The following is a 70,781-nucleotide window of genomic DNA, read 5'->3' as shown; positions in this document are numbered from 1 at the left end:
AACAAATGTAGTGTATCTAGCTTACATTTTTTTAATGGGCTCATGATGTTTAATATCTATATCATCTCCATTTTTTTAAATGATTATTGGCACATGTGACTTAAATGTAAGTTATTCAAAGGGGATGTTCCCAATTTTGCAAGATTCACTCAAACATTATGGGGTTTCGCTTTTATTAGTGGTCAAGTTGCAATCACTCAAGTTTGTGTTTTTTTAAAGCTGAATCATCAAATGCTAGTGTAAAATGGTTCAAATAGTCAGACACCACAAATATAGAATATATGCACACGAGCAATATATTTTATCCATCATAACTATTCTCAAATGGTGGAATCTTGGAACCCTTACCTCCCTCATGTGCTTCCTAATAATGCGATTCATATCATAACATCCTACAGTCCTTTGATTGCAATTTGAGAAGCTAAAAATGTTAATTTTTTGAAATTGGCATTTGGATTTTTATGATTGGGCTAAGTTTGCAATTGCTATTTGTATACCTCTCTCTCTCTCTCTCTCTCTCTCTCTCTCTCTCTCTTACTCTCTCTCTCTCTCTCTCCCTCTCTCTCTCTTTTCAATTTGCCCCTTTTTCGCACACCATCTTGGGCAAGCCACGTGAATGAAATCTCTCTTTTCAATTTGCTCCTTTTTCACACACCATCTCGGGCAAGCCACGTGAATGAATTTAATTCTATGTGTGAGAAGAAGAAACAACAAGGGGGGAATGTGCATCTTCATTGGCTTCACTCAACACGCCAACCCAGCATGCCCCACATCTCCAAATCCCTCTTTTAAGTACAGAGTCGCTTTTGGAGCCCATTAATGCTTCGAGTTCATTGACTAGTCCATTTTCTACTTACGGCTTGTTTCCATGATCCGGAAGTGTGATGCTCCTTTGGACACCAATGGTAGGACGTTTAATTGACGCTGACATTGAGAAGGAGGGATGGACACAAAACTTGGTGGAAGCTGGTTCACAGGATCACCCATAGTGCGAGCTTGGATTGATGGATAACTTATCGATTAAAATGGCCACCCGGGTGGGTTAAATCGCATTCGCATTGCCATTTCTTTGCACATATAAACCCGCAAGGGGGCAAAATGGGCACTTGGGTGGATGTATTTCACCAAAAACGGGCCCTTAATAGTCCAATTTTCACCATTGTTAGGCCGGTCAAAAATCAACTAGCCAATTAGTTCCAAGCAATAACTATTTGCGGGGACTCTCCAGTATGCTGTAGGTGGTAGCAGTTCATGCGGTTTGAGCACTCGCCCATTTGAGAGGGCCTCCCCCCCTCGATCGACCAGTGACATGGAGAATTTGTAGCCCTCCGCCTCCTAAATGATACCACCACCATTTTCGCTCGTGTTGGACTATTAGCCTAGCTTTGTGGATTTACCCAAACTTGTTGAGCTGGCACAAAGGTGCCTTCAATACTGAAACTCCCGCCGCTCCACCCTCTCCGATGCGACTGCCTCAACCTGTTCCGTTTGGTGTGATCGTGACTAGCATATTTCTAGATCTGACGCACGGGACACGATTTGCCCTACCATGTCAACTGCCCAGTGGGCTACCTCTCCTATGCCAATCGCAATGCAAGGAGGACCTCTGAACGCCTGCCTACCTCATTGAGGAAGAAAACATGCTTAGGAGGCCTGGGCAACATGTGCCGCGTATTGGCCATGTGTGGGGGGGGTAGGGGGCGGGATCAAAGGCTTCGGCCTAGAGAATATGGATCTGAGCTGTTAGATTGAGCACCTTTCATAATCGTAATTCCAAGTCCATCGTAAATGCCGCACATCCATTGCCTCCTCGTGAGTCTCCATTAGACCTGTAATCTCATGTGGCATGTGGTTATGATAGCCTCCCTATGCGTGGAAAACTGTTAAAGTCCACCTTTCACCTTAAGTCAATATGGCTTATGGCATGTGTCACGTGCCCTTTATACCTCAGTGGAAGGGGTCCTCCACTCATTTTCCTACACCTCTTCAAAGTCATGGGACCATGGATTAATGCTCATAGAAACAATTTTATTTTCCACAGTTGGAATTTCGAAATCGATGTTGGGATTCTAGGTTGCCTATAATTTTGATGGATAGAGCATATGTGTCTTAGTTGGTATTTATGAGATTTTTGGAAAATTACAAGGTGGAATCCTAGTCATGCTCTTAATATTAAAAGGACTCAAAAAAATGTGTTTTCGACCAGTGCCATGGATCATGGAGCCGTCCAATCACACTACCTTCTTTTTGCAGAAGTCAAAACTACAGAGTTTGCTATCCCTGTCAATCTCGTTTGCTTCAAACGACGCTGAAAGCTGAGCATGGGTTTCAAAGGTCACTCTCAGGTTGAGAAAACCAAGGTGACAACTCTTCAAGTCCCCCTCCCCATAGCTTTATCCTCAAGTCCCCCTCCCCATAACTTTTATGGGAGGGAAGGGACCGAAGGAGGCCATCCTACAAGCCCGCTCGCCATTTTCTGATGCAAGGTGACCCTTCACCCTATCTGAGAATGTTGGGTTGATCACTCTAAGTGAAGGTCTTTTATTGAGCTTAGCCAACACTAAGTTCTCTTAAAAGGACCTTGCCAAGAACCTATTAGTGTTCGCATACCCACCAAAAGAGGATATGGGTGCATGCATGAGTTTCTCCTCAATGTGATAAAAAATGTATAAGTGGTTCATTGTCATCATTTAAGGCCACTCAGAATCTCCCCTTTAGGTTGTCCCAGCAATGCTTAGGTGGCTTGGCACACATCAATAAACTGGAGGATGTGTAGCAAAATTCCAATGGTTTACCAACCTTGGACCCTTGGCTACCACGTCAATGTGGTGAGTAGTGTTAATGTAGCAAATTGAGGCATCATGTATAACCATGGCACAATTTGAACTTTGGGTAGACTAATAAGCCAATGTGCTTCGGCGGAAGTGAGGTAATGTGGACTTGTTTTCTAAGCTTTAACACATTGAAAGTGCCTTGGCAAAGGCAATAGGGTTCAAGGTGGTTTAAGCATCCCAATAAAACTCTCACAAAACTAGTGTAGTTAAGAAAGTCAAGATGGTGTGGCAAAATGGCTTGGCCCCTTGCATATTGTGGGTGCATTAAGTCATGCGGATGAGTGGAATCTTTTTACTCCTCTTCAAATCAAGAGTTGTCACAAATTCATTGTTGTGCCAGAGGTCCCCACATACATGTACCACTAGCCCACTTCCATTTGTACAAAAGGCATCCATTGGTTAGCACTTTATGCCTTGTAGACATCAAGGCACATGGGGTTTTGAAAAAGTGGTGGGGAGGGATATACCTCCTCATGCTTTTAATAAAGGTTGGGTACCCTTTCATGTGGCCTATGCTCATGTAGTGTGGGTGCTGAAGCCATAGAAAAGCAAATAACATTCAACTCCTTTGTTCTTAATACCCATAATTAAATCATGTAACTCAATATCAAGCTAAGTAAAAAACAAATAAATCAAACTCCTTTGTTCGCAATACCAAAACATTGAGATTGTTAGTCTATACATTTCTGCATATTGAAAAGCTTCTTTGCCATTTTAATATAGAAAGAAATATACTCCTTTGCTTCAATAAAAAGCACCCTTGATTCTTTATATTGAGTTTTCATATCTTTGTAATAATAATGTTACCACAGATGTAAAGTCTACAACATGGGATGTGAACATATCGTAAGTTGAAATGTATAACAACTCTCAATCTTTATAGTTGTGAGCCATTTTAGATGGGGATTGCCATTTCTTGGCTTCATTTTTTGCCCATCCCATTTTTTTGTAATAATAATGTATATGGATGTAAACTCTACAACGTGGAAATCAAGGATGTGAGCATCTTGTAAGTTGAAATATATAACAACTATAAATCTTTATAGTTATGAGTGAGTCACTTTGCTTTCAACGCATTCACTTTGTAGGCAAAATTTTTATTGTGCAATTGTTGAAGAAATTGACGTGGAATTTAAAATAATGCAATTCCATTATCATGTGAAACATGTTTAACGCATTATGTGAAATTATTATTGTGCAATTGTTGAAGTAATTGATGTGGATCTGTTGAAATAATGCACAAACATCGAATTCCATATTATCAAGTAAAATCATAAATAATGCACTGCTATTATCACACAAATCACGAAAGATGTTTAGTAGCACTATGAACTAGGGAGTAAAAATTAGTTTTACCATATTAAAATAAGACTAGCAACATAAACTTCAAAGACTATCCTCAATCAAAAAGGAGATTTACAATGCCATGAAACACTACTTTCGGTCAACAGACCCCAAAATGGAAGCAACAATGGTTTCAGCTCCTAGTCCCTTGCATTTTGCAATGGCTCTATGCACATTACCCAAGAAATGCAACCTCATTCTTGAGCGGGAACCATTGTATTTTTGATGGTAGACTTCACATCTCCACCATTTGCCACCTAGAATCATAACAGTATTCTCCACATTTGCAACTTCAACTAGCTCCGTAGGCTGTGCTTTTGCTTCAACATGACTATTAGCCGGTGCCCACAATATGGCGGCCACTCTCTCCACACCATTGCATCTATACCAAGGCATTGTTCTATTGGATCTCCCATGAAGTGCCATAACATTCTCGCCACACTGAGCCTTGAAATTCTTGTAGGCAGATGCCACATCTCCAACGATTTCCAACTAACATCTTAACATAATTGCATGCCGTTGTTGCAAATCTGATCCTCTCTGGAGCCATTGGGTGCTATCAAATTAGGGATTATAGTTAATTCAATAGCCTTCATAATCATAAAAAGACTTTTGAACTCGTAGCATTGTAGGTCTAACTTGCAACATGTAAGTAGCACTTGCAATTTTGCTAGACCTCAAGAGAGAGAAGTCATCCAACTGTCTTGCCCCAACCTGACATAATTGGATGATCGTAAATGTGCTAGTCTACTTATTAAAATAGATGTGGGATGGCATATTGCCTTTTCCCATGTCCCTCTCTCTCTCAAGTAAGCATCTATCTGCACCATGATCATCTGCAACATTATGCTCTATTGAGACGAATGCCGGTATTTCACACAAGCATTACAGGTTACAAGCCACTTTCATGCTTTCCAAGTTCCAACATGGAAATGATACATTTGTAGTGCCATCTAATCTCTAAATCTTTAAAATACCTTCCAAGTGGCATGACGTCAATCAAAAAAATCTCTGAATTCTTTAAAATACCTTCCAAGTGGCATGCCAAAATTTTAATGGTACAATTTTTAATGAGTCATAATACAACCATGGACATCAATGTCAATAGTTTAATAAGAACATCTAGAGGCTACTAAGTTGCATTAGAAAATATGGATGAGATATGGGCATAGCACTCAATAAATGTGAAGTTGTTGGATATGCTTCATATATCAAGTAGACTTTATGATCCTTGTCTATGTACAAAGCGTCACAACAGCCACACTGGACTCCCTTGTGAATCTTTAGTAGCCAAAATTTGGGTTGTGAAATGAACCAAGACCAAACTTGCTAGCTCTTTTATAGGAAGCACTATCTTGATTACAAAATGGTGCAAAAAAGATAAGGGGAAAAAGGCGAGGCAAAAAAAGGTTAAAAATAAGAAACAAGATTAGTTTGCACTAGGAGCCCACTAAGACTCTTTGTGGAGGTCATGGGACTATCATAGCTTCTTCTAACGCTTTGTGAATGTTGTAGGCATGCTCAAAGTTCCTATTATAAGGTTGATAAAGATCCTTTTTGGCTAGCATTGTCCTCTCAATCTCATCTTTGCTAGTGCAGGTCATCAACTAGTAAATTTATCCACTTTTGCTCGAGGAAACATCTTTCTTACCGTATTCCCCTTTTGCTTTTACCTTTCTATTATGTATCACCTAAATTGGGCAACTCTTTACATTATTGAGGAAACATAGCTTGCCTGATAGCCACTAGTGGAAAGCTCGTGGTGCCAAGCCATGGTGCCAAGCCACCAAGTAAGCGATCCCTTTGCAATGGATTGGCATGTCAAATAACAAGAACTTCTGCATGAAAGCTTTACCTTTAAAAGATCATAGCAGGAATTTTTCCATGAAAGTTATACCTTTAAAAGCTGCTCAACCTGCTCAATTAGCCATTCATACCAACTATGTCAGCCACCTCTTCATGAAAAATTGAGATGTAAACTTGAATCATAGGATCTTGTCCCCTTGACGAGCAATCCATGAGAAGTAGTTGTAGGACTCAAACCACATGAAGCCAGCATTGATGTAGAGTGGGAATCCATTTGCCAACACAGTGTGCCTATGCTTTGAGAGAAACATAATAGAGGAGGAAGTAGGGCACATCAAGCTTTATTCTGCACCATTCCATTTGGTCAACGATCTAATTTTGCCCCATGTTTTGTCTCCTTTAGCTTTCTCATTGCTCGTATTGTTAGAATTATCTCTTCCACACGGTATGACGCCAACTTAAACATCCTCTACATGAGGCTCCATCCTTTTTTACTATATTCTATATCAAAAGCATTTTCTTTTATCACAAGACACAAAGGTCTTCCATATATCATGCATCAATTATTGGAAGAGTTCCTAGCATTACTATTCATCCGTGTCCTATTCTTTTAGTACATGTATGTAAGAACGAGAGATTTGCATGCTTGGTTGAAGTAGTTATTTTTTCATTCTAGGATAATCAGGTAAAAGACCATGCCCATGTAGTGGAAGAGATTTTGATTTATCTCATCTCTAGCTTTGTCCCCAAACTATATGGACAACACTCTCGTCTGATATTGCTTCAGCAATCCCTCCATTGTTTTTGCCTCTCTTTGTCAAATGATTGCAACCCTCTTTGTTGCCCCTCTCCTTTTGCCGATTGAGACAAAAAAACCCGCACATAATTTCTCAATATACAATCGATCTTCACATCAACTCTCTAGAATCTCAATCCATGCAATAAAACAAAGAAGGTCAAAGAAAGCGTGACACAAGCATACCCATCAAGAGCTCATTGAAACCACCCAATGAACAGTTGAACATTGCAGTGCTATTGTAGTAGCCTATGACGAGAGGAAAGTATGTAAGCATTGGAAGATTGCATTGCATCATTTCGTTGCCAATTCTTGTGGTGCTTGCACCTCTCCTTATGGCTTACACCCCCGCTAATTGTTTCCATCCTCATCACCTCCCATGCTTTTGCTTGCAAGATCACCCCTACATCTCAACCCACTCATCTCTAAGGCTTGCTTTTCTTGCATTTTGCTTTCTAGTCTGTAGCTCATTACATTCATTTGCTTGTGTTTGTGTGTTGCTTACATCAATGTTTAGATCTCACTCTTTTAGGTTTGTAGCAGATGAGTCTCTCATTGGTAGTACTTTCTAACTTCATTGCCATCTCAGCACTGCCTACTCCAGTACCATGCCTTGTGACCACTTTTATGATGCTTCATTGATGATGCCCATGATTAAAATTAAAATCATAGATCCGATCAGCAGTAAAGTGCCCTTGGAACAATGTTATCATTGTTGCAACCGGATCAACTTCTGTAGAATGAAAATTTCATGCCTGTGTAAGGTAGGAATGGCAGCACGAAATGATCAACCAAAAAGCTCATTCCTCTGACGATAGGCTCCCTTCATGCTTTCCTTAGTGTTTCAACTGTACAAACTCGATTTGAAAATACTGCACTGATGAAATTTCAATTGAACATGCCGTACGCAAGGTCTTTTTCATCAAGGAATGTAAAAAAATAAGGTAGTTGCACTCGGCACGTCTAGATTTGACTATAGGTGTATTTATGACATCATCCATATGGGTCACTACATGTTGCTCTGCATTAATTACCATAGCATCAATGCTAGCAAATGACATTCGATTACAAATCTGGAGCCGATAGACTAAATGGAAAGAGCACACCTCCACTTAGAGTACAAATCCAACCTTATGATGTAAGTTACCCCGCTAGTTTCCGACAACATATTGTGAAATTGCTATTACTTATCTGTTGTGTACCATGTGTAGACACAGTTTCTAGTTAAGTTTTCAGAGCGTTACATGCCTTGCCAAACCCTTGAATGGATACGATGGGGTAGCCATTTTCTCACAAACAAAAGAGGGTGCTTGGCTAGAAATTGCCATGAATATAGGAAACTGCTCACTCAAACAATGAAAGAATCAAATACATGGTTCCGCATTTAATCATTCATCAGGTGTTTCCCTTATTTCAGGTTCTATTAATTCTATAACCACTACCTCCAACACTCAGACCCTGAATGGAGATTGCAATTCTTGAGTAGATATTGTGGCCTCAATCCTCTTCAACGATCAATCCATGTCACCAATTCGATCACTGTAGTTATAATGTGCACCTCCATAATCAAAGTAATCAATCATTCACTACCTCTCTCCTTGCAGGAGCCGGTCAGGTTTACCTGGCAAACCCATGCAAGCTTCGATAGCTCTTGCTTGAAGATTTGGTGAGTGCCATCCCTTGTCTTTTCCATCTTCATGGCTTCTAGCGTGTCGTGTGCAAATTCAGCACGATATACCATGTTGAAGCCACCCCGCCCAGTGGCCTTCTCGATTTGTCGGTGCGTCATCTCCCTGATGCTTGATTCAAACTCCTTGATGCTTAGTTCCAGCTTCCAATCGATACAACGTCAATGAATCACAAAACTTGCTGCCCAAGAAATTGTTCTTCATCCCCAGGACCACACATTCACCCTTAATTGAGTTGTGAGTACTTTGCTGAGTACACACTCTGAACTTTACTGCCTGGTTGACATGAGACTCAGGTCGTGGCCCTTGCACCTCTGCGATTAAATCCTTCCCATACTTCGTTGCCAGAATTTCGTGGAGCTCTTGCAATTCTGGCAGATCTGAGGAATTTGAGGCAGCGAAGGCCAAGGTTGCCAGAGGTTCATTCAAGTCGGCGGGACATTCTCTGCAAGTCATTGTGCCAACGAGTTAATGAGACCCCTCATTTGATGAGAAAATGCATGTGGTGGGCTGCAGATTCTCACCGTTCAGTGCCAATATTGGAGAGATTATCTCGAGCACCAGCTTACAGTATAACCGAAGTAGAGAACTGGTTTTGCTTCTTCTAAACGAGTCCTAGCTAAAACCAAATTGGGCAAGGAGATATTGAAGTGAACGAGAGGAACAAAGTTACTAAATAAATCAAAGGAAAAGAAGAAGCAATCGAAAGTAGCAGCTCGTTGAGAAAGAACTGCATAACTGGTTTTGCTTCTTCTAAACGAGTCCTAGCTAAAACCAAATTGGGCAAGGAGATATTGAAGTGAACGAGAGAAACAAAGTTACTAAATAAATCAAAGGAAAAGAGGAAGCAATCGAAAGTAGCAGCTCGTTGAGAAAGAACTGCATAGGTTGACTCATCTTTGTGATCTCTTCAAAGTCAATTATAGTACAGCTAATCGACTTATCGATTGTCCAAAGGTACAGATCAGAGCGTCTATGATAAGCTAGTATCTGGTTCGCCCATGGATACTACGAGCTGCAAAGTAGCCAGAAATTGAAAGACAAATCTGCGCTGGGATTAGGCGCATACGAGCGCTATGCTCGTGGCCGAGCTAGAGGAGCTGAGCAACATCCCGATGTAGAAGTTTCACTTGACCTTCTTGGCGGTTCCTCAGCAATTGGATTTGGCAAACACATCTCCAACAGCTTCTTGCTGGATAAAGTAGAAGACACATTAATCGTGCTCATAAATGAGAAGGAAAACCCAAAGATACAAGATCTTGAGGGCAATCCAACCTCAAGAATTAAGCTAAAGTGGTATTGCTCGCAAACTAGCCAAGACAAGCCACCAAACAAGCAAACAAGCAAAAGGCATGTATTCACACAAAAGATTTAAGCTCAAGCGATGTTCCTCACAAACTAGTGAGAATGAGCTATCAAACTAGGGAGGATGAGCCACCTCCATGAGCCTTCCCGATTCATAAAAGAGAAATCAACTTTGTAAACTAGGAAAAAAATCATGTCTTATTCATAACAAATAATAATTATATACTTAGGTTTTAAGGTTTCACCCCCATTCTACACCCCTCCACTACTAAATGGGCTTGGCTCATAACTAGTGTGCTAATGATGATGATGATGGGGTGTGTGTGCACGCGCGCGCGTGTGTGTGTATAGATTTAATAATCCCATCATACATGAACCATACAATTAATACACTCACATTTGGATAATTATAAAAAGCAATGGATTAAACTTTTTTAAGAAAACTAAATTGAAGTAACCTTTGACTATGTTGCAATCCAACGCATCAACCAACAGCTTTTCAGAACAAGAAGTTAGACTGTGCTCAATGGAACTACTCAACATATGAGAAGAAGTACATGCTATGGTTTATGCATTAAATAAATATTGGCACATGTGTCTCAAATGTATCTATTCATAAGAATCTTAAGCTGCTCAAAGGAGACATTCCCGATTTTGCAAAATTCACTTAAACATTATGGGGTTCTGCTTTTATTTTTAAAGATGAATCATCAAATGCTGGTGTAAAATGGTTGAATTAGGCAAAAAACACAAATATAAAATATATCCACACAAGCAATATATTTTATCCATCATAACAATTCTCAAATGGTGGAATCTTACCTCCCTCATGTGCATACTAATTATGTGATTCATATCACAACATCCTCCCGTCCTTTCAAGAAAGTTATTGCAGAAGCAAGACCCTTTCTACCATTATATGACTTGAGATGACACAAGAGTGTATAACCTCCACTAGGGTGATAAATAACGAATGCATCTAGACTATGTCATAGCAAACTATGAGCAAGAAACAATGGTGCAAATCCTTTTATTATTTTTCATCCGTTACCTTTTCTTAGCTTCTTTCACTTCCTTTCAACATGGTCAACCATAGGTCAAGACTCCATTTTAGGAAGGCTCACATTGACTCCCCGTTTCCATCCTAGCTCATGTGCCTCTATTGATTTAATCTAGTTTAGATTAGGCAGTGGTGGCTTGGAGGTATGGCTATTGTAGAAGTACTTCCCCAATAACAAAATCAGTAGCATCTATTTCAACCACAAATGGTTCATTGGATCCACTACCTTTAGGACAAGGGCTACAGCATAGATCTACTTTTGGTTTTTCAAAACTTTACCTTTGAGGTTTATTGCAAATGAAGGTTTCTCTGTTGCTTAAGATGATTTGTCATTGGAACAGCTATTTTAGCATACTATTGGATGAATCCTCTATAAAACCTAGACAAACTAAGGATACCTATAAGTCCTCTAGGTTTGTCAGATGTGGTCATTCTAATATGGCCCTTACATTTTCAAGATCCATATGCATCTCTCCTCGAGATATGATATGTCCCAAGTTGTGTACTTCTTTTTTTTTCTTCCAAAAATGAAACTTCTATTAAGGCTTGAAAAAGACAGTACAACTTAGCTTCCAAAAGAGCTAAGGATGGTAACTACAAAGAGAGACAACTGGTTGTTAGAAAAGAACCTACTTATTTCCTAAAGAACCCAGTTCACTACCTAGGGAATCTCCAGAATAGGGGTTAACAACTACGGTGGTGGTCTATACATGTAGTGCATATCTCCCACAGAATGGGTGTAAAAGACTCATGCAAAACAAGCCTTACAGAAATGCCCTCATCATTTGACAATTGCTCTTGATGTTGGAGTACCGTGCTCCCCAATGGTGAGCAAGCTAAAGATGACCAAATGGCAACAAGGGTGGCTATTAGAGTGATCTGCTGTCCTCCCATCACCTGACTGCACCACTCAACAACACTATCCTCTGGTGAGGGTGTTGGACAAAAAAGGGAAAGGGAATGCAGCGACCGTCATATATCTCTATCCATAAGACCTATTGGCCATGGAACCTGTAGGCTGGTGAGATTGGATCAATTGAGAAGGCATGTCCTCCCTCCGTGAGCCATGCAACCATCCCCGAGTGAACTCCCATTGCATCCATCGTGTGTGAGCCACTATTATGAAAGCCACTAGCCAACAAATCCTCAGAGCTGTAAGACATCCCCATAGGTGGTGAGGGATATTCTCCAAAACTCCCTCTATGTAGCAAAAGCATCTGCCATCTACCCACATGTGCTCTAACTAGGGATTGATGGGCAATCCTCCATGAACAAATAGCCAGAAGAAGTAGGAGTTCTTATGTGGTCTCAAGCTAGTCCAAAGATGAGGCCAAAAATGGGAGATAACCTCTCGAGGAACCTCTTGCTCAACCCATTAGCACTCCCTCAAGAGTGTCCAAGCTGCAACCTCTAGCTAAAGGCACTGCCTGATGGGAGTACGAGAAAAAAAGGGGCCTCCTCTATCCTATACGAGTGCCCTACTTGGGCTAGCTAGAACCACTCCCTTGGTCTCAATCGGCCCTCCCAGGTCCATAGATGCCAAACTACTCCCTTTGCGGGACTGAGAAAATTGTGATTGAATATATGTGCCAACCCTTGCCCAAGCGGCCCACTATCTTGATCTACTACCACTCCAAAACTTTCAAAAATCTACCTCATCCCCTGTGTCTCTCTTTGTCTTAGCCTGCAATATGCCTCCAGGCCCCACCATGTAAAACCTGCATTGGAAGGAGCCAAGAGACTCTTAGAAGAAACAAACCCTAAGAGGCACCCCTGTCTATGAGCTATCTGTGTACGTGCCCCCCCTCAACTATGAGAAACCCTACATGCTAGTCTCCATATCCTTAGGGAGCTTTCTTCACACCCCAAAGGACCTAGCCACTATCCCACTATGCCTAATCAATGTGTGTTCACTAGCCTCGCATGCAATCCTCCAAGTTTCGGACCTCTGGGTGCCATATGATCAAAACTTCTTCCTGTAAGAAGGGCTGGCTCAAATCCAGTCCCCTAGCTTAGCCACTGTCAAATGCTAAACTGAAAAATTTTACATTTGGGACTACTGCTACCACTATCCACCTATGCAAGGAGTGTTCCTAAGAAGTCCTTGCTGGTGGAGGAGCTTCCAAGGCTCCACTCTTGGGGTGAGACCTTGTACAAGCAGCTTGGCCAAGAGGGATCTAATTTTCATCTCTGGCTCGATGATGCCCGAACATCGACATGCCTTTAGCATGATCACTATCTACCATGCCACTCGGGCTCTAGTATTCTACGTGCCATCTGATCCTACTCATAGGAAGTTTCCACCGTCTGTCTTAGCTACTTGATGCACCACCAATGGAAGCACTAATAAGAGGCTGTATACCAAGCTAAAGCAAGGGCCTAGTCAAATACTAGTGCTCTGCTTGTTGCTAAGGGGAGTTTAGCCAATCTCCAATACAAGAGATTGCATTGAACGCTCTTCAAAACCGGGGCAATTTGCTACTCTGCTAAAATATAGAGGCCCACCTAGAAGCTAAGGTATCTTACTTTCTGTCCCCATAGGATCCTATGCAAGCCAAAATAATCCCCCAGTTTTGAACCTCTCAAACTTCCTCTATGCCTATGAGGAAGTCAATAGATTTGGTCCGGTTGATGTGGGCCCTAGAAGCCTCACAATAGATAGCAAAGGCCCCTTGATTGTCTCAAGGCTCACTACTGATCCCTCCACATATAGGGCTGGATTGTTTCCAAACTCTGAGTCTAGTAGCTGCTCCTCCTGTTAGATTGGTAACCTCATCCTTGTGAGGCCAATTGCCTAAGAGTACAGAAAATGGCCTAGAGGCTCTCCTACAAAAAAGGAAGAGGAAGGGAGTGATGAGGGGGAAGAGGGAGCACTCAGGAAGGGATAAGAGACACCGTATATGGTGGAGCAAAAGCTACTCCAGCTTATTCCTCTATCATATATATATGAGTATACATGGGCACTGTACAAGTGGGTGGGCACACTGCTCTTTACCCCAACAACCTCCCACTTAAAGGTAGTGTGCCTTTAAGGGAGTATAGTACACATATAATACAATCAGCCATAGGTTGAAAAACAAGATGACCAGACCATCATCCTATGCCCATCGGCACTTTTCAATATGCAAAGTGCATAGAGGATAAGATGCTAGCAGACATCAGGTTTGCAGGATAGAAAATGACAAGCTGTAGATGCCTGTCAACCAAGATCTCATGCCAGATCTCACTGGGAGAGTGAACTCTCACCACCACATGCTCCTGTGCTAAGTCCATAGCACCCAAACTGTCATTGTGCAAAGAAAATGTCTCTGTACCACCTGTGACCATAAGCACATGCCCTACAATAGACCTCTGTTGGTCTACCCAACCTGCATCACCTGCATGCTGCTCCTGGAAGCATAAGGACCTGATGTCCACAACCGCTTCCCTACTGCCAAAATCTACCATAATCATGCTACCAACTCCCACTGCAATGGAAGCAAGAACCGGAAGTGTAGCCCCAATGGCAAACATGTGAGAACCAAGTCTCAACGCAGTCTAGATGCATGAAGTACTATGGCTGCCATATCAACCATAACTTGCTGCTCAACTGATCTGTGATCGTCAAACTTGCTGTGTTTCAAGTATGGAGCCAATACAGGCAATGGAGTACTCAGTAACTTCCCCCTCTCAATACTGAAACAACCAAGTATCTAACAAACATCATCAAGACCATGCCGCTCCCACTGCAAAGCATCTCTATCCATAAGGAACCATATGGCAAGTAACCTCAAAAGGATAGCAACCTCCTGAATACTAAGACCATAACCTGTCTCACTGCGCATCACATCCTGAGCTCTCATAATGGTATCAAACCTATGAAGCCAGAATCCCATAACCTGTTGTCCCTACTGGACTCACTGTATCCAAGGAAGATATACCTCCTCGATCGGGAACCATGAGCATAAGCCTCGCAGCCAAACACACGTAAATGCTCATAACATGGTGCCCTGCTTGTCAAGAAGTCAAATGGCACTCTACCATTCAGAGATCTCCTGGGTGACCTGTTAAGCAAGTATGAAGCTGTCTTACATGCCTCAACCCAATAGCATTTGGTAAGACCTGCATATCGTAGCATGCTACCAATCCTGTCCAATAGAATCCGATTTATGCCTTCTGCCAAGGCATCGTGAGCAGAAAGATGAGAAGTGGTCAACACCCTCCTAATACCAGATGTATCACATAGATGCTGAAATCTAGGAGAGGTAAACTCTGCATCACCATCAGTCATCAAGCTCAATAGCTTCTTTCTTGACTGATTTTCAGCATGACCCAAGAAGCACTGAAATGTATAATATACATCATGCTTTTGATGAATCGGATATACCCATATGTACTTTGTAGCGGCATCAATAAATGTCACAAAGTAAGAGGCACCACCCAGTGAAACGGTAGGCATAGGCCCACAAACTGCACTATGAACCAACTGCAATGGCTCAACATACCTCTCACTGACTGTCTTCCTCACAAAAGAGGTTCCTAACTGCTGACCATCATCACAATCATGACATAAAATTTGAGAGACATCCATAACAGGAATGTATCTCAATGTTGTAAGGGCTTCCATACTTGCAGTAGACATATGTCCAAGTCTGACATACCATAAACTAACTGATGGCTGCTTACTAATAATAAGCATCTTATCATGGACACCTGATACATGCAATGCATAAGAGAATCCAACCCGTGATCTCCTAGCCATAACGAGATTGCCTCTAGCAATCTTCCATGCATGATCACCCAAAGAGACATGATAACCTGCCTCAACCAACTGTCCAGTACTGATCTTGCTCGTAGCAAGTCCTGGTATATGTCTAACCCTCTGTAGAACAAGAATAGAGCCACCAGGCATAACAAGGTGGATATCCCCATAACCATAGACATCCATAGAATGATCAATGCCCATCAAACCACTCTCCATAATGCATTCCTGGTATGCACTGAACCATGACCTATGAGGGGTCATATGACATGAAGCACATGGATCTAGCATCCAGTCACCGAGAATGGGTACATCAGTGGCCAAGAAGGAGGTGTCAGACATAGACAAAAGAATGCCTTCATCACTGCTACTGTCAGTGGAAACCCTGGCATCCACGCCTTGAAGCTCAACATGCTTCTTCTCCTTCTTCCTGTCATTCTTAACCTTGCTCTTCTTCTTGCATTTTCTTAGCCATTTCCAGCAATACTTTTTCATGTGGCCATACTTTCCACAATAAAAACATCTAACACAAGTCCGAGAGCTAGACTTTCTCTTGGAATTCCCCCTTGAACATGACCTGTTTCTATCAATTGATCTACCTCTGGAGTGCATATCAAGGCTGTATTTCAGCACATCAGGGCATTTCAACCCATCATGCTATAACATAACACTATCATGGTCATACATCCGGCATATACGAGTATAGAACTCATATGCATGGCAGTCTACACCCTGTACACCATCCAGTACCTGCAAGTAGACTGACTTGGAGAGTGATGACTGAATGATAAACATCAGTGCGGCATCCACCAATGCAAATGCATCGAAATGGCATTTACGGCATCACCAATGCATCACCTCAAGTGTGCAATCCTTTGGCAACAAAATCAAGTATTCACCACTTGCCCAATGTGCCAAAGTGACTTGCCAAAATGCAAATAATGCCCTTGGACTAAAGTGAGATCCCAATCACTTTTTGTAATGTACTATTGTGCAAGAGAAATCACATCCACTTTGGGCAGGATAACACGCTGTCCTTGTTTTTGAATAGTGATATCTTTTCACCAAAAGATCGGATGCCAAAGCTGTAAACAGTAAAGTTGTAGCTTGTAAAAAGATCTACAACTTGTCAGTTGAGCTCAAGAGCCAAATCCTTGTGGATTCTCAGATATTCTCACCTGAAAAATAGCTTCCTGCACATTGGTCACAAATAGACAGTAGACTGCAACTTTTTGTTGTTTTGCAGAGGCTGTGACTCCTGCAGCTTATACCAGATCAACTTGCTTCCAAAATCAAAGTTGTAGTATGTTATATGAACTACAACTTTCCAGTTCGGCACAAAGTGCAATTCTGCACCAGGAAAGAGATATTCAGTCCTGAAAATGACTGTTTTATCATAAAAAACAGCAACATCAGCAATTGTAATGTCCTGACCAATGGCAAACACAATGCCATAAAATGAGCCCCGAATACGGTAACAAATCAGCCCCAAAATGCTGACAAACCAGCCCTGAAACAGCTCTAAACAATGCTAATCTGACAGGATCTCAATACATCACCGTACCACCGTATGTATCCAACATAGGCAAATAACCATGCATCCAACGAACTATCAATGCATCTCAACCAGGCATGTACCACTGTCAAAGCATGTGTGAACTTTCAAGCATCTGATCAAGGGCCTCCGTGTAGGGTGACAACTACAGCCTCTGATGGCCAGCTCCTTACTGCTCTGCCATACAAGCGACTCCTACAAGCACTCCACATAGAACTGCAATCTCTACGATCTTGCTCACCCAAGCCTGTTTCCTGCCATCCTCTCAAGGGCACCTCTAGTGTCCACGGCTCCATCAGCCCTTGCCTCAGACTTCAAATCTATTTGAGGTGCAGGTCGTGGGATAAGCCACTTGCTATTGCTAGTCCTAACACCCTTGCACTGCATCAGGCTCAAAACAAATTACAAATCGATCATGGTAGTGTCAATCTCCACCTTGAAGATGATTTGTAACTAACCCTCGTAGATGATAAGCCTTCAGCCGTGTAGGATAAATCGAATCCCATAGCAAGCAGCGTTGAGGGACAATCTCATTCTGACGCAGCTCCTAGCGATGATTTGTTGCTGCAATCTGTCGAGGATGTTGAGCGGCAACTTATGGCAGCATCCTTTCTTTGCAACAAATGTCCCCTTTCTTTCGTAGGCAATAATTCTTGTAGTAGCAATCTTCGAAGTAGCTTTTTTCTTCCATGGATAGCTCAGCAATTCGTCAATTCGTGACGGAATTGAGCAGTGATGGATTTCACAGACGTTTGCATGTTAGTGGAAGTGAAGACCCAGGTAAGCACGGTCATCATGATCAAGAGCACAACTAGCAATCCCGTCAATGCCAATCTGGAGGTGTAGCCCACAGCCAACAATCTGGCAGATCGGACTAATTTGCTGATCTATTGTTTTGATCTACCATCGTAGAGGTAGCTCAAGGTTCTTGCAAGAGCTCTCTATCAGACCTTCCCCTTCTTGTTATGAGCTACCAAGCCCAAGCTTGCTTCAACTTCTTGTAAGAGCTCTCTATCAGATCGTCCGCTTCTTCGCCTTCACTGCAGTTCCAATTCGATGGATGAAGCTCCCACCGGGCTGCTCCTCTCTAACCTTGCTGGCCACACTCACCAAGCTCTCACCATGCTCTCACCAAGCTCTCCTTGGCTCTGATACTAGTTGAGGGGGAAGAAGGAGCACTCAGGAAGGGATAAAAGACACCGTATATGGTGGAGCAAAAGCTACTCCAACTTATTCCTCTATCATATATATATGAGTATACATGGGCACTGTACAAGTGGGTGGGCACACTGCCCTTTACCCCAACAAGTGAGGGGGCAACCTTGCTAAACTGAGCAAGACAAGAAAAGGGGTGCCCCCCAACAATCACTTGGCTAGACCTCCTAGGATAAAGGGCTGAGAACCCTTTGATCCATCTCTGCAAGAATTCTAGTGTTTGCATGGTGCCCTCAAAAAGGACCACTCCACTCTATCATATGCCTTCTCAAAATTCAAGTGAAGAATGGCATAAGGCTATGACTCCTCCCTAGCCCAACCACTACCTCCCAAAACATAAAGATGCTGTCCAAGATATTGCATTCCTAAACAAAACATGTGTACATATCGTGAATGATGTCCAGTAGGTGGGGTCTCAATTGTAAGCTCAAGACCTTGGCCAAGATCTTGTAAATTGTGTTCAGTAAGGTAACTAGTCTTCTCCACTACCTAATATACGATGTATCTCCACCCTTTGGAATCAAGAAAATCTAGCCTCGACTCAAGGACTATAGGGTGGAGCTTGAATCAAAAATCTCCCTGGTAAGCCAAACAACACGGAGTGCGTATGTGCTCCCAAACACAACATAGGAAGATAGGGGTCAATCCATCCTCTCTTGGGAGCTTTCAAGAAGGGAGTGCTTTGAGGGCTCCCAGAGCTCATCATTTGTGAATGGAACCTCTAGTAGCTGCTCCTCCTGTTAGATTGGTAACCTCATCCTTGTGAGGACAATTGCCTAAGAGTATAGAAAATGGCCTAGAGGCTTTCCTACAAAAAAGGAAGAGGAAGGGAGTGATGAGGGGGAAGAGGGAGCACTCAGGAAGGGATATGAGACACCGTATATGGTGTAGCAAAAGCTACTCCAGCTTATTCCTCTATCATATATATATGAATATACATGGGCACTGTACAAGTGGGTGGGCACACTGCTCTTTACCCCAACAACCTCCCACTTAAAGGTAGTGTGCCTTTAAGGGAGTATAGTACACATATAATACAATCAGCCATAGGTTGAAAAACAAGATGACCAGACCATCATCCTATGCCCATCGCCACTTTTCAATATGCAAAGTGCATAGAGGATAAGCTGCTAGCAGACATCAGGTTTGCAGGATAGAAAATGACAAGCTGTAGATGCCTGTCAACCAAGGTCTCATGCCAGATCTCACTGGGAGAGTGAACTCTCACCACCACATGCTCCTGTGTTAAGTCCATAGCACCCAAACTGTCATTGTGCAAAGAAAATGTCTCTGTACCACCTGTGACCATAAGCACATGCCCTACAATAGACCTCTGCTGGTCTACCCAACCTGCATCACCTGCATGCTACTCCTGGAAGCATAAGGACCTGATGTCCACAACCGCTTCCCTACTACCAAAATCTGCCATAATCATGCTACCAACTCCCACTGCAATGGAAGCAAGAACCGGAAGTGTAGCCCCAATGGCAAACATGTGAGAACCAAGTCTCAACACAGTCTGGATGCATGAAGTACTATGGCTGCCATATCAACCATAACTTGTTGCTCAACTGATCTCTGTGATCGTCAAACTTGCTGTGTTTCAAGTATGGAGCCAATACAGGCAATGGAGTACTCAGTAACTTCCCCCTCTCCATACTGAAACAACCAAGTATCTAACAAACATCATCAAGACCATGCCGCTCCCACTGCAAAGCATCTCTGTCCATAAGGAACCATATGGCAAGTAACCTCAAAAGGATAGCAACCTCCTGAATACTAAGACCATAACCTGTCTCACTGCGCATCACATCCTGAGCTCTCATAATGGTATCAAACCTATGAAGCCAAGCTCGAGGGGATTGCTTCTGCCATGGAGGCACTTATGAAGCAAACATGTCAATGATTCCTGCCCATGCGCAATATGACCCGAGTCCATAACTACAGAAACCACATCTGTCCTGGCATAACCAGCCAATGGATCATATCGGGCATCATTAGCCAAGCTATCCTCCTCACCATGCATAGCCTCATCCTCATCTGCAAGAGGCACTCCACATCTTGGGAGTAAACTGTAATTGTCCATAGAAGATGCATCAACAATCTCCATAGAAGTATAAACCTGTGGAATACTCGAGACATCTGACCGTCTCTGACCAAAATCAGGAAGTAATCGTGGCTGTCCCAACTTTATAACCTGCTAACTGTGGGAAAAACCTCCCACTCCGAGGGATATGGGCTGCCCCTGCAAAGAATTTGGAGGTATCAGTGCACTTACACCCTCCTGCAACACCACTCTCCTGCTATCCATAGTCCTGGGCTATCTAAACATAGCATCCTCTCTGAAATAGACATTATGGCTACGTATCAACTCTCCAGTTAAAGAATCCCATAACCTGTTGTCCCTACTGGACTCACTGTATCCAAGGAAGATATACCTCCTCGATCGGGAACCATGAGCATAAGCCTCGCAGCCAAACACACGTAAATGCTCATAACATGGTGCCCTGCTTGTCAAGAAGTCAAATGGCATTCTACCATTCAGAGATCTCCTGGGTGACCTGTTAAGCAAGTATGAAGCTGTCTTACATGCCTCAACCCAATAGCATTCGGTAAGACCTTCATATCGTAGCATGCTACAAATCCTGTCCAATAGAATCCGATTTATGCCTTCTGCCAAGGCATCGTGAGCAGAAAGATGAGAAGTGGTCAACACCCTCCTAATACCAAATGTATCACATAGATGCTGAAATCTAGGAGAGGTAAACTCTGCATCACCATCAGTCATCAAGCTCAATAGCTTCTTTCTTGACTGATTTTCAGCATGACCCAAGAAGCACTGAAATGTATAATATACATCATGCTTTTGATGAATCGGATATACCCATATGTACTTTGTAGCAGCATCAATAAATGTCACAAAGTAAGAGGCGCCACCCAGTGAAACAGTAGGCATAGGCCCACAAACTGCACTATGAACCAACTGCAATGGCTCAACATACCTCTCACTGACTGTCTTCCTCACGAAAGAGGTTCCTAACTGCTGACCATCATCACTATCATGACATAAAATTTGAGAGACATCCATAACAGGAATGTATCTCAATGTTGTAAGGGCTTCCATACTTGCAGTAGACATATGTCCAAGTCTGACATACCATAAACTAACTGATGGCTGCTTACTAATAATAAGCATCTTATCATGGACACCTGATACATGCAATGCATAAGAGAATCCAACCCGTGATCTCCTAGCCATAACGAGATTGCCTCTAGCAATCTTCCATGCATGATCACCCAAAGAGACATGATAACCTGCCTCAACCAACTGTCCAGTACTGATCTTGCTCGTAGCAAGTCCTGGTATATGTCTAACCCTCTGTAGAACAAGAATAGAGCCACTAGGCATAACAAGGTGGATATCCCCATAACCATAGACATCCATAGAATGATCAATGCCCATCAAACCACTCTCCATCATGCATTCCTGATATGCACTGAACCATGACCTATGAGGGGTCATATGACATGAAGCACATGGATCTAGCATCCAGTCACCGAGAATGGGTACATCAGTGGCCAAGAAGGAGGTGTCAGACATAGACAAAAGAATGCCTTCATCACTGCTACTGTCAGTGGAAACCCTGGCATCCACGCCTTGAAGCTCAACATGCTTCTTCTCCTTCTTCCTGTCATTCTTAACCTTGCTCTTCTTCTTGCATTTTCTTAGCCATTTCCAGCAATACTTTTTCATGTGGCCATACTTTCCACAATAAAAACATCTAACACAAGTTCGAGAGCTAGACTTTCTCTTGGAATTCCCCCTTGAACATGACCTGTTTCTATCAATTGATCTACCTTTGGAGTGCATATCAAGGCTGTATTTCAGCACATCAGGGCATTTCAACCCATCATGCTATAACATAACACTATCATGGTCATACATCCGGCATATACGAGTATAGAACTCATATGCATGGCAGTCTACACCCTGTACACCATCCAGTACCTGCAAGTAGACTGACTTTGAGAGTGATGACTGAATGATAAACATCAGTGCGGCATCCACCAATGCAAATCCATAATGCATCGAAATGGCATTTACGGCATCACCAATGCATCACCTCAAGTGTGCAATCCTTTGGCAACAAAATCAAGCATTCACCACTTGCCCAATGTGCCAAAGTGACTTGCCAAAATGCCAATAATGCCCTTGGACTAAAGTGAGATCCCAATCACTTTTTGTAATGTACTATTGTGCAAGAGAAATCACATCCACTTTGGGCAGGATAACACGCTGTCCTTGTTTTTGAATAGTGATATCTTTTCACCAAAAGATCGGATGCCAAAGCTGTAAACAGTAAAGTTGTAGCTTGTAAAAAGATCTACAACTTGTTAGTTGAGCTCAAGAGCCAAATCCTTATGGATTCTCAGATATTCTCACCTGAAAAATAGCTTCCTGCACATTGGTCACAAATAGACAGTAGACTGCAACTTTTTGTTGTTTTGCAGAGGCTATGACTCCTGCAGCTTATACCGGATCAACTTGCTTCCAAAATCAAAGTTGTAGTATGTTCTATGAACTACAACTTTCCAGTTCGGCACAAAGTGCATTTCTGCACCAGGAAAGAGATATTCAATCCTGAAAATGACTGTTTTATCATAAAAAACAGCAACATCAGCAATTGTAATGTCCTGACCAATGGCAAACACAATGCCATAAAATGAGCCCTGAATACGGTAACAAATCAGCCCCAAAATGCTGACAAACCAGCCCTGAAACAGCTCCAAACAATGCTAATCTGACAGGATCTCAATACATCACCGTACCACCGTATGTATCCAACATAGGCAAATAACCATGCATCCAACGAACTGTCAATGCATCTCAACCAGGCATGTACCACTGTCAAAGCATGTGTGAACTTTCAAGCATCTGATCAAGGGCCTCCGTGTAGGGTGACAACTACAGCCTCTGATGGCCAGCTCCTTACTGCTCTGCCATACAAGCGACTCCTACAAGCACTCCACATAGAACTGCAATCTCTATGACCTTGCTCACCCAAGCCTGTTTCCTGCCATCCTCTCAAGGGCACCTCTAGTGTCCACGGCTCCATCAGCCCTTGCCTCAGACTTCAAATCTATTTGAGGTGCAGGTCGTGGGATAAGCCACTTGCTATTGCTAGTCCTAACACCCTTGCACTGCATCAGGCTCAAAACAAATTACAAATCGATCATGGTAGTGTCAATCTCCACCTTGAAGATGATTTGTAACTAACCCTCGTAGATGATAAGCCTTCAGCCGTGTAGGATAAATCGAATCCCATAGCAGGCAGCGTTGAGGGACAATCTCATTCTGACGCAGCTCCTAGCGATGATTTGTTGCTGCAATCTGTCGAGGATGTTGAGCGGCAACTTATAGCAGCATCCTTTCTTTGCAACAAATGTCCCCTTTCTTTCGTAGGCAGCAATTCTTGTAGTAGCAATCTTTGAAGTAGCTTTTTTCTTCCATGGATAGCTGAGCAATTCGTCAATTCGTGACGGAATTGAGCAGTGATGGATTTCACAGACGTTTGCACGTTAGTGGAAGTGAAGACCCAGGTAAGCACGGTCATCACGATCAAGAGCACAACTAGCAATCCCGTCAATGCCAATCTGGAGGTGTAGCCCACAGCCAACAATCTGGCAGATCGGACTAATTTGTTGATCTATTGTTTTGATCTACCATCGCAGAGGCAGCTCAAGGTTCTTGCAAGAGCTCTCTATCAGACCTTCCCCTTCTTCTTATGAGCTACCAAGCCCAAGCTTGCTTCAACTTCTTGTAAGAGCTCTCTATCAGATCGTCCGCTTCTTCACCTTCACTGCAGTTCCAATTCGATGGATGAAGCTCCCACCGGGCTGCTCCTCCCTAACCTTGCTGGCCACACTCACTAAGCTCTCACCATGCTCTCACCAAGCTCTCCTTGGCTCTGATACTAGTTGAGGGGGAAGAAGGAGCAGTCAGGAAGGGATAAAAGACACCGTATATGGTGGAGCAAAAGCTACTCCAACTTATTCCTCTATCATATATATATGAGTATACATGGGCACTTTACAAGTGGGTGGGCACACTGCCCTTTACCCCAACAAGTGAGGGGGCAACCTTGCTGAACTGAGCAAGACAAGAAAAGGGGTGCCCCCCAACAATCACTTGGCTAGACCTCCTAGGATAAAGGGCTGAGAACCCTTTGATCCATCTCTGCAAGAATTCTAGTGTTTGCATGGTGCTTTGCATGGTGCCCTCAAAAAGGACCACTCCACTCTATCATATGCCTTCTCAAAATTCAAGTGAAGAATGGTATAAGGCTATGACTCCTCCCTAGCCCAATCCACTACCTCCCAAAACATAAAGGTGCTGTCCAAGTTATTGGATTCCAAAACGAAACATGTCTACATATCGTGAATGATGTCCAGTAGGTGGGGTCTCAATTGTAAGCTCAAGACCTTGGCCAAGATCTTGTAAATTGTGTTCAGTAAGGTAACTAGTCTTCTCCACTACCTAATATACGATGTATCTCCACCCTTTGGAATCAAGAAAATCTAGCCTCGACTCAAGGACTATAGGGTGGAGCTTGAATAAAAAATCTCCCTGGTAAGCCAAACAACACGGAGTGCGTATGCGCTCCCAAACACAACATAGGAAGATAGGGGTCAATCCATCCTTTCTTGGGAGCTTTCAAGAAGGGAGTGCTTTGAGGGCTCCCAGAGCTCATCATTTGTGAATGGAACCTCTAGTTAACTACTCAAGCTTTGTGAGACAACTACCAAAACTTGCACCCAAACTACCTCTTGAGCTATTAGAGTTGCCCGTGGCTCATCCTATGACTAAAAACATTGGCAATAGAAAACTGTGGTCAGCTCAAGGATCTCCTGAGGGTCCACGTGCATCTTTCCCTACTCATCTTGTATTCTTTGAAGCTGAGTCCTAGTTGACCATGGACCAATGGTCTAGAAGAACTGTCTGGTCATTCTATCCCCCTGTTGTACCCACTTGGCCTTGGAGAAGTGGTATGGGAACTCATCCCTATGAATCTCAGTGGTCTGCAAGTCAAGCTGCACATTCTCATACCTATCTCTGAGCCACTGGTACTTGGATTCTTCTCTCTAAGTCTCTCGATGGAGGATAGATCACGTTGCAGTGCTCTAGTGGTAGAGACCAAGGCTCACCTATGGCTAGAAACCTTTTCCTAAGGATCATACTTCAGTGACTTCAATGGGGGTTTGGAGGAAGAGTACTCTGTGTCTGTGCACATGCATACCAAGGTGATGATTGGATCAAGACCAACCTTCCATGCCCACTATAGCATGAAGTAAGTATCTACCCTAAACATCTCAGTGCATCGTTGTAGCAGAAGCCATTAATGTGATCTTGTTAGCATTACTTGGATTGGCAGGTGAAGCACTTCTACTACCAAATTGGGGCCCGCCCTTTGTGGGGCAAAGCTGAGGTGAAAATGAGTAGAAGCCCCATGTTTGAACCATAGATTCACCCCATACATCCCATACAAATCTGTGGGGCAAAACTGAGGTGAAAATGAGTAGAAGCCCCATGTTTGAACCATAGATTCACCCAATACATCCCATCCATCATCCGATACCGGCTATCGTCACCATGGCATGGAACATCATTGGTGTCCACCTCTCCAAACCTATGGAGTCAAACTGATGAATCAAAAATGATGTGTGGGGGAGCCAATGATTCTCATCGAGCCCCATTTTGTGGTTGCAATATCAAGACTGTCAACTCTAGAGGCATAGGATATAGGTCCAAAATCTCAAGGTAGTTCCATTTCTTGAGCCTACAGAAGTCCCTCAGAAAAGGGAGCCCTGAATATAATCTTGAAGAGGAAAACTAAGAGGATGAATCCCGTTCCCATGGCACTCGAGAAGAGGCTAAGTCCGGTAACAATGGAGTGGAGGAGGGCTGCTAGATCAAGGAAGAGGCTAGGGGCAAGGTTGTAGTCTTGTCATTACCCAAGGGCTAAGCATCAGGGCTACATATAGAGAAGCATGGTGGTAGGAGGAATGGGTGAATCTACTATAAGTAGGGGAGTAGGGGTGGAGGGGGAAGGCGGGGGGTGTGTGGATGGGTGACTAGCATAAACAAGGGGATGGGGTGGGAGGAGAGGAGAGTCAAGAGGGTGGGAGGAGGGGCTCCAGAGGGGGCAGGGGGTAGAGGGTAAGGGGAATGGCCATCAATCATTGGCAAAGAGGAGGCTCACTACTGCATGGGTGCCTGGAACTTTGGGCCTTCTCCTCTCGAACAATGGCGGGTGGCGGGTGGGAGGAGTAGTCACCTCTAAGGCCTCAAAATCCTTACTCCAGAGACTTGGTTGCTCAAAATCCTTACTCTGGACGGTGTTGCTGGAGGAGCGGGGGCCTTGCCCTCTAGGGAAGATGGGCAGCCTGCTAGGGGGACTCCACAGGGGATTCATTAAGTAGTAATAAGGAGACGTCACCTGCGTGCAATAAATATATGAAATTTCCCCTTATCTACCCCCTATTTACGGGATCTTACCTTATCAAATGTACCTTCCTTTCCTTATATAACCCCCCTCCCTTACACTCATGTGGTAACATATGATAAACCCTAGTGAACCCCTTGGGGGGGACTTCTGGTCCTCCTAGGAGTGAGATTGGTCCTCTTGGGAGTGAGACTAATCCTCTTGGGAGTGAGAGGTTGCCCATAGACCTTTCCTATGATTGGCTCGATGTTGTCAATTTTTTGCTTCCCATTTTCTTAATTCTTTTTCTTTTTCCCACTCTCATCATCTTCTTGTGGAGGGATCCACCAAGGGGTTCTAGGACTCTTGTTATTACTACTGTCCATGATGCTGCTAGGTCATGTGTGTATGGGCTTCTGATATTGTCTTTGTCCAACCTGTTGAGGGAGGGAGGAGCCCAACTCTGACCTCTGTTGGTGCAAATAGGTGACCCACTTGTCTACAGTGAAGACAATGCCTTGGTAATCCGGATATCTCTAGCCTCTATCAGAGCATTCCCCCCTTGAGGGTCTCAAGAAGAGTCAACTCTGGAAGAGACTCTGGGTCCTCTATGACCGCATCATCTACCACAACTGAAGTTGTAGTCTTTGTGGGGGGCTCTAGTATGGTACTAAAAGCCCATCCCATGGAGGAAGGATGGTTTTGTACTCCCATGGGAGTCTTGGGAACTGAAGCATCACTAGAAAGCGAGGGACATGGTCAGCCAAGTCCATGTCCTCCATCATAAAGCCATGGTATCATGAAAAGAGATAAACCAAGTGGGGTTCTAGGAGAATGGGACTGCTCCACAAGCTCTTGGGTGGTGATTGGGGAGCTCAGCTGGAGGAGCAATTTGTTTCACCCGTAGATGGTGACCCCTTGGATGTGGTCCAATTCTAGTGCCAAGCTTGCCTTGATACAATCTCTCGCATGCCTCCTTGTGGGTGTGAGATCGATGATTTTTCCCACTATTGCCTTATCCTAAAGTGACTGCACTGCCAACTTCACATGTTGCTTATCATCTAGATAAAGGAGAACCTTAACAACAATTGTAGGATTTGAGGGTGCTTTCATAGAGCCCTCCAGCTAGACCAAAGGTTGCCACTGAGATTCTCTTACCCCTAGACAATCAAGAATATTATGCCTTGAATGAAGAGGAAAGGGTGGAAAAGAGGAAGAGGAAAAAGGAACTCCTTAGCCAGGGACAATTAATACAAGTCCCTAGACTAAGAGCAAAATAAAATCCCCAAAGAAGGGGTAGGTAAGCCACCAAGGGAATGTCACAGTTGCTATAAAAGCCACTTGCTGGTTCTTTACTAAGTGTTTTGAAAATAGGTCTAAAACTCAGCATGAGGAGGCCATTCTGAAAAGAGGGAAAAAACCAAGATTTTTCTCACAAGTTGATTGTCAACCTTGTAACTTCGAATGAAAAGTGCACTAAAAATAGCAAAGAGAATAGAGTGGGTTGTCTTAGCCACAAGCGAGTCACGAGACTCACTCCAAATTGAAAGCTGCCACTATCGGAGCAAGCTTGGCTTGTGAAACCCTAATGCCAATCAATCAGGGCTGGCTAATTGCACAAAGGCTAGCCAAGACTCGCTTAGGGCTAGTCAGCCTCCTGGAGAACATGCTAAGAGCCCTACAAAGGGCACGCTTGAGCCGCAAAAACAAGCTTCCCCACGTAGTATACTTCTTTTGTAAAGAATTTACAATTAAGAGTTATCTCTAAGAAATTGGAACAATTTTCTCAAATCTTCCATATGCTTCTTTCTTATTTCACTACAGATAAGGACACCATATAGAAGCACTACATCAAATTTACCTAAATATGGCCTTAAACACTATTCATTCATGTCATAAATGTTTCTATTGCATCAATTAAACTAAATGGCATCACTTCAAATTGATAATGCAAGGAGAAAAAGTTGTTTTGGCTACACCTTCTTCTCTAATTTGTACTATCTAGATCTTAACTCAATTTTAGTAAAATATTTAGCCTTCTTGTAATTGATCAAAGATCTCATCAATGCTAGTTTATCATATTTATGACTTTTATTTTATTTTATTTAAAGCTTGGTAATCTAAAAGAATGCTTCTTTAAACTTAGCCCACTGTTTTGGGATGTTGTTAGTCTCTCTATGGCTCATCCATGAATTATATGCTTTATTGCCTAGGGACAGATTGGCTTCCACAAGTTTATTTTTAGGAGGTTATTCCTAAGTCTAGAAATCTTACCATTTTTGTAAGAAAGTATATGTAGCTTCCTTACTTCTCTCTTTTTCTTTCCCATTATAAACTAATGGTCTAGGTCTTTCAAGATATTTGAGGTTTCTCTAGGTCAAGAGGTACATGCTTCAATTTGACATAGAGGAGTTGGTGATATTCCAGGAAGAGTTACAAATTGAGAATCTAAGAAATTGCTTTAGTGATATTCTCAAATGCATAGATTCTTCATGGTTACTTTTCTTGGCAATTTGTTTTCCCTTTCCTCACTCTTGTCTCACTTTCCTTTCTAGATTTGGGCTTATCTGAGAAAACATGTGTGCCTCAGGATCTATGGAGCGCTCAAAGGTGGATGGAACCTATGTGGAAACATAATGAAGAGAGTGCTCATGACATGTACCTCAAGTTAATTAGGTTCCAAGATAGATTAGCTTGGACTCATAAACAGAGATCTTGAGTATATGTGCATTTCTCTACTCAACAATACATGATAGGCTTCTTATATAGAGAGTGCCTTTATAATAGTCAACACTTGTGGGATCCTCTGATCCACATCTCTCCTTGTGGATATCCTTGATCCACATCTCCACATCATGTAGTCCACACCCTAGCGTGGCTACTTTGATTCTTTCCTATACCATACCTTAGCATTTAATCTATGTGCTCATGACACCATATCTTAACACCTCCCCTTGGTGCCATGATCCATTGGCTACCGCAAGGTGGTCAGATGTGAGTTTACATTCCATCACCTCCCTTTAGTGCATACCTTGCTACATAAGGTGGTCAAGTGTGGGTATTATAAGATCAAATCCTCCCCTGGGTGCTTACATGGCTACTCTCAGGTGGTCAGGTTTGATTTACAAACATATGGGCTGAAGGTGGCAAGGTTTTTGCTTCTCAATGGAGTCGATGGCGTTCTCTTCTTTGCTTGATGTAGCATGATGCTTTGTTCTACTATGTTCCTTAATGATTTATGTGTGTATGCCATGTTCTGTGCTATGGTCATCTCATGCACTTGTGCTTTCGGCATGCGTTGTGCATTCATGCATTGATTTGTCATTTGTTGCAAAGGTCTAACCAATTGATTTCTTTCAATATTGGTAGTGTCTAATTTCTAACAATGATTTTGACTTGACAAGCATGTAGAGCTTAAAAAGGCGATCACTTTTCCTTTTTGGAGTGCATGCAAATTCTTCCTGGATTGCAAGTTATGTCTTGTCGAAGTTTTTGTGAAGAAGAGGGGGCCTTGATGATGTGGCACAGGAATTCACATGCAGATTTCAAAGTGTGCTTATCAAGGGGTTACATGCTTAGGTGGCATGTGGCAACCTTTTAATGCAGATTTAGTTAACCCAAGGTGGTAAATTTAAACATGGTCATCTTTGATCTAACCAAGAGAGCTAACCCAGGCTCGTGGAATTTGTGGAGAAGCCTTAGGAGACTTTGTATTTCTGAGGCAATGTGCTGTGGGCTTGTAGGAGACATCGCATTTGCAAAGGCAGAGATTGGAGCCTATGGAGAGATCGACAGAAGGTCGTTGTGTGCAACCCTGTTTGCTGTTGCGCAGTTCAAGTCAGCTGGCTGTGTGCAAGCTAGAGTCCCTTGGAGAAGAGAAGCTAGCTGTTCGGTTGTCAGGGTCGTTTGCACTGTCATGAGGCTGACGATGGCTTTTGTTGTGTCGATGGAGTAGTCGTAGTTGCTTGTTGAAAGATGCATTGACGCAAGGAGCTTTGGCTCTGTGGAGCTGCACCAGTCGGGTATTATGAGCTTTAGAGGTCGCTGCTATTGAGGTAGCCGCACGCAGAGAGCCGGCAGGAGACGAGGCTCTAAGAGAATGTAGGATGCGCAGTTGGAGCATGGACGATAAGGATCCTGAGCTGTAGAGAAGCGTTGGGAGCTCGAGCTGTAGAGAAGCGTTGCTTGATTGTTGGGTGGAGAAGCTTCTATTGAAGGCGTAGAAGCTTGAAGCTTGTGAGGAAAGAGCTACTGGAGGGCCAATTTGGTTGGTGGCTCTGCGAGTGGTTGTGGAGAGTTGTGTGCATAGCAGTCATTGGTGTCGGAGTGGTTGGAGGCCTTGCAGGTCGTTTGCAGCTGAAGGGAAGCTCGTATGGCTGGGAAGAGTCGCTGATTAGGCTATGGCAGCTCTGTTTTGCTTCAATTGATTGCTACTAGACTCTAGCTTAGTGCACTTGTTCTTGAAGGTTGGCTCCTCTAGGCGCTGTAGATAGCCTGCTAGGTCGCTTTAGTGCTTTAGAGTTTCCTTTGCTATAGTTGGTTGCCTTAGAGTCGAGCTAGAAGAAGCGTTGCCTCGGCTGGTTGTAGATAGAATTATAGAAACTCTTTCTCTCTCACACACAAGAAGAATTGTAGGGATTCTTTGTGAATCGGACTCTCACCAAATCTCTGAGGCATGAACATAAATCTCTTCTTCCTCTTAGCAAAAATCTCTCAGACGCTCTCAAATTTGAACAATACTCAAGAGGCATGAACATGAATCTGTCTCTCTCTCTCACACAATCAAAGAAACTGATCTAGCTCTCAAAAGAATGGAAATATCTCAAACTCTCATGGACGGAATTCTCTCAATCTAAACCTGAAACTAACCTAGGAGAAAACATGTGCTTCCTAAGGCAAGCCTACAACTAATCTAGGAGACTAGACCTAAGCTCTGATACCATGAGAAAACATGCGTCCCTCAGGATTGATGGAGTGCTCTAAGGTGGATGGAACCTATGTGGAAACATAATGAAGAGAGTGCTCATGACATGTACCTCAAGTCAACTAGGTTCCGAGATAGATTAGCTTGGACTCATAAATAGAATCTTGAGTGTATGTGCATTTCTCTACTCAACAATACATAATAGGCCTCTTATATAGAGAGTGCCTTTAGAATAGTCAACACTTGTGGGATCCTCTGATCCACATCTCACCGTGTGGATATCCTTCATCCACATCTCCATGTCATGTAGTCCACATCCTAGGGTGGCTACTTTAATTATTTCCTATATGATACCTTAGCCTTTAACATGGCACCATATCTCAACACCTCCCCTTGGTGCCATGATCCATTGGCTACCACAAGGTGGTCAGATGTCAGTTTACATTCCATCATTATCATGGAATGAGTTTTAAAGAACTAATCATGCTAAAGCTTTATCTAGAAAGAACAATGTAATGTTTACTTGCTTGTTATATGTATGTGGCCTGAGAATTGAAATTCAAAATCAAATCACTCTTCTTTAATATGTGAACTTTTGCTTACCCAATCGATCCCATCTCTTCTCCAAAGCCAACATCTTTGATCTCATTCTTTGAATGTCAAATACTTTCAAATTTCTTCTTTGAATTTTAGGTTATTCAATGAACTTTTTAATAGATGTGTGCATTGAGAAATGTTAGCTTTGGGTCAACATGGACTCAAGTAGCACAGACTTAAGATGTCATCAGCAACAATCCTGATCTTTGATTTTGAATATAAAGATCCAAAATTCAAATAATCCAAATTGCACTCCCATGCCAAATTCCAATGATGGGCATGATGATGATGATGTAATACCACTTCTAAGTAACCCCATCAAGGATTTTTGGAACCACATATTTGGATATGAAAACTCGAGGCGGATGGACCCTCAACAACTTCCTAGTCAACATTTGCCATAGCATCAGATTATTGAAGCTTGGGTCTACAAGTTGGATGCCCAACCTAATTGGCACTACCCTAAGATCTTTGATGTGACATTCTTGAATGAATACCTCTATGCACCTCCATGCCTTAAAACCCATCCCAAGTTTTATATAGTTTATGTTGGAATGATCACCTCCCCATCTATGAGCCCCCAAATGAGGAGTGCATCAAGGGGGTGAACCATAGGTGGAATGGCCTGCCACATGGACAACATCTTGGCTATCATGTGGGTAGGAGACTCATGGTGAAGAAGGGGCTACCACATGGGTAGCACCTCACAGGGAAAGGGCTAAAGGGGCTACCACATGGGTAGCACATGGGCTGCCATGTGGGCTACATAATAGCCTATAAGAGACGCATCAGGCAAAGTGTGTTTGTACGGGCTACAAACAGGCCTTGGACATGGCACCATGTGGCAGGTGACATCAACCAGGGTACAACCACTATACAGATTAGTACGGGTTGCTGTAGGGTAGTGTACAGAAGGTGTGCAGGGTGCGCTAGGGTCCAGACAAGGGCTGAGCAAAGGCGAAATAGTAGTAGCAGCATGGAATTGCACTATTGTAGCAAGTATTTGATAAGTCTATGGCTTGTAAATAGGGCTAGAAGGTGGCAGGGTAAGTAGTCCAAAGGGGCTAGGCCCTGCATGGAACAAAGGGCTAGCAAAGGACCCCAAATAGGGTTGGATAAGTAGCCAACTAGCCAACCATCTGGTCGGTTGTTTACGACTACTCTTTAGATCAGCCAGTCGGCCTAATTAGGACTGGCTAGTTGGTTTTGAAGGGCCTTGTGACCTATATAAGGAGGGCCATTGTGCCCTCATATTTCATCATCTGGAGCAGCTCTCTTATAACAAACAGGAGTAGCAACAAAGTGAGAGATCTCAACAATGAAAGCGGAATGGAAGAAGGTGAGAGAGAGGAAGAGCTAGGATAGAGAGCCACACAAGTTTGGTGGGTGCAGAACACCCTAATCTTCTATGTCATCCATATATATATGTGTTTGAGTATTGTACATAAGCGGGGTTAAGGTATAATGGCATTTAACCCCCACAACCTCCCACTTAAAGGCCAATGTGCCTTTAAGGGACAACAACCAATGGACATACTATCCAATGCCCATCAATACACGACAATACCCAAACCACTGACTAGGTTTGTCAACATATCTATAGGGTTATCATTTGTATGAACCTTGACAAGCTCTATGTGCTTGTCCTAAAGTACCTTCGTGATAAATGGTACCTCATCTCAATATGTTTGATCTTTGCATGAAAGATCGGATTCCGTGCTAGTTGAATAGCACTCATGGAATCACTATGCAATGTCGGTACACTTGTATGAATCCCCAAATCTCCCACTAGTTGATCAAGCCATATAGCCTCCTTGCAACCCTCTATGGCTGCAGTTGCAACATACTTGGCCTCCATGGTAGACAAAGCAACACACTTTTGTGTGTGAGACATCCATGACACTGCACCAACTACAAAGGTGAACACATACCCGGAAGTGGATCTCCTGCTACCCACATGCCTTACATAGTGTGAATCTGTGTACCTAAGTACACACATCTCTCCTTTGCCAAAACAGATGCACATCTCCTTGGTATACCCTTCATGTACCTCACGATGCACTTAACTACCTCCCAATCCTCTTTCTTGGATTAGCCACATATCGGCTAACAACTCCCACTACAAATGTAATGTTCGGTCTAGTAGCTATCATAGCATACATAAGACTCCCAACTGCTGATACATAAGGAACCTTGGCCATCATGAGTCTCTCCTCATCTAATTTGGGACTATCTGCCTGACTCAATTTCACATATGGAGGCAATGGAGTACTTACTGTCTCTCCCCCCTCCATATTGAAACGTTGCAATAATTTTCTATTATATTCCTTCTGTGAAAGCCAAAGGAGTTTCCTACTCGGGTCACGCATGCTACACACACCAATAATATGACATGCAGGTCCCAAATCCTTCATGTCAAAGGCCTCATGCAACTTGGCCTTCAATGTATTGAGCTCATAAGTGTTCTTGCTAGCCAATAGCTTATCGTCCACATAAAGTACCAAGAGTATCAGGCTATTATTCTTAGCCCTTTTAGTGTAGAGGCAATGACCAATCTCACTTCTTTTGAAACCCTGGGACTGATTGAAAGCATCAAACTTTTGATGCCATTCTCTAAGCGCTTGCTTAAGGCCATAGAGACTCTTTTTTAGCTTGCAAACTAGATGTTCTTTGCCCTTTTCTTCAAAGCCTTTCGGTTGTACCATGTAAATTTCTTCATGCAGATCGTGATAGTTGTCGTGACATCAATCTTCATAAGCTCCATATCCTCAGCTGCCACAACTCCAAGTACGCATCTAAGTGTGGTCATCTTCCCAACCGAAGAGAAGATCTCATCAAAGTCTACCCCCTTCTCTTGCTTGAACTGTTTAGCAACCTAACGGCAGGCCTTGTACTTAGGCACATCATCACCCGTGACTTTCATCTTGTAGACCCATTTACATGGCAATGCTTTCTTTCCATGTGACAAAGAAACCAAGTCCCAAGTTTTATTTTTCATGATTAAATTCATCTCTAATTGCATAGCATACTCCCACTTACGTTGATCCTCGTGCATCATAGCCTCTTTGTAGCAGAAAGGCCCCTGTAATCAGTAAGCATCACATAGTCTTCCCTTGGAACAAATCTCTTAGGCGGTCTAGACACTCTAGATGATCCTCTCAAGGGCATTTTAGCTTGCTGTCCCACCTAGATATCATCCACATTTGGCTCATCATTGCCACCAATAGATGATCCATCATCTGTGCTTGATTGTGTACCTGGGGGAGTACCTGGTGGCATGATTCCCTGCACATTTGGCGCAAGGACAGCTTGCTATCTATTATCAGCATATACAAGTGAATTCACATCCTGGAAAGTGATTCTCCTCATTTCCACATCCCTCATGGGTGTCATGCATCTTCTTCTCATTGAAGACCACATCATGGCTTCGTATGATTTTTTGTACTTCTGGATCCCAAAGACAATAGCCCATCTCTCCACTTTCACCATAACCCAGAAAGATGCATTTCCTAGACTTAGGATCTAGCTTCTTCCGAAGCTCTTTTGACACATGTGCAGATGCCTCAAACCCAAATATATGTAAATGAGAGTAAGAGGGCTTCTTGCCACTCCATGCCTCTTCAGGAATACCACCATCAAAACTCTTACTAGGTGATCTATTGATCACATGCACTACTATCTTCATTGGCTCGGTCCAAAAACCACAAAAAAGACTTGCATGGGAAAGCATACATTGCAACCTTTCTTGAATGGTGTGGTTCATCTGTCCTACAACTTGATTTTGCTCTGGAGTACGAGGGGATCCAGGCTCCCTCTTTGTCCCATGTGTATCAGAGAAGTGCTGAAAGTCATGAGAGAGATACTCTCCACCATTGTCAGTCTGTAGGCATTTAAGCATTCACCTAATTGATTTTCAGCCAAAGCTAGTAACCATTTCTCAGATACATGGAACACATCACTCTTCCGAGCTATAGCATAAGCCCACACTTTCCTAGTTGCATCATCAATTAATGTCACATAGTCTTCAGCCCTGCCTAATGACCGTGTAGACATGGAACCACATACGTCTGAATGGACCAAATCAAGACTTTCAAGCTCTTTCTTTCCCTTCTTTTATGGTCTAATTTTTTGCTTCCCATAGAGACAATGCTCACAAAATCAAAGTTAGAAAAACTCAAATGCGGTACATGACCTAAATGGCATAAGAATTTCATTCCATTCTGGCTCATGTGACCTAACCTACAATGCCACAAAGAAGTAGTTGGCTACTAACAACACGATCAGACACCCCTAATACATGTAAGGGATACAAAGTTCCACACTTGGTACCCCTGGCCAAAACCATAGAGCCCTTCTGAATTTTCCAACTTTGAAAGCCAAAAGTGGTCTAAAAACCAACATCATCTAGCTGACCCACTGAAATGAGACTCTTAGTCAGCTTAGGCACCTGTCTCACATTTTTCAAAACAAATGCAGACCCATTTGCAAAAGAAAACTTTGTCACACCTGCTCCCACTATGTCACATGCATAGTTATTTTCAAGATGCAGACAACCTGTCTTTCCATTGTCATAAGTGGAGAACCATTCCCTATGAGGAGTAACATGGAATGAAGCACGAGAATCCAAATCCAATCCTGGGAATATGCATCATCTGAAGTTGTAAGCAAGTCTGTAGGTAGGCTAGTCATGAAGAGAATGTCATTGTCACTATTATCAGTGATTGACTGCATTGACCTCCTTGATCTTCATTTTCCTTTGTCCTCCTTGGGACTCGCTTCTTTTTATTTGCACCCTAATTTGCATTCTTTTTCTTAGTCTTTTGCTCTCTTTTTAGCTTGTAGCAATTATTTTCATGTGGCCCTTCTTGCCACAGTGGTAACACTTATTGTTCTGTGCCCTGGATTTGCTATGAGACCTCCCTTTGAATTGTGATCTGCCCCTTTGCACGTTTAAGGCTGCATCCTGCTTGTTGCCATCCATAGACTTCCATTTAATCTCCTCGGCCAACAAGCTACCCACAACATCATCAAACTTTAGTACTCCACTAGGTGCATAGTTATTGTCAGCTATACGGAAGGTATCCAATGAGGATAGCAATGAACACAAGAGAAATATTGCCTTAGTTTCCACATCAAAGTTATCTTCTGAGCTTGAAGCATGGCTAAAAATAATATTTAATTCATTTAAGTGAGAAGCAATGGAGACCCCTTCCTTCATATGTAGCTCAAACAACCTGTTCATGAGGTAAACTTTATTAGAGGCAGTTTCCTTCTCATAATTGGCACATAATTTCTCCCACAAATCTTCCATACTCTGCTCATTTACTACTCATGTGAAATAAATTGAGTCTGCAAGATGAAGTCTAATAGTGGACTTTGCTAATGCATCCAACTCATGAATTCCAATCATCCTCAGACATATCTGTAGGCTTAGCTCCACAATCTCTGCCAAGGGTTTAATCTGCTTCTTTTGAATAAGCACATCCCTTATCTGCTCTTTCCACAAAGAAAAGTTTGTCCCATAAAAAATTTTAATGCTGAAAAACTCCTTTTCAGACATAGAGGATGCCATGATGCAAATGAAACAAAATCCCAAATGCTCGTACCTGCAAGAGAGAAATCACAAAAAATACTGGGTGCACTCAATATGTGTTCCTTAATGAAGGATAGTGTCATCAAAACTCAAGGATGAAAGCATCAAAATGCATCTAACTCATGTGCATATACTATGCATCCATATGAGCATATCTGGCTCCAAAAAAAAATGTTAACTGCAATGACAAAACAATGGCAAACCCAATGCCAATAAGAGCCAAATGCCTCAAGCATAGATGGGAAAATGGTCGAGTTAGCTAAAGAGATATCGAAGAAGTTCTCTAATTGTTTTAAGGATGAGTTACCTTATGGGTTACCTCCAGAGCGGAATGTTCAACATAAAATTAAGCTTCTCCCGAGGGCAGAACCTATAAATAGACCTCCCTATAGATTAAGCTTTACAGAAGAAGCTGAGGTGCAAAGACAACTGGAAGAATACCTCAAGCTGGGGCAGATTCAACCCTGTTTTTCACCTTTTGCTTCGCCAGTGATATTAAAGAGGAAGAAAGATGATACTTTTCGCCTCTATATAGATTACAGAGCATTGAATAATATCACTATTAAGCACAGGTATCCGATGGCTCGGATCGATGATTTGCTAGATGCATTGCATGGGGCCGTAATTTTTAGTAAGATAGATCTGAAGTGTGGCTACCAGCAGATCCGCATTAGAGCCGAGGATGTGCATAAAATTGCTTTTAGAAGCAAGTTTGGTTATTATGAGTTTTTGGTAATGCCCTTTGGACTTACCAATGCTCCAGCTACATTCGTCATGCTTATGAACGATTTACTACGTCCGTATATCGGAAAGTTTGTAGTACATTTTATCGACGATATTCTGGTATTTAGTAAAAGTATTACTGAGCATCATGAACACTTAAGAATAGTGTTCAGTACTTTGAGGAAAGCCAGTCTTTATGTGAATAAGAAGAAAACTATACTGTGTATGATTAGACTTGAATACTTAGGATTCATAATTACTCAAGAGGGGGTAGAAATGGATCCAAAGAAAGTGGCTGCGATACTGACTTGGCCAATCCCTCAGAGTTTGACCGCTTTGCGATCATTCTTGGGATTTGTCCAATTTTATCGAAGGCATATCAAAGGATATTCCGAAATAGTATCGCCATTGACAGATCTGACCTCAGATCAAGTACCTTTTATATGGGGACAGAATCAACAAGAAAGTTTTCACACCATAAAACAAGCTGTGGTCATAGGATAGGTGTTAAAAATAGTTGATCTTCAGAAACCGTTGTTCCTAGAAACCAATGCAAGTGGCATTGCGGTAGGAGCAGTTCTCCTCCAAGAGGGAAGGCCAATAGCCTTTGAAAGCAAGAAGCTTTCTCCCTCTCAAAGGAATTGGCCAACTCATGAATTAGAGTTGTATGTTGTTGTCCATGCTTTGAAAACATGGCGACATTATTTGTATGGATCAGAGTTTTATGTGGATGTTGATCATGATACTCTGAAACATTTTTGTAAACAACCTGACTTGAGAGGCCGCCAAGCTAGGTGGGCAGAACTCATGTAGGAGTTTAATTTGACGATATGGTACCGAAGAGAAAAAGATAATAAAGTTGCTGATGCGTTGTCACGCATTATGCATAACATGAGTTTCACGGTGTTAGAGTGCTCTAATGGCCAAGATTAGAGAAACTCAAAAGGTGGACGAGTTTGTCCAGAGTCTATGGCCTAAGGCTCATATGTTAAAACCCGGGGAAAACGAAAATGATGACCTGGCATCCAGAAAAGGCCAAACTTATGCAAGTATGCCATAAGGAATGGTATGCTGAAAAGAAATGGCAAGGTAGTAGTACCTAATCAGAATGATCTTAGGCAGAGAGTCATTCAACAGTGCCATGGTAGCCCATGCGCGGGACATCCAGGAGTCGAGAAGACATATGATCTCGTGAAGCGAGATTTCTTTTGGCCAAAGATGAAAAAGCATATTCATGAATATGTGACATGTTTTTCGTGTCAGGTAAGTAAGACCGAGCGGGTGAAGCCACCTGGACTTTTACAGCCCTTGGAGATACCACTAAGTAAGTGGGAGAGCATTTCCATGGACTTTATTGTAGGGCTGCCTACAACACAAGGTGGATATGATTCTATCCTTGTGGTGATTGATCGTCTTACCAAGATGGCTCACTTCATTTCAACTAGAGAATCTGTTAGTGCCCCGCAAGTGGCGGATTTGTTTATTAGACATATATTTCGTCTGCATGGATTACCCAGATCCATAGTGTCAGACAGAGATGTCAAATTTTCCGATCATTTTTGGACTGCGGTATTTGAGACACTAAGGACTGAGTTGGGAATGAGTAGTGGGGATCATCCGGAAACGGATGGTCAGACGGAAAGAGTCAACCAAATTTTGAAGGATATGCTTAGAGCATATGTGTCATTGAGGCAACATACATGGGACAAGTGGTTGCCGTTGTTAGAGTTTGCCTACAATAATAGAAGACATTCCGCTACAGGATTCACTCCGTTTGAGCTGAACTATGGTTATAGACCAGCAAATCCAACTATAGTTGGAATACCTCAGAAAGTGCCTAGTGGCGCGAACTTTGTGGTTCAAATGCAGGAGATGCTAGCACTTGCGAGAGCTAATATCCGCCAAGCTATGGATAGAGCTAAGGCGTATGCGGATGAAAACTGATATATTAGAGAATTTAAGGAAGGAGAAAAAGTTTTTCTCAGAGTTTCTTTGCACTCTAAGTCTTTGACTGCAGGAGAGTGTGCTAAGTTATCACCTCGATATTGTGGGCCATGGTTAATTCTAAAAAGAATAGGCAAGGTAGCCTATAAATTAGAATTACCACCGGGGTGTAAGGTGCACCCAGTGTTTCATGTTTCTCATTTAAAGAAATTTTTGCATACTGGTGACTCACTAATCGAAGGTGTTGTTTTGTTTTAGGAGATAGAGGATAATGCAAGATGCCAGCCAACAAGAATCCTGGACCGAGGAACAATGCAAGTGCGCAATCGGAAGATACCCACGGTGTTGGTTGCATGGCATGGTCTACCTCTATTGGAAGCTACCTGGGAATCCGTATACCAGTTACGGAGAGTGTTTCAAGATTTCATCATCGAGGACGCTGATGCTTGAAGAGGGAAGGAATGTTATGCTCTAGCCGAGATAGCATGACCTCGGAAAGATCAATGGGCATTTTCTCTTAGATGACCGACTTTTGTAATATTTTATGTGCGTTACTCCATACCAAGTCTGTTTCACCCTATCCGAATCTCAAGGATAGCTTCATACAAGCGCCTACTCTAGAACTCCCTGTTTGAGAGGTGGTGGTCCATGCCAGAAGCAAACAACATTGCAGCTTGGGCAATAGTAGTCTAGCCAAATGAGTTCACAAAAGGAGACCTCCCAATTACTTTGCACGTGATTAATAAAATTTAGCCAAGGTAAAATAGGCCGCCAAGGCAAGGATGGTGTATGCCCTCCAGGAGTTTTAGCAATATCTGGATATTCAAATACGTCTCCACAAGCCCGACCTTTAAGGCCGCATCACCAGGTTATGTTCCAAAAGTCTGAACTTGAAATCATAATCAGACTGGAAAGCTTCACCAACATACACACCATCTTCCTTGCATCATTTCAAGATAAGGCCTAAGCAGCACTCCACGTGACTTTGAAGATGCAACCTTGCACCTCTACTTCATTGGACCCCTGCTTATTCATGGTGGAAGCCAACCCTTTTGGTACTCCCATGTGGCCCTCCTTTCCATCGGCTTATAGATCAAGAACTATCTACAAGACATATCCTTCATAATGAACAACCTGGATGGTTCCTTCAAAGCTTGTGAGCAATGGCTGGAGACTGATCAGAAATGAAAACAAGAGTATACTATGTAGAAAACCAAATCGAAATCAACTACTAACACCAGCAGCCTAGATGAACTCAGCCTATGCTACACAAAGTAAGGACACATAATGACAATATATAGTTGCAAGTGTGGGAACTGACATGATTCTCTTGTAAGACATATGCAAAGGTAGACTTTTGCATGAGGATTTGCCTCCCTTGTTCCTTATTTCTCCCAATTCAGTGGGGAAAATTGAGGTCGGCTAACCACCTAGTTGCAATCATTCATATGGCGACTGAGCTGCTTGTTATGTAACGAAAACACCATATAGGGTATTTGCAGCTGAGGATGGCTTTCACATGCAGGTCTTCCTCTTTATACCCCAACAGCTGTAGAGCTATGGAGCACATTGACCTGTAGTGTCCCAGATGTAAATGTGTTCCAGTACAATACTACACTTCACAAGATTAACAATTATTGTTTCAACAGTTGCATGCGCCATTATTATTGATCAGATTGGGACCCTGGCTGTCCCAGCTGGCCACCTGCAGGGTGAATTTTAACCAAAAGAGGCACATGCTGCATGTTGCTTGAAATTGCCAAAGGCTCTTGACAATTTATCTGCCAATTGTCCTTCATGCCTTTACAATTATAAAATTTCCCTTGATACCATTGTAATGCCTTGTTTCTGTATTCCTCACCCAATCTGTTGCCAAGTTGAATCAAATATTTGGTGGATTCGTGTCAAGCAAAGAGACAGTCTGCTGAGGATTGCAATTACAGAGGCCACCTTCTTGCTATGTATGCCATGCCTGCTCAATATCAATTTCTGTAGACCCACCTTTCATTTTATCACGATCTCTGCCTCTTAGCACAGATCTCTCGTTAGGGATGACATTACATGTAAAATGCATGTTGCTTCTTTGGAAGCTGACAACTTTCTGAGCTGTCACTCACACCTTCCCTTCATCATACTCCTGACCTCTGCTTGATGATCCCACTTGCCAGATACTGCAAAAATGTTGGACAGCAACACATGTGCTGCAGCGTTTGCTGGTTTTAATCTCAAAATGTGATTTGTAACCTGCTCTGCCAGCTCCACATTAACATGACTTCTACAGGCGCTAAGCAAGCTCATCCACGCAAAAATGTCAGGTTCAGACGGCATCCTTTTTATAAATTCATTTGCCTCATCCAAGCATCCTGCACGGCCCAGCAAATCGACAATGCATGCATAGTGCTGTGCTGTTGGTGTGATGCCATGTTTTTGTGTCATGTCATCAAAGTATCGACAGCCTTCACCAATTAAACCAGCATGTTTGCAGGCACTGAGAACAGAGCTGAACGTGACCTCATCTGGCTTGACGCCTTCACTTTGCATTTTCTTGAAAATTTCAATTGCCTCCTTGCCATTTCCATGCTGAGCATAACTTCCAATCATGACATTCCATGTTACAACGTCTCTTTCAGACATGTTGTAGAAAATTTGCAGTGCATCCTCAAGAGTGCCACATCTAGCATACATATCTACCAGGGCATTTTCCACACTGACTACAGATTCAAGTTCTTGTTTCACAATGCGAGCATGGACTTGCCTGCCCTTTTCCAGGTCTGACAAACCAGCACAAGCACTAAGAACAGTTCCAAAGGTAAATGGATTAGGCTTTACCCCTTCTTCTTTCATTCGCTGAAAAAGTTCAAGTGCCTCTTTATGACGCCCATGAAGAGTGTACCCTTGGATCATTGCAGTCCAAGAAAAGACATCCCGTTTAGGCATATGGCCAAAGAGTTCAAGTGCTTTCTTGCCATGTCGATGCCGTACACAGCCTGTAATCATTGTAGTCCATGAGATTTCATCTCGGGTGCCGCCCATCTTGTCAAATAAATTGTGCGCTTCTTCCATGCTTCCACATTTGGCATACATGTCTATGAGGGCATTCACCACCACGACTTCTGATTGAAATCCCGCCTTCTTAATTTGGTGATGAATGTCCTTGCCCAATGACAGGGCTGCTAGGCTGGTACATACAGTGAGAACACAACTGAAAGTAAACTGATCAGGTTGCAAACCTTCCCCCTTCATCCTTTCAAAGTGTTCAAGAGCGTCCTTGTTATGGCCATGTTGAGCAAACCCTGCAATCATGGCATTCCACGACACCACATCCCGCCTAGTCATCTGTTTGAACAGTTGACTTGCAACATCTATACTCCCACATTTGGCATACATGTCAAGAAGGGCGTTTCCAACATATATATCTGACTCAAGTTCGGTTTTGATAATGCGGGCATGAAGTCTCTTCCCCTCAGACAGGGCTACAGAGCTGGCACATGCATTAAAAATCATGTTGAAAGAATAGTGGTTTGGCTTTACGCCTTCTAGTTGCATTTGCTGAAAAAGTTGCAGAGCTTCACTGGCATGTCCATGCTTGACGTAAGCTGCTACTATTGTAGTCCATGAGACCACATCTCGATCAATCATCTTGTTGAACATGTGCCGTGCATCTTCTATGCTAGAACAGTTGCTATACATTTTGACCAGTGCAGTTGCCACAATGACATGAGACTCCAAGTCACTGTCCATTACATGAGAATGAACCAGTTTGCCCTTCGCAAGGAAATCTGGAGTAGCACATGCGTTTAGCAGCCTGATGAATGTCACCATGTTTGGTTTCACGCCCTCATTTTGCATGTTTTGAAACGACTCGAACGCCTCCACACCATGCGCATGTTGAGCGTACCCTCCAATCATGGTTGTCCAAGTCACCACGTTTCGTCTTGGCAAGCTGCGAAATATTCGGCAAACATCCAACAGAATTCCACACTTGACATAGATGCTGAGAAGAGTGTTCATAAAAAAAAGGTCCTCCTCGAAACCATGTTCAACGATGAGCTCATGTAAGAGCTGGCCTTCTTCAAGGGCTCTCATTTTGATTGACCGTAAGGAGATGGATCCATGGGGCTGGGAACCTGCCTCAAGGGAACAGTGAAGAGCGGTGAGGGCCTGAATAATTCGGTCTCTCTCACCGCCATGACCAGTGCTGGAGCGAAACGCTAATGGGTCATCTCTCGTGCATCGAGAGTAGTGCTTCCCGACATAGTTAGAGACAGTAGAGGTGGTGAAAGAGGCAACTGATAGAAAAGAATGACCCTTTTGTCGAATCGAAATCAAGGGGTGAAGCAATCGTATCATGAAGACGAAATCTTAAGCTCTCATATGTGAGCACTCAAGCAAGCACCCAAAATACTTACCATCACCTTACATGACTTGTTCGACTCTAACATGGCATTTCTATCTATTAGGTACCACCCAAGTCCCGCTTTGTTGGAGGGGCATGTTGCCACATTCAAAAAGCTTATTGGATCCTTAAAAAAAGGAGGGTGGACAAAGTTGGGCAGCCAAGACCCCCCCAAGAGCATGGCCAGGGGTTTACCCCCCTGCCCAAGAGCATGGTCGGGGGTTTACATTGTTGAGAGCATTTATTGCTTAGGGGCTAGTGGGGCTTGAACCTCTCATACCTTGCCACATCTTCATGGCAGTGTGTAATGATCCCCGCTCGCCATGGAGGGAAAAATAGCAACTTGGGCAGGCGGGGGCTTGGTCTGTAAAGATCCTTAGCCTCACTCTAACTTAGGGCCTTAGCACATGGAAAGAAAGAGGATGAGAATCGTCCCATGCATACAAATTTCTTTCCTATTCCCATCCCACCATGTGCTAACAAAAAAGGAACTAGAGATGGGTTTGGGTGGAAGAGGACACATGGCATCCTTTCAATTGTTTAAGAGGTGGGGACCACGTGGGATAATGACACATGTCATCCTTCCATGTTTTTGAATCTCTAAAAAGGGGAACCCATTCTAGAGGCCATGGTCCAGGATGGGAGAAAAAGTGGTTACTCCCCTTCTAAATCCATCCTAAACCACTTGGTCTAGGATGGAAGAAATGATGACAAAAAAGATTCCCATCCTAAACCCATGCTAGCCCCATCCATGTGCTAAGGCCCAACTCTCATGGAGCAACAACTCAGGCACTTTGAGGGTGTTTGCCCACCTAAGTTCATTGCCCGTGTTACATTCCCTCGAGAAGACCACTCGGTGGTGTTCTGTTTGTTAGCGTAGGCCACAATGCAGTGTGTCCCTTGTAGATGGCCGTGTATGTGTGGGGCCCAAGGAAAAACAAAACATGGCAATTCTATTTTGATTGTTTCCGGTATGTCATAAGACTATATTACCCTCAAAGTCTGTTATCCATCTCAGTGGAGGTAGCCAAAACTCATTTCGATCTTAAACCTGATATAAGTCCTCCCAATTGAAAAACAAGATTCAGTCTCTGAGAATGCAATTCCTTTCGGAAATTCTTTGTGCAAAATCTTCCAAACGCCGTTGGGATCACAAATGGTAGATTTCTCTTTCAATCATAAATGTAGTAATACTCATGAACACAATTCCTTCATTGCACAGGTCTCTCCCAAAATCTAGTCCTTTGAACAAAGAGAACTATGAAAGTTTAGATTTATAATCCTTCTACTATAGTTGATGTTATTTCACATACTATAAGTCTTCGTCGAAGGTCTTCCAAGAAACAAAACAATCCAAACTTAGCTTGACAATTCTTCTACTCGGTCCCTGTTCTTGCAAAAAAACAAACCATAATTGAATTAAGGAAAATTTCTACGATCGCAGATGCTATAAGTGCAAAACCAAAGATTGGAATAGAAAGGGTGCATTTTTTTGGCGAGTGTATAAAAATGGTGAGCTTACTCTCTCTCTCTCTCTCTCTCTCTCTCTCTCTCTCTCTCTCTCTCTCTCTCTCTCTCTCTCTCTCTCTCTCTCCCCCCCCTTCCTCCCTCCCTCCCTCCCTCCCTCCTTCCCTCTCTCCTCTCCCTTGTTTCCTCTCCCCTCTCATGAACTCCCCTAGTTTCCCGCCTCCTTTGTTTTCTTTCTTCCCCATCTCCTTTCCTCCATGCTCTCTCTCTCTCTCTTCTCTCTCTCTCTCTCTCTCTCTCTCGTTATTGCTATTGTTTTTCTTGTCATTGTTATTGTGCTATGACAGTCCTCTCTCTCTCTATGGATCCGAGTGGACAAAGAGGACCCCAGGGATTTATATGTAGCTGCATGCTACTTTCCACCTGCCTACTCGAGGTATGCACATGAGGGCAAGTCGTCGTACTTGCCATTATATGAGGACATTATGAGATATGCAAGCATGGGGGAGATATTGCTAGTGGGGGACTTTAATGCCCGTACACACTTGAGGCAGACATCAATATATGACTCGAGTGATGCCATCTACAGAGAGATCAACGCAGAGGAGGTTGGTTTGCATAGGTTGGCACAGGACTTGGGAGATGTGACAGAATATGGTACACATTTCTTAGCATTAGGGAGTGCCCATGGATTGATTATCTTCAATGGTCTGTCTTATTGGCTGGGTTCAGATGCTCTTACATGCTGGAACCCGAAAGGAGGTGCTAGTACAGTTGATTATTTGATGGGGTTGCCGTCTCTAATTCCATAGATCCGTGATTTTAGTGTATCTAGCAGACCCATTAGAGTGGCTGTGGACCATGCTATACTGAGGTTTATTGTGTCAAGAGGATGCTGGAGGGGGGCAGTCAGGCCTTTGTTTCAGAGACAACCTAGATACCAATTCATGGAGGAGACTGCTACAGTGTATGGAGATGTAGTGTGGGACAAAATTATGGTGCTAGACCCTCATAGTCCCCTGGAGGATATCACCCGTGGTTTGACAGAGGTATTACATGTGTCAGCATAGTATGCATTCCCACATACAACAATATCATCCACCCCTCCTTGCAGCATTGCCCTAGAAAATAGTTGGTATGATGATGAGTCTCGTATGATGCGCAGACAATTACAGCAGGAGGTTGCTACAAACGCTCGGACACACAAGCAAGCCAAGGCCATCTTCTCACGCCTAATACGGAAGAAGAAACGGGCCTACTTAGCTAGATTGGAGGCAGAGATCTACCAATTATTCTTGGGACAGAACAGCAAGAAGGCATGGAGGATGTTTCACGAGAGACAGCCTGGTACACTGATTGTAGCACCAGAAGCTTGGGCCGACTATGCGCAGTCATTATATGATATACTAGGACAGCCATCGATTCCGTACCCACAGGATACGAGGCCTACATATTGCTCTTTCTTTAAATTGCATATGGTCAATGATGCCATTGACAAATTGGGACATGGAAAGGCTTTGGATCATGATGGATTAGCGGGAGAGCACTTCATGTGCGCACAGGACATTGTGGCACCGCTTCTTGTGCATGTGTTTAATAGAGCAGTTTGTGAAGGATTCCCCCCTAGTTGGACAAGGCATACCATTGTACCGCTCTTTAAGAGTGGAGATCCGATGATGCCCAACAATTACAGGACTATCATGATTGGCCACTGCCTAGCCAAGATAAATGGATCCATCTTGGAAAAGGAGTTGAGCAGATGGGCAGCAATGCATGGACACAGAGTGGTAGGATAGGCAGGTTTCAGGTGAGGTTATACCACTTTGGATCACATCCTGACTCTCCGGGCACTCATAAAGGAAGGCAAACATCATCATAAAAGGATATTTGTTTCTTTGTAGACTTCCGCAAAGCCTTTGACACAATCTGATGGACTAGGCTGATGCAAAGACTACAGGATATTGGAGTACCACATGAGATGCAGTGGGGGATATATGCCTTGTATGAGATGGTGATGGGCCGAGTTAGAGCACCTAGAGGGCTGTCAGATGCAGTTATGAGTACTATTGGTGTGAAGCAGGGGTGCCCTCTCTCTCCCACACTATTTGGCATATACATTGATGAGCTCTCAGAGTATATCAATAGGATAGGAGGACTCGGAGCCAGCCTAGCAGGAGTGTTGATACCCATACTGCTCTATGCAGATGATGTAGTTTTGATTGCAGATTCTCTGGAAGGATTACAAAGCATTTAGATGCGCTATAGGCTTTTTGTGAGGACAGGGATCTAACAATAAACCTTGGGAAAACCAAGGTGATGGTATTTAATACTACACAAGCTTGGGTGACGTGCTTAGCACAACAGTTCACTTTCAAAGGTGAGACAGTAGAGCAGGTACAATCTTATGTGTACCTCGGGGTGATCTTTTTTGGTCCACAATTTTCACTTAGAGCCGCGATTGATGCCAAATTGGATAGAGGCTATGCAGCTTTGGGGGCACTAGAGAGACAGTGTGCACATGTACAGTTCCAAGAGCCACGCACAAAATTATGGTTGTTTGAGACATTGGTGGTGCCCACACTATTTTATGGTGCAGCTATATGGGGCCCCAGTGTAGGGGGTGCAACTGAGTGGAGGAGATTAGAAAGGCCATTAGTGACATTGATTGCCCACATGATCTGGAGCAAGTCATCTGTACCACATCCGATAATATGAGCTGAATTAGCAGCTGCTCCACTAGTGACTGAGGCTCTGTTCCAGGCAGTAAGTTGCATACATAGATTGTGGGATCTACCTAGCTCCAGATATGCACGGTTGGCTATGATATCATCCAGGCAGCTAGCAGAGGAGGGTTGAACATGGTTTTGGTATGCTCAGCTACAAAGATGGTTTGTAGAGCATGAGTTGACAATGGATGCACTCCCACCCTTTCAATACAGTTTGGGACCTGTCTCACCATGACCGAAACAAGATCATTAGAGCTGATATTGTCAAGTTGGAGACTGAGAGAACCTGGACTAGACCACATGCGCCCTTAGGGAAGAAGATGGCACACTACCAGAGCCATTTTCTTCATTTATCTCGAGATGAAGTTATAGCCAGGCCAGCATACATGGACACACACCTATCTCACGGGCTACGTAGTATTATTGGCCAAATTTGAACCTCATCACATTAGTTGAGAATAGAGACAGGGAGATGCACCTACACGGCCCCTCAGGAGTGGATATGTCAGTTATGCCATCAGGAGGAGGAGACAGAGGAGCATTACATATGTAGATGCACAGTATATTATGAAATCCGAGGAAGATACCACTGTCTATTCAGAAAGGGATTTGGCCCACTCCGTAGGGTGATGGAGTACCAAGATAAAAAATGCTTGGGTTTGTTTTCAAGCGATATAGAGAGACTTTGTTGGGAGACAGACAGCCGAGACCAGCCCCACCCACGCAAAGTACACTCAGAAACTTCTTCACTACCAGCACCTCAGCTAGTTTTATGTGCTCCCCACCATCAGAAACCCCTAGCGCCACCACCACCTTATCACACACAGGCAGATTACCACACTCTAGTGGTGTGATTTTGGACCGAGCCATCGCCATATCCAAGTCGCAGAGGCGCAGGCCCCCAAGACCTCGTGCTCGGCACCCACATCTTCATCGGATCCTTGCCATCATTGCCAAACACCGAAAACGTGTGGCACTGAGTTATGAGATCCTAGAGCTCCCCATGATTGGGATTTTTGACATAAGAAGAGTTCAACCTTTTTATTGATTAGCTTTCTGCCTATGCTGATCAATTGGTACTTTTAGTAAATACTTGCTTGGTATTTCATTAGTTTTGGGTCACTTGCAGACCCTCTGACTGTAAGTACCTTTAGTAGCTCTTAGCCTTATTTATTTTGGTGTTCTCTTTGATGAGACAACACTAGCAGATGTATCAACTGTTTTAGTCTCATAGGACGTTTGGCCTTTTAGAGACGTTAATATCTATCTATCTATCTCTCTTGTCATTGTTATTGCGCTATGATAGTCCTCTCTCTCTCTCTTTCTCTCTCTCTCTCTCTCTCTCTCTCTCTCTCTCTCTCTCTCTCCTCCTCTCCCCCTCTTTCCCTCTCCCCTCCTCTCACTTTGTCACATTCCTCTTAAAATAAATCAATTTTTCTTTCCTTTGTTTTTATGCTATCATTCTGTCTCTCTCTTCCACTTAAGTTGGGAAAAAAAAACTTCAGACATGAACAATTGTGGAATAGACTAGAGATTGAAACTTAAGAGAACTCTTATTTCTTAAGATATTAGATTGGAGTTTTGCATAGATACAAAAGTCACAACTTCACATCCCAAAAATTCTCCTTGAATTATGTTGTGGTTTTCTATTATCATTCACACATAGTCATGGGTATGTCCACTCATGAGATACCACCATAGCCACCTCTATCATTGAGAGCATAAGTTGATGGATGAACATGTGCTCATTTTGATGGAGACCCATGATCACTCTTAAAAGCACAAAGTAGATATGTTTGCAAGTAGATGTGTTTGCATCAGAGCATGCTTATGGGTTGATTTTGTTGGCAGTAGAAATGTCGTTTTAGGCAGCGTTGATTGGCATAATCTCAACTCTTGCATCTATGTGATGGGTTGATCTTGAGGAGAGTCAAGTTTGTAGTGCCAAGATCCCGTATTTCAAGGCCAGGATGTTGTTTCATGCATTTGGCCCATAAGAGGGGGGGAGGGGGGGGGGGGGGTTGGAATATGGGTTGTGTGGCACAAACCCCTTCACAAGGCATAAGGATATATATGTGTGGCTAATAAGATAAGGCACCTATTTGAAGGAATAGTGCCTCAAGCAAGCACTATATGACACATGGATGAAGGAAAGACTAATCCCATAAGCATGGGTATACTGTAAAGTACTTGTGGAGAATCTCTCATAATCTCGCTAGTCTTTTTGGAGATTGAGAGAGGCTGCATGGCTAGGAGGAAGTGGGATTGGGAACACCCACTACTTAGCGTTAATTTTGGGCCACGTGTGTGGCCAACAATAGTTTAAAAAGGACCCTCTTTTTTTTTTTCAAATCTAAAATCTTAATGCACAAGCAGAAAGATCTTGAAATTTCAAGTAAGTTTCCTTTTTAGACCCTATGCATCAAGTGAATAGGAAGGAGGGATATTTTGTCTGTCATAATCAAAAAATTTCTATCCACAAATGCGTGTTTGAAAAGGTACTCAACATCCCTAGATGCAATTTGCAAGCTTATTGCATGCAGAAGGCATAGAGGAAAAATGGCCTTTTAGATTTATTCCCCAAATCTTAGCTTAGTAGAGATGATGGAGTCAAAGCTTTGAGCTTGCTAGCAAATGTTTGGGTTGTTTTGAAGGAGACAAGGCATTTATTACCTGACATGAGAGGAAACATGAAGTTCAGGATAGATCAAGCAGTAGTAGAACAATTGAAGGGTCTTAGTAGACTCATTTTTTAAAGTAAAAGATGAGCCCAATCACTTTGGGGCTTGAGGATGGCTTTGATTACCCAAGAAGCAGAAAGTTTCCTAATTGCCTATTCGTAGTTTTTCTCTATCCCCACCACGACATCATGTATTTCTCTCGCTTTGCCAGTGCAAACAAGGCCAACTTTATAGACTAAGGATATGGATGCAAGGGTGGCTATATAAACAAAGGACAAGGTGTTGGAGCTAATAACCAAGGTGGAGCTAAAGTCGGTGATAAACAACACCATACAATTGAGGCTAGAGCCATGCAAGAGCCAAAAGTACCTCTAAAGAAAGCTCAAGCAAAGAAGGAACTAAAAGAGGAGCCAGCACAAGGGGTGGCCGACCAAACCTAGCAAGTTCTTTGCTAACCATTCTTGGAGGGGGAAAATCGGGTGGTGATGAATGACCTCACTCCTGTAAAGCAAGAGATGGACATGCAAGAGGCGCAAGCGATGCTTGGGATGGAAACAGATGGCCTGAGGATGTTAGCTCCAACCATGGGAGAGGATTCAAAGATGATGGAGGAAAGTTTGCACCTACATACAATGGCGAGAACGCCCCCCAACCTGCACGCAAGAAACGAATGGTGCACAAAGGGATGCTGAGAAGACAATAAGAGGAGAAGTTGAAGAAGGAGCATGAGGATCTCACAGTGAGAGAAGCCTCAGTGATCCAGGTACTTCTATCATGGCCTTCCTTGACGATGAGTTTTATCTAACCCTCAAGATTTATTGAGTACGCATGCCCTCATTGGACATTTCTCGGGAGTTAGACCCCCCTTAGCCATCCTAGAAACCTGGATTAGAAATAATCATGTACACAAGGGAATGGTTGTCTCCAATGCTCTCTTACTCAGAAAGGGTTTCTTCATGTTTCTTTTTTAGAAGCCAAAAATGGCTGCCAGAGCCTTGCAACATGGGCTATGAACCATTAGACATCAACCTCTTTATTTGGAATGGTGGTCACCTAGCTTCTCTCCTGACACTCCTAGATCTACCATGATGCCTGTTTGGGTTGAATTGTCTGATCTCCCCCTCTCCTTGTGCAATCAGCTCCCATTTCTCTATAGAGGACTAGGTGTCATGGGGGTAGAAAAATAAAACTTTATTAACACTAGGGTGAACCCCCTAGATTTGCATTAAGCTTGACATATTTAAAGATCTCCCTAAAACCTTAGTTATTCTAAATATGAATAGCAGTGTTTATAGAGTAGCAACTACTCTACAAAGGCTTACCAAACCCGTATTTTTTGTGTGTCCTTCCCATTCATGTGGTCAAGAATTTTCCTCAAAAAATGGTTAAACCCAAGAGTCGACCTCCTCCTCCTAAACCCATGTTGGTTGGAGAAGTGGGTTCACAAAGCCCCTACCAATGCTGAGACTTCCTCCCAAAAAGTGGGATCTTCCTCCCAAAAAGTGGGATATTCCTCGCATAAAGTGAGATCTCCCTCCAATCCTAAACAACAAGGAGATAAAGAAAAAATATTGCCTCCCCTTCCATAGCTACAAAAACTGCTTTTGAAGCACTGGTGGATATAGAGATGGATGAGTGAATCAATGAAAATCAAGGAAATATTGATGATGATATGGTGGAAGTTGGGTGATGATGAACCTGTAGATGTGCAAGCAATTGCAATGCCAAAGGTTTTTTTACTTTGAATGTGAGTGGCCTAACTAACCCTTGTAGAGGTAAGGAACTAGCTCACTAGCTCATTTTTAGCTCTTCAAGAAGTAAATATTACTTGGTACTTTACCAACCATGACGAAGGTAGAGGAGTGACTACTGTAGGAATCTTATCTCACTACAAAGGAATATCTAAGGTGGTAGTAGACCCCCAAATAGATGGCTTTTACTACAATGTATGCTTAAGGGGTAGGACTTTTTTTCTCATGACAAAAAGTCAATGTGGGAGGCTATGGATGGTGCAAGAGGCAATTGTTTTGTCTTATGTGATTTTAATATGGTGAAAAATCAGGATGCCAGATGGTTAGGGAAGCATACTGTGATCAAAGGTGGTGAGCTTGTTGCTTGCAAAGAACTCAAGGATACCCTTCAGTTAGTGGACACACATGTCATTGGTGACTTCACTTGGTGCAAGAATCAGATAGGGGATCTCAAGAGAGAAGCTTAGATGGATAGATATTATGCTTTTAAAGCTTAGGTAAGTCAAAGTCATAGTTTAAATCTTATTTAAGGCTCTTCTCTTTGAAGAGTGTTCAAGCTACATGTAAACTTGGGACTAGGACTTCCATTGGAACCACTCCTTCTAATCCAAAGGCCATGCAAAATGGAGTAAGATTGGTTGTGACCTTATAAGTACTTCTATATGTCCATAATGTTGCATGCAATTTGGTATCCCAATGAGTGCAATATTTAAATTGACAATCTTTGTAAGCACAAGATTCAAAGTTTTGTTATTAGACTTGGCTTGTTCATTGCGTCCGAGGTAGTATGTAGTAGCCACTCAATGAACAATCATAAATTCCTTTGTCAAGATTTCAAATACTTAATTAAAATGAGTGCCTTGATCACTTAAGACAACCATATCTACAAATTATGTTCTCAAAGGGAAACTGCAGAGCTATAGTGTGAGCTGAGTTATCCCAGATAGCTTTTGCTTCATCCCACTTGGTAGCATAATTAGTAGCAACAATCACATACTTATTCTAGTTTTTAGTTGTTTTAAAAGGATCAATGCAGTCGAGGAATCATCTATGAAAAGATCCCCAAGGTTCACTTGGTTGAAAAGTCATGTAATTTGGCGGCACCATCCGTCTTGTATGTAGCAAATATCACGTTGAATAGTAAAGGCATGGACATTCCAAAATAGTGTGCTTCACCACAATCCTACTTGCAATACTTTGGGAGCTATGAGACCTCTAGCAAAATGACCTCCAGCAAGACAATGAGTGCAACGTGTGGTAAAACCCATTGGTGTAACACACCATCAGCGCATTGGCAATACAACTGATCACCAATCAAAGTATATTTCCAGGACTTGACAATAATTTTCTTGCACTTGCTTTTGGAATTTGTTAAGAAAAAAATCTTGGAGACAAATATTGTAGCAATTCATCATATTTAATTTTGTTGAAATCCACTTGACAAAGAGATTGGCATCAGGAAGCTTGGTAGTAAAACTTGACTTGGGTGTTTGTTGTGTCCAAGGTGTGACAAACAGCCTTCTCTTGCATGGGATTTACTAATTTTATGAACAAGTATGAAATAAAACTCCTGTAGTAAGAGCATCCACCAACCTGCGTTGAATGATAGTTTTGTTGATAAGATATAATAAAGCTTGATGATCTACGTAGAAAATTAATTGATTGCCCAACAAATAATGCCAAATTTTTTGAATGCTATAGACCATACCTAGCTTCTCTTTCCATTGTACTAATCGCACTCGGGCTCCATCATTAATCTACTAGCATAGTAAATAGGATAATCCATTTTACCCTATGGTTGAAAGAAAATAATCCCAATGGCATATGCAAAAGCATCCACATGCAATTGAAATATGACATCCTATCTCAGAGGTCTAAGAATAAGCATTTTAGAAGCCTTTTGTTGTAGTTTCTGGAAAGCCTTGGACAACTAGGGAGTCCACTAGAACTTGACATCCTTCTTAGTGAGCTCATGTAATGGGGCATCTATCTTAGCAAAGTTGCAAATGAAACACTTGCAAAAGATGATCAACCCAATAAAAGACCATAGCCAAGTCAAATAGTTGGTTTAGGCATAGACTCAATAGATTTGATCTTACCAGGTTTAGTTTTGTGAGTAAAAACAGATGAATATACACAAAATTCATCCAAAGTAAATGGCAATGAACTCAATCAAGTAATCCCTACAGTTTCCATTAGTCAGATAATCCCAAAAAGTTTTGACCATAAATCTCTCTCAAATCTTTTAAATATAGAAGGTGCATTTCTGAGTCCAAAGGGCATAACCTTAATGGCACATACACCCCATTCAATGACAAAGAATATACACCCCATTCAGTGACAATGTATTTTTTGTTTGATCTTCTAGTCAACAAAAATATTATTATAGACACTATAGCCATCCATGAATATCAAGTATATCATCTGTGAATGGAATAGGAAAAGGGTCTGGTATGGTCTAGGCATTTACCTTTTGTAATCCACACAAACTCATATCTTTTCAAAAAAATTAGGTACTTTTGCAATAGGAGAAAGCCAATCACTTCTATCAATAGACTAAATAAAACCTACTTGAATGAGCTTATCTAACTCAGCTTTGGCTTGCTTAGCATAGTTTTTGTTAATTCTATACCTCTACTACCTAGCGAGTTTTGTTTTCAAGAAGCTACCTAATGGGTTTAACATCAAGTATCACATTAATTCTATGCGAGCGAATTTCTGCAAGGATCCTTTTACATAGTATAACTTCATGAAAAAATATCCTTATATTGCTTGAACACATTTTTAACTTCATTCAAATAATCATCAACCACATAAGCACTGATGACTACTGTTTTGGGATTTTGTTATGACCCCAAATTTAGTTCTTGAGTTGGCTCTAGAAGCAACTACTACTGTTAAGTATCTCTCGAAAGTTAAGCCTCGAGACTCCAGGTTTTGGGCCTCGTTCACGGAGTTCGATCCTTAAATGACTTAAGGAATGAGGGCGCTCAAGGAGTTTGAGTCCCAAATCGCTTAAGTCTTGGAGGCATGAGGCTAACACAAGCGCTATTTGGGACACCCCTCAAAAAATATGGTTACCACAAGCACTATTTTTGCTACTAGTAGGGAGAAATGGGAAGAATAGCAATATGCCGTGGCACCCTATGGGCCCAAGAGCCTTTTTATTGTAAAGAGAGGGAGAGTGCTAAAAGGAAAAGGGTTGGCCCTCCCTTCAAAAGGTGACATGTATAAAAGGCCAAAGTGTTGACTTTGGTCTTCATTGTTGTTTGCACAAGTTTGAATACAAGCTCCCTCTTCTCTTCCAAGAGAGTGTTTTGGGTGTTCCCTTGTTTCCATTGTAGTGCCCTTGTGTTTGCCACTCCATCCCCCTTCACTCTCCTCTTTTCTTCTTCTTCTCCCTCCCTTCTCCCCTCTCTTCTCCCCTCTCCCCCTTCCCTCTTTCTCGTGTGAAAACACATTGCAACAATCTGGAGGCCGCTTGAGTGACACTTGCGAATGGCTCGTGCCTTGCATTGCTCTCACAAGGAGTAGCCTGGAGTGGAGGCTCCATCGGTATCTCTTCAACATCCCCATGACACGTGAGTCACCACCGAGACCCACATTTTTGGCATCGCTACCGGGGATAAAAGGTATGCTTTTGCATTGCACTTGTCTTCCTTCGTTATCTACCCATTGTACAAGGCTTCAAGCTTAACTTGGAGCTTTGTTAGTGGAGTTGTAGGATAGAAAAGGATGAAGAAGTGAGAGTTGTGGACGGAAAAGTAGGAAAGCTATCATTTTCTATTGGAAAGTCATTTTGGAGCATTTAAAGCTTGTTTTTTATGCTTTTTAGTGTTTTGAGTTGATAGGAGCTTAGTTGTGAGATTTCTAAGGAGTGTGTGCTATCCAAACACATAAAAAAACAACAAAAAAGATGATTCTTGTTGAATTTTGAAGTTGTTTTGTGTTCTAGAACTCACCCCTCAAGAAATTTTGGCTTTTGTCTTGCAAAAATTATTTTTTTTCCAAGTGTTTTTCATTGTGTAGGTAGACTAAGTAGTGTAGCACCCCCCTAGCATAACAAAACCAGAATAGAAACTCAAAATTCCCCAAAATCCTTAAAAAACCAATCGGCGACATAGTGTTCCACTATCCCCACAAGTTGATGCCATAGAGCTATCCCGTCGACCGGTGCGTAAGCTGTATCCTGCCAATCAAACCACGTTGACCCAATGCAATAGCCGTATCCCGCCGACCTAACCTTTGACCATGGCCTAACCCACCACTGCCTTGATTAAATGCATATCAAAGTTAATTATCCCGCCGACCTGACAGTCATTGACCTGTGGCCTTGGAGCTATTTTGCCGACTGTTACCATCTTGTTACTCTGCCACCAGTGCGGTGAGCCCACCCCCATGCCTGTGGTCATATCCGTATCCCACCGATCATCGCGATATGCTTACTCTGTCGCCTGTCGCTATTTTTATTCCATCGATCATTGCAATACGCTTACTCCATCGCTCATCGCTATTTTTGTTCCACCGATCATTGCATGATATGCATACTCCACCGCCCGTTGCTATTTTTAATTCCCATGCACATCGCTATAACTATATCCCGCCGACTCCTGATCCCACGACCCATTGTCTTAACCTTATCCCTATGCCTGTAGGGATACCACTTGCGTCTTATCCCGGTGAACACATGGCAAGATTTATTCCGTCAATCGTCACGATACATCTACTCCGCTACCTTTCGCGTTCCGCTCACTCCATTGCCCATCGCTATAATTATCCCACTGCTCGTTGCTATACGAGTATCTCATCATCCGGTGCGATACCCTATCCCTACGATCATTGCCATAGAGCTATCGCCATGACCAGCGGAATACCTTTGGGGTAGCCAAGAATTAAACAATTCTAGAACCTCAATTTATCCTAAGTGTGCCTAGATAGAGGTCTCCCACATGCACTTGAGGTCCGGGAGAATTTTGTCCAAGGATCTTGTGCCAAAAGATAGGGCTTCAAGCTATGCTCAACCTACCCTCTGCCCTAGTTGGGAATCTGGAAGCTAGATTCCTAGCCTCCACTCGTTATTAATAGGCCCCCGATAGGAAGATCTATCTGGCTCTGACGAGATCGAGAGCTTGGATGAAGTAATGCAAGACCCCTCGGGTCCACGGGCTTCTGAAGCCCCAGTCACTAGTGTGGCCTCTCCCAACTCTCTTGCACCTTCGGTTGCATCTAGGCTAAGAGGTACATTCTCCAACATGTTCAGATGTTTAGGCCAAACAGAGTCGCCAGACATGGAGAACCCCTTCGCCGGCATGTTGGCAAGAAGGGAAGGAGTGCAACATCCAGCTCTCGAACCATAGACCGGGATGGAAACCACCTTTGTAGACCCACGACCCTCTGCTTATGTGAGACCTTCCCAATGGAAACACATGGATGATGAAGATCCATGGATAAGGGAATTTAGAAGGCAAGACCCCAGCCGAGGGGATGCGAGGAACTTCCAAGGGGGAGCGCCTTATGGACCCTCAACAGTCTAGGTGCCACCAACTTTTGTCAATTATGGGGCACCACAGTTTCCACTTATCACCCATTGCATGGAACTAACATTCCCATGCCCCAGGACCCACCTCCTCCGAGAGTACGTCCCTTCCCATCCATACATGTTGCACCGATGAATGCAAGCCTTGGCACATCTGTTCCAATGCTGGTACCACCAACTACGTGGATACCACCACTCGAGCCACGCTTAAGGCCAGCCCTATGTCTCGTCAGGCCCACAGCAACAGCACCCTTGCCAGTCGCTCAAACAGTGTTAACTGATGAAGCAATGCACATCTTGGTGAATGCCCTAGGAAGGGGGGCCACACCACCTCCACCCACCCTAGTGTTTCCCATAGGTATTGCAAATCCCTCGAGGAGCCGACCCATAGCAATCTCCAAGTTAATGACCAAGTTCCTTGGAGAAGGAGACCCAGTCTCCCATGTGGAGCGACTTGAGAAACTTTGTGAAGCTTTTGGTGCTCTAGGAGACCTAGAAATGGCCAATGCGCTTGGTCTCAACTTGGATGGCAAAGTAGGCCAATGGTATAGGGCTCTCACCCCAGAAGAGAAAATCAACTGGAAGACATTGAGAAAGGCCTTCATTGTGGGATTTGTCCCTAGCCCCATAAATGGAGCTCGATTAATCAATTGTATGGGGTAATGTAGAATAAGGAATCCCTAAGGGATTACATTGCCAAGATCAAGCACCTTAATGCTCGCTGTGAACCGTATGAGTGGATGAGCAACGAACAGCTATTGCCCCACTTCCTCTTCGGATTGGTAGACCCAAAGCTGCTCATGAATCCTACCTCCTTTGATCTATGCAACAAGGTGGCCATCTATATATGTGACAACATGATGGACAAGGCAAATTTGGATAAAACCCTAGATTCCTCAGAAGTAGCTCTATTAATTAGGTCTTCGAGTGTAGAAATGATCAAGAAGGAGACCAATGAGCCCAAAGGCTTGGATATGAGTGAGCTAGCCTCCAACCTGCTAGATTAGCTAGGCCAGCAGTGGAGGACAGGAACCTCAAAGGAGGCCCCGAGCAGCTCCCACTTGTTTCCACAAAGAGACAACATCTGGTGTAGGGTATGCAATGGTAACCATCGAGTGCCTGCACCTAAGGGCAAGGCCGACACTCTACTATGCACACTACCATAGGTGGGGAAACCATGATACCTCCCAATGTCGATTTTCGAGGTCCCTTCCCCAACCCATGTATCAAATGAGACCCCCATTAGCCCTAATGGCCCTGCCTAACCCTTTGATCACACAGGATGGTCCTGTGGCTAGTCCTAGCTAGTATAGAACTCAACTAGCTCCATTACCACCACCCATGTTGGGCCCACAACCCCCACTACCTTGTATAACCTCAGTCAATTAGGTGTTGGCAGAGGAAGTACCCTATGACTAGGAGGATATGGATCCAGATCATGAACCTCATGATTATTGAGAGTGCTCTCAACGGAAGCAAGAATGGAAGAGGAAGAGAGAGAGAGATAGAGAGCCACACAAGTTTTGGTGGGTGCAGAACCACCCTAATCTTCGTTTTCATTCATTTATATATGTGTTTGAGTATTGTACATAACCAGGGTTAAGGCACAGTGACCTTTAACCCCCACAACCTCCCACTTAAAGGACAATGTGCCTTTAAGGGAGAACAACAGTGAGCATACTATCCAATGCCCATCAATACATGACAATACTCAAACCGCTGACTAGGTAGACTCTTCGTCAGCATATCTGCAGGGTTATCATCTGTATGAACCTTGACAAGCTCTATGCACTTGTCCTCAAGTACCTCCCTGATGAAATGGTACGTGACCTCAATGTGTTTGGTCTTTGCATGAAAGACCGGATTCCGTGCTAGCTGAATAGCACTCATGGAATCACTATGCAATGTCGGTACACCTGTATGAATCCCCAAATCTCCCACTAGCCGATCAAGCCATATAGCCTCCTTGCAACCCTCTGTGGCTGCAACATACTCAGCCTCTGTGGTAGACAAAGCAACGCACTTCTGTGCGTGAGACATCCATGACACTGCACCACCTGCAAAGGTGAACACATAACCAGAAGTGGATCTCCTACTATCCACATGCCCTGCATAGTCTGAATCTGTGTACCCAAGTACACACATGTCTCCTTTACCAAAGCAGATGCACATCTCCTTGGTACCCTTCATGTACCTCATGATGCACTTAACTGCCTCCCAATGCCTCTTTCCTGGATTAGCCATATACCTGCTAACAACTCCCACTGCAAATGCAATGTCTGGTCTAGTAGCTATAATAGCATACATAAGACTCCCAACTACTGATGCATAAGGAACCTTGGCCATCATGGCCCTCTCCTCTTCTGATTTGGGACTATCTGTATGACTCAGTTTCACATATGGAGGCAATGGAGTACTCACTGCCTTCCCCCCCTCCATATTGAAACGCTGCAATACTTTTGTAACATACTCTTTTTGTGAAATCCAAAGGAGTTTCCTACTCCGATCACGCATGATGCGCATACCAAGAATATGACCTGCAAGTCCCAAATCCTTCGTATCAAAGGCCTCATGCAACTTGGCCTTTAATGCATCTAGCTCATAAGTATTCTTGCTAGCCAATAGCATATCATCCACATATAGTGCCAAGATTATCAGGCTATTATCCTTAGCCCTTTTAGTGTAGAGGCAGTGATCAATTTCACTCCTCCTAAAATCCTGGGACCAAATGAAAGCATCAAACTTCTGATACCATTCTCTAGGCGCTTGCTTAAGACCATAGAGACTCTTCTTTAGCTTGCAAACTAAATGCTCTTTGCCCTTTTCTTCAAAGCCTTCCGGCTGCACCATGTAAATTTCCTCATGCAAATCCCCATGCAAGAAAGCTGTCTTAACATCCATTTGCATAAGCTCCATATCCACTACTGCCACTAGTCCAAGCATGCATCTAAGTGTGGTCATCTTCACAACCGGAGAGAATATCTCATCAAAGTCCACACCCTTCTCTTGCTTGAACCCTTTAGCAACCAAACGGGCCTTGTACCTAGGCACATCATCACCTGTGACCTTCGTTTTGTAGACCCATTTACATGGCAATGCTTTCTTTCCATGTGGCAAAGAAACCAAGTCCCAAGTCTTATTCTTCATAAGTGAACTCATCTCTGATTGCATAGCATACTCCCACTTGCATTGATCCTCATGCATCATAGCCTCTCTGTAGCAAGAAGGCTCCCCGCAATCAGTAAGCATCACATAGTCTACCCCTGGAACAAACCTATCAGGTGGTCTAGGCACTCTAGATGATCTTCTCAAGGGCATTTCAGCTTGCTGTCCCACCTGCATATCAGCCACATTTGGCTCATCATTTCCACCAATAGATGATCCATCATCTACCCTTGATTGTATACCTGTGGGAGTACTTGGTGGTACCATTTCTTGCACATTTGGTGCATGGACAGCTTGCTGCCTATCAACATATGCAGGTGGATTCACATCCTAGAAAGTAATTCTCCTCATTTCCACATCCCTCATGGGTGCCTTATGCATCTTCTTCTCATTGAAGACCACATCATGGCTGTGTATGATCTTCTTTGCTTCTGGATCCCAGAGACGATAGCCCATCTCTCCACTTTCACCATAACCCAAAAAGATGCATTTCCTAGACTTAGGATCTAGCTTCTTTCGAAGCTCTTTTGGCACATGTGCATATGCCTCACACCCAAATATACACAAATGAGAGTAAGAGGGCTTCTTGCCATTCCATGCCTCTTCAGGAATACCACCATCCAAACTCTTACTAGGTGATCTATTGATCACATGCACTGTAGTCTTCATTGCCTTAGCCCAAAAACCACCAGAAAGACTTGCATTGGAAAGCATGCATTGCAACCTTTCTTGAATGGTACGGTTCATCTTTTCTGCAACTGGATTTTGCTCTGGAGTACGAGGGGATGTGAGCTCCCTCTTAATCCCACGTGTATCACATAAATGCTGAAAGTCATGAGAGAGATACTCTCCACCATTGTTAGTTCGTAGGCATTTAAGCGTTCTACCTGACTGATTCTCAACCAAGGCCAGCCATTTCTGAAATACCTGGAACACATCACTCTTCCGAGCTATAGCATAAGCCCACACTTTCCTAGTTGCATCATCAATGAATGTCACATATTCAGCCCCGCCTAATGACCGTGTAGGCATGGGACCACATACGTCTGAATGCACCAAATTAAGCATTTCAAACTCTTTCTTTCCCCTTCTTTTATGGGCTGATTTAGTCTGCTTCCCATCGAGACAATGCTCACAAAATTCAAAATCAGACAAACTCAAATGCGGTACATAACCCAAACGGAATAAGAGTTTCATTCCATTCTGGCTCATGTGCCCCAACCTGCAATGCCACAAAGAAGTGCTTGGCTGCTCGGTTATTGCAACAACATGATCAAATACCCCTGATACATGTAAGGGATACAAAGTCCAACACTTGGCACCCCTGGCCAAAAGCATAGAGCCCTTCTGAATTTTCCAACTTTGAAAGTCAAAAGTGGTGTAAAAACCAACATCATCTAGCTGACCCACTGAAATAAGACTCTTGGTCAGCTTAGGCACATGTCTCACATGTTTCAAAACAAATGCAGACCCATTTGCAAAAGAAAACTTTATGTCACCTGCTCCCACTATGTCACATGCATAGTCATTTCCAAGATGCACATAACCTGTCTTTCCACTATCATAAGTGGAGAACCATTCCCTATGGGGAGTAACATGGAATGAAGCACCAGAATCCAAAATCCAATCCTGGGAATATGCATCATCTGAAGTGGTAAGCAACTCTGCAGATAAACTAGACATGAAGAGAACATCATTGTCACTATCACGTGTGACTGCATTGATCTCCTCGATCTTCACTTTTCCTTTGTCCTCCCTTGGACTCTCTTCCTTTTGATTTGCACCCCAATTTGCATTCTTTTTCTTATCCTTTTGCTCTCTTTTCAGCCTCTTTTCAGCTTGTAGCAATCCTTTTTCATATGGCCCTTCTTGCCACAATGGTAACACTCAATGTTCCATGCCCTGGATTTGCTACATGACTTCACTCTTTCTTGGGACTTCCCCCTGAATTGTGATCTGCCCCTTTGCACATTTAAGGCTGCATCCTGCTTGTTGCCATCCATAAACTTCCATCTAATCTCCTCGGCCAACAAGCTACCCACAACATCATCAAATTTCAGTACTCCACTAGGTGCAGAGTTACTGATAGCTGTACGGAAGGTATCCCATGAGGATGGCAATGAACATAAGAGAAATATTGCCTTAGGCTCTGCATCAAAATTCATTTTCTGAGCCTGAAGCTGGCTGAAAATAATATTGAATTCATTCAAGTGAGAAGCAATGGAGACCCCTTCCTTCATCTGCAGCTCAAACAACCTCTTCATGAGGTAAACTTTATTAGAGGCAGTTTCCTTCTCATAAGTGGCACACAGTTTCTTCCACAAATCTTCCGTAGTCTGCTCATTTTACTACTGTGAAATAAACTGACTCTGCAAGATGAAGTCTAATAGTAGACTTTGCTAATGCATCCAACTCATTCCAATCATCCTCAGACATATTTGCAAGCTTAGCTTCAATCCCTGCCAAGGGTTTAATCTGTTTCTTTTGAATAAGCACATCCCTTATCTGTTCTTTCCACAAAGAAAAGTTTGTCCCATCAAACTTTTTAATGCTGAAAAACTCCTTTTCAGGCATGGAAGAGGATGCCATGATGCAAATAAAGCAAAATCCCAAATGCTAGTGCCTGCAAGAGAGAATCACACCAAATACCAAGTGCACCCAAATGTGTATGCCACAATAGAGTGAAATATCACCAAAACTAAAAGCTCAAAGCATCAAAAGATGCATCTGACTCATGTGCATATACTATGCATCCATATGAGCAAATCTGGCCCAAAAGGAAATGCCAATAAGTGCCAAATGACTCAAGCATAAACACCGTCCACTGGCATATGCATCAATAATATCTCATCCAAGAGAGCATAGCACTATCAGTGCATCACTTGCAATGTGTCAAAGCTATCCCTCAGCTTAAAATAGCATCCATGTGCAAAGCATCCATAAAAAAAATAGCATCCCACAAGGCAATTTGGGCCTATCAGCGCATCCAACAAGGACCGCAATGCATCCAAATGGCCTATAAATCATCCATTACAACCCAATGCATACCACGAATGAGCGCACACTGCTCAAACTGCAACCAGAGTGATCTGCATAAGGTATGCTCAAGAAATCATAGTCCCACGGTAATGAGCGCTACTGAAAATAGAACCTGAGATGCCTCAAAACATGGGCGCCATCGCATAATTGGACTCAGCAAGAAAATCTGCAAATATCTCTCTTCTGCCAGAACTCCAAAATCCCAACTGATGAGTGAGAAATGGGAGTCAATACTTATTCACTGCCATGTGGCATAAATCTAAGGTTTCAAAACCTTAGTATGAAAAATGCATAACAGAGAGACGAAATCGAATACACAGAGATTTATAACTCTGAAAATCCTCCACCGAATCACGCAAGAACTGATAGGTAGGGGTTTTTGGGCGTCTGGAACGCAATGGGACAGACGGTTTTGGAAACCGTGGCCTCAATCACTGGGTCCAACACACGGACTGAAAAACGTTTTTTGAAACAGAGCTGTTTGTAAACTCCACCGGAGTGCAAATGATGAGCAACATAGAAGTTTTAGGACCTCTTGAGTCCACCAGAACTGACAGATCTGCAAATGGTTGCTCCAAACTTGAGTTCCAACACTCGGGCAAAAAACGCAGGAACTGACATAGTGACTCAGAAATCCAATGAAATGATCCCAAATTCAGGAATGAAGATGTTTCCAGGCTCCTGAAGTAATGTGGACACCAAAAGCAAGCAATAGTTGCCTCTACAAGTCAATACGGAGTCTCTGTCATCGAACGGAACAGGAAAAAGCTCAAAAAACGACTTTTTCTTTGAAAGCTCTTAACAGGCTCTCAAAACCACTTCACAAAGCCAAAGTGACTTTTCCAAAGGTTCCACCAAGGTCTCTGCACACTCGGATGCAAGTAAAGTCACCCACAAAGCTTCCCACAGAGCTTCTCCTTCCTTCCACAAAGCTGCTGAGCTTCAAAGCATTCACGCATGCTCAGCTAGATCACCCGGGCTCTGATACCGGTTGAGAGTGCTCTCAACGGAAGCAAGAATGGAAGAGGAAGAGAGAGAGAGATAGAGAGCCACACAAGTTTTGGTGGGTGCAGAACCACCCTAATCTTCTTTTTCATTCATTTATATATGTGTTTGAGTATTGTACATAACCGGGGTTAAGGGACAGTGACCTTTAACCCCCACAATTATGACCCCTACAAGGATGCAAGTGGCACCCTGATCCACTACCTCTTGCCAGAGGATCAACAGGTCCCCGTATTCCAAACTGCTCCCATGAATGCAAGGGCAAGAGACCTAAACTCAATCGCTTGGAGACCCTCGCTCCAATGTTACACCTACCAGGGTCCCCATAGAGCAAGTGAATGCCCCTACTGAGGTACTTCTAACTCTTCGGTGTCCTGTTTCAAATGCCACGGGCCACATTTCTTAAAGGACTATCCATACAAGGATCGTACCCTTGCCATTCCAACCACACACCCTTGTGTGTGGGGTGTGGGACTGAGCATTAGTTCTAGGACTGTCCCATGAGGAGATCCACAACCCCAATCATCGTGCCAAAGAGTACCAGCCTTAATTTGCTTAGCATCGAACAAGGGCAAGTGGTGGTAGCGCCCCTATAAGTCATCATAAGGATGCAAGCCAAGGCATTAGGCAAGGCAATGAGGAAGCTTGCAAGGAAGGGTAAAGGGTCCATCCTGCCATGTCTTGAGATCCCTCCACATCCCCTAACCCGATCCAAGAAGGCCATTCGGGTAGGTGACGGCTCAAATTAGGTGCTTATCCAAGAAAGTTCTGATGAGGAGACAACCACTCTCACCACCTCCTCTACTTCTCAACATGCTTCCACCCAGGGTGACCCTAAAGTGCCTCCAAGTTTAGAGATAAACAATCTAGTGTAGGCCCAAGGCCTAGCCCCCTCGCCCTCCTATAAGGAGACCTATCTTGACCCAGTCCTAGCAAAGCAATACGTAAAAGATGCCCAAAACTTGGTATGGGACTGCCAAGAGAAGTTCGAGCATTGACTAAAGGCAAGTAGAGGGTCAGATACTATTCATCCAGCCCACTTGATGGGCCACTAAGGGGCAAAATCGCTCGAGGTGCCAGAAAGAGTGGAGGAAGAGGAACACCTAAGCTTTGATTAGTCAGAAGCTCTAGATCTGATGCAAAAAATGTTCTAGGAAGACCTAGTACTACAAAACCTCTAGGAGGACTTGGAGATCTATATGGCTTCAAGGACATGTTGTCCATGGAAGAAGATGCTTCTCAAGAATGCTGCGATAGTGCTAGGTTGGCTGCCTTCCTATTGACAAAGGTAAAAATGTCGATTGCTTCCCTGCTAAGAGGACATCCCATCCTATGGCATGATCTATCCAACTGGATGAATAGACTGCTCTTGCCTCCAATCCTTGCCATCCGTAAGCACAACCAATCATCACTAGAAAAGGGACAGAACCTACCCAAGGTTCCCATCAATAAGCTAGGCCAGTACTTTGAGGGTGATGACACAAATGCTGCTATCCCCATAATCTATCAAAACCAGAAGGTTGAGGCCATCTTGGATGGGGGAGCGGGAGTGAGTGTCTGGACCAAGGAATGCTGGGTGAAATGGGGAAAACCCACACTCGAGCAAACCCATCTAGTAGTAAAGTTGGAGGAACTACCGAGCCCTTAGGAGTGCTTACTGGCATAAACTTTAAGGTATTTGGATTCACATACCCCGTCAGGTTTGTAGTCATGGACTTCACCCGGTAGCCGAGATATGAAACTATCCTCGGCAAGTCCTTGCGAATGTTCGGACTTGTGCACGACTGGCGTAATGATAACATTTACTTGTGGCATGAGGAGCAAACCATGAGAGTGGACTTGCACACCTACAAGGCCCACCCACTGTCAGGACACCTCTTTGCCACAAAATCTGACACCACTACCCAAACCACCTTCGTAAAGCTATTCCATCCCTGTGATAAGGAAGAGGATGAGAAGGAGTTTGATGACTTCTGGTATGCACCTCTCCTCGAGCTAGAATTCTGGCAGAATTGGATGCACATCTTAGCCAATATAGATGTCCTAGAGAGAGTAGGGTTTTAGATCACCATCGTGGAACTCAAGGGTCTGACCCCAGTGGTTCCCCTAAGAATGTTTAACATGCTCAAACCCCGAGAGGTAAGCAAGGGAGCTGTGAGGGTAAAATTAGATCTCCACTGGCTGTCATACGTGGGTGCCACGACTGCTTACCAGGAATTCTCCTCCAATTGGGGAACCAGGGCGAGTAAGAGAACTTCCCCCGTTGGCTCTATAAGCATAATGGAAGAGCCTCCTTTAGGTCCCAAACCCCCTGTATCCAAAGGCATGACTAAGGCCAAAGGGCCATGCCTTTGATAGAAATAAAGGAGGAAACTGAAGAAAAAGAGGACCTATGGCAAGTATCGGCCCATTACAAGGCCTACATGATTGAGGATAAAGATCTTATACCAACAGGCCAAAAGGTCTCGGGAAGACGAATGTTCTCAAGGGTATAACAGGCCAGCCCCGGTCAAGGAGGTAAACCTAGCCTCGGTCAAGAAGGGTAGGACCCCCAACCCATATTCGTCGTCGACGATCTCACCCCCAACGAGGAGAATGCCTTAATAGCTCTCCTACAAGAGTACAAAGACTGCATGGCCTGGAAGTACACCGACATGAAAGGGGTGCATGCAGAAGTAGTGCATCACACAATCCCCATGCTAGATGATGCTAGGCTGGTACGTCAACACCCGTACCCTATGAATCCCAAATACGCGCTCATAGTGAGGGAAGAAATCCAGAAACTCATAGATGCGGGATTCATCTATGAGATTGAGCATACGGACTGGGTATCACCCATCGTAATAGTCCTAAAGAAAAGTGGAAAAGTTAGAGTATGCATGGACTTGAAAAAGGTTAATGCCACCACTCATTGAGACCACTACCCCTTGCCATTCACGAAACATGTTCTCGAAAGGGTAGTCAAAAAGGAAGCTTATAGCTTCCTAGATGCATTCTTGGGTTACAACCAAGTGTTGATCGCCCTACAAGATCAACATAAAACCGCCTTTGCAACAACTGAGTGGGGTGTGTATGCAGCCAGGTGATGATATTTGGATTAACCAATGCCCTTGCCACCTTCCAATGGATGATGATCACAGTATTCAAAGAGTGTCTGAGAGACTTTGTGGAAGTCTTCTTGGATGACTTCTACATGAACTCAATGTGGCATGACCACTTGAAGTACCTCAGGCTCGTCCTCGAGAAGTGCCACCTATACTGCATATCCTGAATCCTCTTAAGTGCCAGTTCTGGGTCAAACATGGTGTCATTCTGGGTCACATAGTTTGCCAGAATGGATTCTCTATGGACCACAATAAAATCAAACTCATCTTGGAGTTACCACCCCCCACCAACGCCAAGGGAGTCCAACGATTTGCTGGCCACACGGGCTATTATAGGAGATTCATCTTGTTCTATGCGAGCATAGCCTGTCCATTATACAAACTGCTAGTATCTTTTGAGTGGACTGAGGAATGCTAGAAATCCTTTGAAACCCTCAAACTGGATCTAGCCATCGCACTTGTGTTGAGGTCACTCGACTAGAATTTAATATTCCACCTCCATATCGATGCCTCCAACTTTGCCATCGGGTGTGTGTTAGCCCAACCCAAGGAACATAATCTGGATTACCTGATATACTTTGCGAGCTGCCATCTAAACAAGGCTGAGGTAAACTACACCACAACCGAGAGGAAAAACCTGGCCATGGTCTATGCAGTCAAGAAGTTTAGGCACTACTTGTTAGCTAACCAATTTGTCTTCACACCAAGCATTGCTATACTTGGTCAACAAGCTCTGCATCACTGGACGCACCACTAGGTGGATGTTAATCCTTTTAGAGTTCGACTTCATAGTTGTTGTACATAAAGGGAAAACCCACATCCTGGTGTCCAACCACCTGTCGAGAATCCCAAACGGTGAAGCCCCAATGGGAGTAGAAGCAGGGAAAAAATTAGGGGCGAATTTTAGCCCAACGGCTAATTTAGAGGCTTTCCCAAGTTGGCTGGGCTAATATTTAGAGCTTTAAATTTGATAAATTACCCCAAAATTAAAGGTGGGCTAATTTTTAGAGCCTCAAATTTGATAAAGTCACCCTAAAAGTGGTAGCAGGGCTAATATTTATAACTTTATATGGGGTAAGATTCGCCCATTGACCTACACTGTCATAATCTTGTTCCCTCCTTATTTTCTACCCTAAGTAGAAGATGATCTCCCAGATTCTTCTCTCTTCTTTCTCGACATCATCCCCAAATGGGCCATCGAAATCGTTCACTACTTGGCAAACAGATTACCCCTGGGCCACGCCCTTAAGAAGGATTGAGCACGTAAACTCATTAAGGATGCAATGCCATACCAATTGATAGC

General features: G+C 43.3%; 2 pseudogenes; one reads left to right on the top strand and one right to left on the bottom strand.

Annotated features, from left to right (window-relative positions):
• Positions 1–41,941: 41,941 nt before the first annotated feature.
• Positions 41,942–45,005, bottom strand: LOC147886443 (pentatricopeptide repeat-containing protein At2g13600 pseudogene; annotated as a pseudogene).
• A 3,474-nt stretch (positions 45,006–48,479) lies between these two features.
• Positions 48,480–49,649, top strand: LOC147886442 (uncharacterized; annotated as a pseudogene).
• Positions 49,650–70,781: the final 21,132 nt, after the last annotated feature.

This window comes from Dipteris shenzhenensis, chromosome 24 (assembly GCF_047967505.1).
Source record: "Dipteris shenzhenensis isolate YYH24624 ecotype China chromosome 24, Dip_SZ_1.0, whole genome shotgun sequence".
Taxonomy (NCBI): Eukaryota; Viridiplantae; Streptophyta; class Polypodiopsida; order Gleicheniales; family Dipteridaceae; genus Dipteris; species Dipteris shenzhenensis.
The sequence above is the reverse complement of the archived record's forward strand: the minus strand, read 5'-3'. Positions and strand labels throughout refer to the sequence as shown.